Source organism: Harpia harpyja, chromosome 1 (genome assembly GCF_026419915.1).
Source record: "Harpia harpyja isolate bHarHar1 chromosome 1, bHarHar1 primary haplotype, whole genome shotgun sequence".
In the NCBI taxonomy this organism is placed as follows: Eukaryota; Metazoa; Chordata; class Aves; order Accipitriformes; family Accipitridae; genus Harpia; species Harpia harpyja.
This window is the reverse complement of record NC_068940.1, coordinates 45,220,688-45,275,352: the sequence shown is the minus strand read 5'-3', so window position 1 is coordinate 45,275,352 and position 54,665 is coordinate 45,220,688. Positions and strand designations below refer to the sequence as shown.

Below are 54,665 nucleotides of genomic sequence, written 5' to 3'. Positions count from 1 at the left end.
GCTCAGTCTTCAGTAACAGTCAAAAAGGCAAACTGAATGTTTGGAGTTAATTAGGAAAAGAAAGCCCAAACAACACATCATTATCTGTAAGTCCATGATGCATCTTTATGTGGAGTACTATGTGTAGATTAGATGCAAGTGTTGCACAGTGGTTGCCAAGCTTTTCTGCAAATACATATTTTTGGGTAATGCTTATTTTCTTCGTTGTTCATGAAATTTTGGCTCTTCTGTAAACTAAAAACTCCGAAAGAAGCCAGGGGAAAGGAGTGAGATGCTATTGCTGGTTACTTCCCATGAGAACCTGCCTAGGAGTGTCAGAGCTTGCAGGTGCAGGGCCAGGAGGATGAGACTGTGTGAAACAGTAAGGGAGAAATGACAACTTGGGTGAAGGGTTACAGAATGGCAGAATTACAGGTGGCAGGCCCTTGGCATTACACAGCTCAAGGCACTTAAAGCACTGTGCAACACTTGGCTGACCCTTTTTATGTTCTTTATCTCAAAGGTGGCACTCTCCAGTGGCGATGGCAAAAGAAGGTGTTAAGGAACAGTCAGTGAAATCAAGTCATATGTCCCCAGTGCTGGGTATTGCTACCATGGGTTCTCAGGATTCTTAAAAATGAAATTGCTGAGCTGAGGCTGTGGGTTATATACCATGGCTATAGACCACCTTTGCTATCGGGCAGTGGAAGGCAGCACGTGACTTCAGGTATTACGAAGGGTTGCAGGAATGATCTGAGGAACTATAGCTGACTCCAGCTGTGCTGGACAAGTAAGTCTGCTGGTATGAGAAAGGTTGGAATCAAGCTCTGGGATGAATGTGACAGGATAGAGAAGAGTTGTCCGGGAGTTTTGAGGGAGGAATGAATGTCTCGCAGCTCAAGGTTCAGTGAAGAAGTCGTAGGGTGTGTAGCTTTGGCTGCCATAGCGTGCTTTAATGTCCAAAAAGTTTTGTCAGGATCCTTCACAGAGGTTTTTAAAAACCTGAGTCCTCATGATGTTAGGAACAACTAATCCCTCTAACGGTGGAGAACCACCTCTGTTCTGACTGTCGTGATTGTGTATCCCAGCACATTTCTAACTTGCTTGGAAAAATGAGCCTACTTTACTGTTGATGAAATTATTCAAAGTGGTCAAAAAATGAAGGGAGGAAAAAAAAAAGTAGAATGCAAGTGCAATATAGTGTATATAGTGGGCTGCTCGATGCAGGGGCTGCAACTGCTGTGCTCAAGGTAGAGGTGTGCCAGGACTCCCCTCTGGCTATACAAGTGGCCCGTACTGCAGGGTGGTGTGTATTGTGCCAGGGGCACACCTAGAAGAGCCTTTTACTTATGGGATTAGTGGAAGCAGCACTGCTGTTCCCTGCTCCTCTGTGGTGGCAGCATGTCCTGGGGCTGCATTTCTGGACAGGAAGTGGAACCTGGCCACCTGTCTGTGGAGGTGCTTTAGCCATGCTGATGGGAGGCAGACCGAGTCGATAATCTGCTGATCAGATGCTGTGTTTCTGTAGCATAATACAGGATCCCAGCAAAGAGCTCAGGAATATGAAGGATCCCTTACACAAATACTGATGTTTGTGCCTGGATCTAGGTCACCACAGGATGGCATGGGTGCTAATCTTAACAAAAGAGAGATGATAGCAGCATGAATAGGATTGTACTCGGGGGAAGTGGGTCAACTGCTCACCTACCTGTCCCAGCCCCCCCAGCGCCAACACGTGTAGCTGCAGAGGGCTGTTTCTCAGCTCCTTAAACACCTACACAAATACCTCACAGCCCTGGAAAGCTCAGATATGTAACATCTGCACCAGGAGCCAGTTACAAAGCAGTTAGAAATGGTGCCTTTTCTCTGTTTCTTTGAAGCAGTAGGTCTTTGAGGAAGGCTGAATTTGGCAATATAGGGCAGGCACCTTGCCTTATTGCAGGGGCGATGCCAGGCTCTGCAAGGCAATATGCAGCTGTCTGAGGAAATGGCTCAGCTTGCTACAGACCCAGGCATTGTGCTGCCTGTACAGCTTGTTACTCAGTGTAGGGTTATGAACAGACCAAACCTCCTACCTTTGGGCAGGAGGAAGAAAATACAAACAAAACCAGACATTTCTCTAGGTTGTAAATTTTTTTTTTTTTTTTAATGATGGCTGTTGGAAGTTGCTTAAAGGTTTGGGCTGTCACAGTCCCAGAAGAGATGGCAGCGTACAGATGAGTTCGATGTGCCATGTGGCTGTGGCGTTCATAGTGTGCATTCTACCACATACATAGTACACATAGCAACGTACAGAGTAGCATGTGGGGGGGGTGTCCTAATTAGTAGCTCCGATTTCATTTGGTCCTTTGCACTCCTTCACCCATCATGAGGCATTATCACATTTTTTTCAATAAAATTCAAAGTTTTGCATCTACTAGCTTCTCACTTAATTTGTAATATGTTTGTAGTATTTTTATGTTTAAACACAATAAACAGCTTGGCTATGGAAATCAATTATGAAGGACAAAATACAGTTTGAGACCACGTGTTATGCAGTCCTAGTGGGCTTCACTAGAAGTATCTATTTGTCTATCCTGCTTCACCATAGCAATATTTGAGCACTAGTTAGAAATTCAGAATGCTAACAATCTTTCTGCTTCTTCATTCCTCATCATTGTAATTAAGAATATTTTTAGCATGTTTGTCACCCTTGGATTTTTTTTCATAGCTGACATTATAAAGCTACACTTTTTCTATACTAACTGGACATTCTGTGCATTGCACTTCCATTGCACTGAAAATTCAGTTATAGGCAGAGCGCTTACGCTAATCACCTATTCCTTATAGTCAGTGTGCAAAGCAGTTCATATGCTTACGTGAATGGCACTTCTGTACAGGTCTGGACTTCACCATTACATTGCATTGCAAGAAACTCTTCTTCCACTCTTATTTAACATGGTAGAAATATCGGCATCAACAACAAAATGGACGAAGTTTGTGGTTAGGACATGGCATCCTAAACCATTCACAACTGTAAGAGGGATAAGCAGAAGCTACTGTTGTAGGAAGAGACTTCTGAAAAGTTACTAGCTGAAAGTTCAGATATTTATCTAGCCTTTACCTGATTTTTATGTCTTGGTCAAATGTGGCTAGTGATGAACTCGTTCTACTGTGTGCCATGCTTCCTTTGGTCCTTGCCAAATACTTGCCTGTGAAGAAGTGAGCAAAAACAAAAAAATTTCAAAGGCATACGATGTTTGTAACATCTACAGGGATTGAATTTAGTTTTATAAACAGGCCTAATTCTTACTGTATCTTGACTATTTCAGCAAAATATAATGACGATCTCACTCCAAACAAACATTTCCATTCTCCTGAAACCCAACATACAAATTCCACAATCTAGTTATACATGCCACATAACAACAATTCATCTTTTTCCAGCATCTTAACAGGGGCAGAGTGCAGTCTACATCTATACATATTTTTCAGTATATCAGTAACCATTGGTTCATTGTTTCTTGCTGATGGGAGCTTAAAACAACATCATATGACATTTGAACATTTCTTTCATGAATGGCTCCCAAAACAAAAACACGTATTCCCATGATGATTGGTTTTTTTAGACCCAATTACTTTGTCTTCAGATTGTCCCAATCTAGGGCTTGATGTTGCCAGGTAACATTATGGTGCCTGGTTTGGTGCTTCTTGAGCTTCTGCTCTGCACTTGTTTACCTCTTTGAGTGCTTAGTGGTTCCTCATGCACTGTGCTGAGTGGCAGCGTTCATTAGTTATGAATGTACAAAACATCTGACCAGCAGGTATTGGAAAATTGTATCCAGGTAATTCCCTGGATTTTGTAATAAACTAAGAAGATCTTTTAGAATGGTTCAGCATCAGAATGTCTTCTGCTTATGATACTGAATTGTTCCTGTTCATAGATTTCATGATTGTAATTCATTTATGAGACAGCTATTAAAAAAAATGGTTCTGTTCAGAGGTGGTTTAGCTACACTGGAGAATGCTGGGTTTAACAGGGAGCATTGGTGCAGGGAACTGAAGGAAGTTTCCCAGGTCAGTTGAAACCTGTCTTGAAGACTCTGATGTTAGCAGAGTGAGCCTGTGGCAGATGGCACACCAAGACTAACACACAACTGAGGCAGTAAGAAGGGAAGAGGCTCCATGCTGCAAGGCTGCCTGTATTTTTTCCAGTTTTCCTGCTTCTTTCAGTCCCAGGCTGTCCAAAACTTGTAGGTCACTGAAGTAGTTTTGTTTGGTAGGCTTCCGAATGCATTTTTTTTTCTTTTGTTTTTTGTCCGTAGTCCTCATCAGATCAATGAGTTGAAATGTGCAGCAGGCTGTGTCATACCCATTCCTGGACAGGTCTTTTGTAATACACAACATTTTGCTGCACCTCTTTGTTTTTAAACTGGAAGATCGTGTATACCAAGACAAGGATACACAGAGACAAAATGCAAGGGATCACAACTGCGATTGCATTTACAGTGCTAGGCACATCGTTTATTGTCACCATAATATCCACGTCGTCGTGGGGGAGGCGTCTGTCTTTGCTTCGTTCAACATCCTTCTGGTTACAGCCCATCCAGTCTTTGAGGATTGACCTGGGGTAGCCTGGCTCCACGCTCAGCCTCTGGTTATCGAACTTCCAATACTCCTTCCCTTTGTAAAAGTAGGTATAAACTAGGAGACAAAACAGAGAATATTTCTCACCACATCATTTCCAACTTGATGAGCTGTGCTTGTGTGAGGATGTGCAGAGAGCCTGAAAGGCTAGAGGTGGTAGCTGCCTGGGACAATAAAACACATTCATGCAGGGCATTCCAAAACCATTGAAAAGTGAAGGTGGGTTTGGAGCTAGGATTTAAAGGAGAAGCCATAACCCTGGCTTGTGGGTGCAATGTTGCCCACAGAGCACTATTCCCCTTGGCCAAGACAAGCTGTGAATAAAAAAACCAAACCACTAACTAACTTTAAAGTAAGCATTCTGCAGTGAGTTATTTTTTTACTAAAGCATCTGTAAAGATGTGCTTGTTATTACCGAGCAATGAACATAATCTGCAGAATGACAGTGTGTGCCTGGATGCGATAGTGTTTGGAAGAATACTTAAGGTTTGTGTTCACCCAGCCTGCGGGAGCAGATGCTGAATGAGTCTTTATGGCCACAGAATCCAGAATATTTGGCTTTTGTTAAGGAGCAGTCTTGTCCTGCTGCTAATAAAAGCATAATAGTTTATGCTATGTGACTCCTTTTCTAATCACGCTCAAGTGAAAAAGGAGAAGGGAACAGTGGTGTAAGCATTGGGTCTCCTGCATCTGTCCTCCAGCTTGGCTGGCTCTCACTGCAGTCCTCCAGCATAGCCCAGCCCTACAGCCCTCGTCTCACACCGCAGCCCCAAATTTAAACACGGCCTCAACGGCACAAGCCCCTTGTGTTAGTTCTTTCCCCAACTGGATGAAGAGGAAGAAATCTTCAAACTGGAGAAAGAAATGTGTTGGAAGGAGCCTCTGGAGGTCCAATCCCCTACTCAGAGCACAGCTAACTTCAAAGTACATCAGGCAGGCTGGAGCCTGTAACGGAGTGACTGAGCTAGCTGCAGGTAAGAAACTAAGAGGAAAATGTAAGTTATGGCATCCTCATAATCAGGGCCCAGGAAAACTCGGGTAGGGACTGTTGTGGCAGCCAAACCAGAAAAAGTTGCCTTCCCATCCCCCACAGCTGGCATTATGATAATGTGGATTAGGAGTTGAGGAGGTCTATGGGTTGGGATGAGGGTCAGGAAGGGTCTCAGACTGCCAGTGCTCGCAGGTGCCAGTATGACCCTAGGACTTCTGAGACTTGATGCCTAGCTCAGGAAATACTCAAAACACCCCACATCCAACAATCAAACTCCCAAGGTAGACAAGCTACTACCGATCTAACAGGCATAATGACTGCAGATACATACAGCCTTCTTTGCTGATAAAAGCTCCCTGTGGAGCCTGAGGGATTCCTCTCCACACGGTGATGGGCTTTGGGTATCCTGGGTCTGTTGCTCTCTTGTCCTCGTTGTACCTCCAATACCTGTCACCTTTGAAGAAGTAGGTTTTGCCTACCGGCTCCCAACGCAGAGCCATGTCGATGCCTTCCCGGGGCAGACAGCTCCCCAGCTCCACCACACTGTGTGGGTAGCCTGGCTCTGCTGTCACTTCTTTAAAAACCCAGTATTTATCTCCTAGAGATGAATGGGACACAAACAACACACAGATTTGCCTAATTAGTAGTTGAATTGATATAAATGTAAAATAGCCACAGTGAACCACAGCATGTTGACGATTTCCAGGCTTAATGGTATTATGTGAAAAAGCTGCTTCTCCTCTTCATTTTGAACCTGAAACCTCCTGACTTCATTTGCTGCTCCTCAGCTCTTGTTTTGGAAGAGATGTTAAACAACCCTGTCCCATTTACCTTCTCTAGGCCAGTCATGATTTCAAAGACTTCTCGCATACCCTGTCTTTGTCATCCCTCATTCAGGCTGAGAGGTTCCTTGCAGGAGGTCAGCCCATACTTTTTGATCATTTCTGTTGCCTTTCCCTGAGCCTTCTCAAGTTTCAATAGTTTATTGAGCTGAGGGACTGAAGCTGCAGACATAAATTCAGAAAACCAGGCACTGTGTTTTTGTACAGGGATGTGCCGATGCTTTCCTGCCACTCTTCCTTGCTTACAACTTGCTCTCAAGTAACAGGATCTTGTTCAGACACTGTCACAGTGCAAGCAGCTAATGTGGGCCCCATCACAATGTTGGTCATTTTGTCTTTAGGAGACAATCGTCCAGAAATGTGATTTGGGAGTGCCCTATAGCTGGAGAGGCCCTAATGCCCTGCTGAAACTTGTTCAAAGAGATTGGCAGGAGACTGACACTCCCTGGGAAATAGGAGCTATTTCTTGTTATCACATGGAAGCCAACTTCCACTAATCAATATTGGCTTTATACAGAGGCCAGCTCCCACTAAACTGTATTTTAAGGATTAGTGGCTGCCTGAAGTGTCCCCTTGGAAAAGGACAAGGATGCAGTGTACCTGTTTTCACCATCTTCATGCCATAAAAGAAGAGTGTGATGTGAGGCAGGTGTGGTAGGCTTGTACTGAAATGTACTGTACCTTTGAAGAAAACGAATTTTCCATCAGACCGCTCATAGGCTGCATCAATCTTTGCGGGGAGGCCTTTCCAGAACTGCTCAATTTGCATGGGATATCCTTCCTGCACTCGGTTGTTGCGCAGACGCCAGAACCAGCGATCCTGAGAAAACCAGAAGCATCTTCAGACTGAGCATTTTTATCTTGCAGTGAAATCAGGCTGGGCATCCAGCATCAAGTATTACTAATCCCTGCCTAGGCCCTGTAACCATTAAAGACAGAAGTCCTGGTTCAGATGACAGCTCCAACCCAGCCCAACACTGTCTCCAGTGAGGGAAGCGCTTCGTGGGGAAGATGGCAGCCAAAAGGGTGAGAAGTTCATTGCTGGTGCTGTGAAAAAGGGTGGAAAGAAGGAGAGGAAAAAGGAGCAGGGGGAAGCAAGTCCACAGTTATAAGCGTTATGAACTCATTTGTGAGTGACCTCTCTGCGTGTCTTGTCACTGAGGTGTCACACTTGTCCTGGTACAACTGGTGCTCAACTATCAGACCCCAGGACAGCCATACAGCCTTAACATTACCTGGCGACTCTGTGAAGCACACAACGTCCAGAGACACAGAGGCGTTATTAAATATCCCTTTAGATATGAGATCATTAGTTAAAGTCATAGTGGATGCTCAGGGATGTGAAACTTCTCCCAGATACTGTCCCAGCCTTCAACTATTTTCAGTTCAGGCATTTTCTGCAACTGATGTGGTTTGTCCATTTAATGACCTTCAATATATCCCTCTCCACATTCACACCCATTGGACAGAGTGAAAGCTACAGGTATTTTGGGAATGGGACCATGGATTTCCATATTCAAGGCACTCTAACATGGGTTATTGAGCAAAGCCACTCCTTCATCCCTGGCTGTAATTTACAAGCAAGATTGACTCAAACTCCCCAAGAGCTTCAGGTAGGCTGAGTGCTCCCTGAAGCCCACGGTTTGATGCATGCCATCTTCTGGCTTAACCCCTGGTTAGGTACTGGTATTGCTTTCCGGCTTTACAGGTGGCTCCTCTCTGAACTTGATGGTGTCTGAATTCTCTGCCAGTGCATCCAGTTCACATTTTGGTGCACAGGCTGCCTGGGCATTTTATGATTCCCATCAGGCACTGTTTCCAAATATTACAGAGCCAATCTGCTTACATTTTCTTCTAACATTGTTCATTCATCAGCCTCAGAGGAACAGAGCTATTTTCACAGACATTTCAAATCTCACTACCTTATACTTCTATTAATCTTTTCCAGCAATAATACTAAAGAAAGACTCATGGGTAAGCAGGAATTCTTAGTACCTTGAAAACAAACATTTCTCCTCTAAAGAGAGCCACAGTATTAAAGTTGCCATCACAGATGTTCGGTTTCATGCCAGGAGGAGATGGCCTATCACCCAGAGGAGGACTAGGAGGTCTTGGCTGTCTCTCGTGTTTTCTTTCCGAAGTGGAGTGAATTCTGCGAACAGGAAGAGTCGGTAAAGGCCTGGTTGGCTCCAGGGGCTCAACAGGAGGACCTAGAAGTGAAAAGAAAAAAGTTTAGCAAAAAGTGGACAAGTTTGGATTTTCTGTGCTTCCCTCGTAGGTTTTAAAAGGCAACAGGCTGGATGAATAGCATTGTGAGGAATTTACGTACTCCTTATGCAGAGCTCATGCCCTAGAAATGGGGAGCAGAACAAGATGCATCCACGCATAAAAGATGTCCCGAAACAGATGAGCGATAAGAACTGAAGAGCCAGTATGTTTTTGTAAGTCTTCCCAAGGAGGCTGGAGCTAAAAGGAAGGAGGAACCAAACCAATCATGTTCCCAACTGAAATGAAAGGTAATAACCCTTGAATAGAAAAGTTTAGTAGACCATAAAAAAACCCAAACCAAACAAAAAAAACCCACCACAAAAACCAAAGCAAAACCAGAAAAAAGTTAGGGTGTGAAAACCAATGCTACAATCTAAGGGGAACTGCAGGGGAATTTAGAAATTAGAAAGCAATTACTTTATTACAGTTTAGTCACCAATCTTTGCTTTCAGAATACCATGGACACTCTGATGAAGAGCTGTGATAAGGGACTATGCTCTCATTCAAATGATACCCCCCCACAAGCACAGCTCTGCCCTTTGGTCCTTACCCAGCTCAACTTTGAGACCTGACAAGGTTACAGGAATGCAAAGAGTTAGAAAAATACAACTGACTTAGTCTTGGAGCAGAGGTCTGCTTTTAAACCGAGTGCCATAGGATGATTTCATTAACAGTTAAAATCTGGATAAAATCTGATAAAATCTGGACCAAGTCTAATTAAGAGAGTCACAGATTTCTTGTTGCTTCCCAGAGAAGGCCACAAGTTAATATGGCAATAAGCAGAAGGCTACTAGAAGCAACAGATTTTGGCAAGTTTTATATCTGATGTAATCAAATGGGATTTGATTGTTTATTTGCATGGATTATGGTTTCAACCTCTTTCTGAAGGGGCTCTGTAGAGAGATTGCAGGACAAACCTCCACCAGTGGACAGAATGGGGGCTGACTTTCACGGTTGCTATATCAGTCTCACTGTTTTAGGGGTTCAACAGCACTGCTGATGTGCTTCACACCACCTGGTTTTATTGAACACTTGCACTGGACAAGGCACATCCTCACAGGCTGAAAGAGAGTTACCCTGTTGTGGGGGATTCCCTTGCCCATACCCAGAGAAGGAATTTATGAGTAACGATTTAGATACCCATGGAGGCTACGCACCTGTGGGATTAGAAGAGGACTTTTGCAGATAAACGTTTTGAACTATGCTGCCTAAAATGATGGTTAGGTGCCCATGTCAACTTAGCTCTTAAACGTTACATTTTTTAAAGGGCTCCTATAATGAATGAGTGCTTAGCACATCCTGGAAGGGTGATTGGGTTAGTGACAATCATCACAACTAGTGTCAAAGAAGTCGTTATTAAGGCTGTAATGGTAAGAATCTTGTGTGCAGGTTTCATGGATATTATGTTCAGGAAGTACCACTTAGATAATATAGTCCAACTTCCTGCAGTACCAGGCCAGAAGCCTCTACCTGCAAGTCCTGCAATAAGCCTAGTGTTCCTGGTGCAGATACAGCACATTTTTCAGATTTCAAGCCATAGAAGATCCTCTATAAAGCACAGCAAATTGTTCCAATGATTAAGCCCTGTCACTGCTAAAGTCTGTGTCTTGTCTGAGTTTGTTAGTTTGTGCAGCTTTAGATTCAGTATTTTTTCTTATCTCTAGTGTCTCAACATTTAATCATTTACAGATCTTGATGAAGATGCTTTTTAAATTCTCCTTAATGAGCTAAATAGACCAGTTCCTTCTGTCTGTTGCTGCAATGTGTTTTGGTTTTAAGATCTTGAGACTTACTTATTCTTACAGCTCTTTTCTAAAGCTTTTCAAATGGATCATTATATTTCTTCAGGGTGACTTGTCCTCATAATGTGGTATTTTGTGCCATATGCAATTTTTATTAGCAACTATTTTTATTTACTTTTATTCCAGAAATTTAATAAAAGAAAGACATCAAATATTGCTCACAGAAATCCTTTAGATGAGGATTCTCTGTTGATAACTATTCTTGGAAAGCTGTCTACATGAAATGGATAAAAATATTATACTGATGCTGTGTATTTCTCATCCCCCTCCATTCTTAGCTGTTCAGTGCCCAGTATACCATAAAGTTCTTTTAAATAAAATTCCCAAACTGTGATACTGCTCCTGCTAGTGATCTGTGAATTATCCCCACATGGTATGCAGCAAAGGTCTCCAGACATTGCCTGTCATAGGAGCAACCAGGGTTGGACCCCATTCTTAGCCAGATAATATGGGTGCATCTACATCAGTGTTTCAGTTCAGCTCAGGAGTGTGCTTTTGAAGAGATGCTCCATCATTCGCAGTTTCTGTGCTTTGATTCACACTGAAGTTCATGAAATATACATTCTTTTTGGACAAAGCTAAACCTGAAGATGCACTTCTGGAGCGCATCTAGGATACTGCAGCTGCAAATAGGCATCAAAGGTCACAGCTAGAGCTAAGCTGCATCAACCACCTCCTTCCCTGAAATGCATAGAGTGGGTGTCAAGTCCTCAGCATTCTATTTACTTAACACCATCCCTAAATACTGGTGTAGCTACAGATGTGCTACTATTATTCTTGCTAGCAGCCATAGATGATGTTTGCCAATACAGCCATGGGCAGCTCATTGTGGTGTGAAGCATAGGGGCTGTGCAAAGGCATCGCCTCCGACAAGTGGCATGCTAGCTGGCACTTCTGGTTCAGGCTGGAAAGCTCATGGAGGCAAGATTGAGTTGGTACAGTGTGATATGCTGCAGAGGAAGGGATGGGAATGGGGAAAGAGGTCCCAGACAGATCTTACACAAAGAAAGCCAGGGTTCTGGTTTGTTCAGATGGGATGTGGGAGCACAGTGTTCAGCTCCTGCTTTGGCAAATTAAAGGAGCAGGAAACTGGTAACCTGTTTTGGCTGCCAAAAATGACACTTGGTGCCAATTATAGTACCTGAATAAATTAAGTTTGGAAACCGGCAATTTACATGCTTGGTGAAGATAGGTAATGCTTGCATTAAGGAAAGGTAAGTCTTGACTGGGACATAAGCAAGGAAACAATAAGCAGTGACTGCACGCTGCAGGTCTCAGTAAACAGCACCATGATCCTTTTACTCTTGTGCTGCCATCCACATGGCTTTGAGTGCCATGTTATTTTGTAAATAACGTTGAAAGAACTCTAATGCATGTCCTGCATGATAGGGTCCCCCTGTCAACAGACTGATACAAGTATCATCTTTCTAAATGAGACTATAGCATGTTGCTACAGAAGCACAAGGGAGTCGTAGTTGTTCGTTCCCTCCCCTTTTTGCAAGAGGCTAATATGGATCAGAAAAGCCTCTTTGATGGTCCATTTAATTGATACAGTGGAGTAATTTCATCGGACAGTTATTTGGTAGTTTGCAGAAGACCACCACCAGCTCCAGCACAAGATAGATCCACGTGTTGTGAGAGGGAGCTAAAAGCAAATTCACAACATGATTGTAAGCAGGACACCAAGGAGCACTGTTGCCTTTAAACAGGGTGAGACATGTAGCAATCATCTGCAATGCAGAGAGGCACACCTGCTGTCAGAGGGAATTGTCTGGGAGGGAATCAAGAAGTCACTGTGTGTTATATATTCAAACTGCTTGCTGGAAAGACACAGAGCATGAAAGAGAGTGATTGCCAAGTCAGGGCGATTCTGCTTCTCAGACATAGCAGATAGATAGAGATACTCAAATCAACAGCAGTTCTCAATTTCCAGAAATAATAAGCCAAAACCTCCACACTTTGAGAGGAGAAGAGAGCAAGACTAGAGCTTTATAGAGATAACCATGAGCAATAATATGAGGACATGACATTAGTTTTTTTCCCCTCTTTTAAAGGAAGAAAAGGGTGAGACTGGAGTAATATCTAAAGAAAATTATGATGAATATGCCTGATGGGTCACAAAGACACATAGAATCTGATAGTAAGATGCAGAATAAGGACTACAGTATTGTGGTCATATGCTAGAAATTTAACATCTCATGCATGATTGCAGTTATTAAAGATTCACTCTCTCTTCATGAGTGAGGACCACTCGTATACCAGGTTACAGCCTGCCTTGCCCCTGCTGCAGGACAGCAGTCATGTTCAACTCTCTCACATTCAACTTAAGCACCCAAAGTCTGTCACAGTCTTCTGTAGACAAGAGGAAAGTTAAAATAGCACCCGCAGCCTGGGAGACCAATGTAAAGATTTTAATTAGCCCTAAGATGCCACTGAAACAGAATGCAGTAAATTTGCAAGGCAGAAGCAGTTGCACGCACTGCAGTCAGGATAGTGCAAATCAGCAATGATTCAGGTGAATCAGAGATTTGTATTAACTGAAACATTTGCTAGAGCGGTGGAAAGAGATCACAAGTCAGGACCAATAACGGAAGCTGGGCCACCATACATACTCACTGCTTGCAATGGCCAAACTAGTGCTGGCATATTGCTCTGAAGGAGGTACTCAGCACTGGCAAGGCTTCCCACACATTTTACAGGTGGTACTGCAACTTGCTTGGATGCAGACTTTGTCATTTCACTTAAAATATTCCTCTTACTGTCTTTCCTTGGCAGCCATGGATTTTTCCTTGCCATCTTTCTCTTCTCTTCTTTTTATGCATTCTGGCCGTTCTAATTTATCCTGATTGAAGTCTTGTCTCCTCTTGTGGTTATACAGATTGCATTTTTATTTTTAATTGCTGCCTTTGCTTTGTCAGTGAGTGAGGGTGGACTTACAGCTAAAGGTGGAAGGTAATCCAACAGTTATGCACATGCAAAGAGCAGAGGAGCACACATACAACATGAAAATCCTTGGGTCCAAGTGCTAGGCAGGCAGATCTTGGTCTACAGTTAGGGGGATGGAAAGCAGAAGCACAGCCTGTCCATTGCTGAAGAAAGATGCTATCTTGTAAGACCTAAGCCACTTCGGAGCACAACCTGGCATGAAAGCAGAATGAATAGAACCTATACAGTTTGCCTGTCATTACTATTTCCAGAATCTCATCATAGTAACCTGCCTCCAAAATAGACGGCTAAAGGCATGATATAACAGGTTTATCAGAAGCAGAGATGACTGTGTGAACAAAGACTTACTTAACAGATGCTGGCACCTTGGTATTTCTTACAGGAACTGATTACACCCACCAGTGATAATAACTAACCAGGCAGTATTGCACGCAAAGCACAGCATCTATCACTACGTTTCCAAGCAACTTCAGAGAATCAGTCAGAGCAAATCTCATTGAGAGAAAAATTAAGTGAGAGAGGCTATTGCATGGATCTGCAATTGGGCCTGAACTCAGTCACCTAGTTATTGCATGTGATCCCAGCACCAGAGCCAACCCACCCCCGCGGCTGAACCTGCAGCCACTTCCACACAGGAAGCAGGTAAGAAACCTCCTGGAGCTAGAAACTCTACGTTCTGGAGGGAAGCACCTTGCTGGGACTTTACAGATACTGTGTGGAGAAGAAGATTTTCTTCTTCTCTATCACAACCAAGGCAAAGAATGTCAGAAAGCTTTTGGGTCACAGCAGATCACCTTCAGAGTGTGACTTCCGCCACTGGCACTTAGCCTCCTCCCTTCATGCTTCCTCTGTCGCAGACCATCTGAATACCAAGGTGACCTGTGAAGATAACACAGAGAGAGGAGGCATTTAGGAGCCACTGTGTCGATAGTTGAGGACAAAATATAATTGTACTGTCCTCCTGGCTATTGACAGAGTGTTCCCTCAACTGCACAACACCTGCCTGGAGGCTCACCATCTTGCATGGCTCAGCATCCATCACAGCCAGCTTTGCGCGAGCCAGGTGGTTCTCCAAGCCTGCCAGTGCAGAAGATGCCCTTTGTTTCAGATCAGGGGAGATAACGATCCACCTGCAAACAAAGGCCTGTCTTTATCTTCTTAATATTCACTCCAAGAATAAAACTATCATCCAGACTACAGGCAGGCAGTTACACTTTTGAATAACATACAGGAGATTTTTGGTTGTAAAAAGCTGAGCTGCCTGCATGTTTCTGCAGGACTGTACCAGCTGTCCAGGTACACAGGAAAGGCTTCTCAGTTTCAAATCAAAATGTATGATCCAAATGAGCCAGGGAGAGTGAGAGAAACCCACCTGGCTGCTCTGCAGACTCCAGGGCAGTGGAGAGAGATCCTTGTTCATATTAAATGACCTAGCTGCCAACAAGCTACCTCAGGGATGAGAGATGGTCCATCCACAACAGCTCAGAGCTCAGGAAGGACTCATTTCCCTTGCTCGCTTGGGAAACCTGTCCACAGAGCACTTTTTGCACTTCTGGGGTTAGACATCAGCAGTGAAGTGAATTAGCCATTTCGGTTAGTTTGGGTATTCTTGCCACAGTGCGCTACAGTCTGCAGAACAAGCTCCAGCACCCACAGCATACCCAACAGCTGGGCAGTCAAGGCTGTCATGATCATCACTGGGTGGCAGGAAGGGTTTCTTGAGCCCTTCTCGCATAGACGTTCTCCTCTGAATGACCAACTGCCACCCAGGTGATAAAGCATTCACCTGGAAGACAAGCATCCATGGCCGAAATCCTTGCTCTAAGCCAAAGGGAATGCTCTCCTGGGATCTGTAATGAGGCGATTCACCTTGCGGTTGGGTTCTCTGCTTTGGGTGCAAGAAAACTGGGTCCAAAATTCCCAGCCTTAGGCAGGCAAATGATGAGAGTTTGGCGCTCTGCAAAATGCTCCAGCTGTCATGCTTGCAGCCTAGTTCCCCTCTGGAAAAACTTTAAGAAGTCTGACATCTGCTCCACTGCAAAACAGAACATTTTTTTATACTCAGAAAGAACTGTAGGATAAGAGAACTATTTCATGCCTAGCCATAACATAAAGCAGTGGTTTCTCCATCAGCTGAGAAACCTCCCAAGAGACGTGGGCTCCCCCTCAGCTCCCCCTTTGTCAGGAGGCAGCTGATCAGCATGATCAGCTCCCTCCTTTCACACCCAATGTGTGCAGCTCCAGGGCTGATGTGGGCATGGGTGAGCCCCTGTGTCGTGGCAGAGTCCTCCAGGTGTCAGGTGGACCCCAAGAACAGCACCAGGAACCAGGCGGTTGCTCCCTGCCTGTTTTTTGGAGGAATGGGAATGGAGACCTGGCATACGGCAGGTGAGACTCGGTGGATGCACCAGAGGTGGAGTCTGGTATTTCCTGTTGGGGCCAACCGAGTCTCTGAACAGGAGGAAAGGTGCAAATGAAGGGACACAGCATAGAGAGAGAGTCTGGTATCTCTGCAACGTGACAGAGATGTGGCAGCAGGGCACATCCCTCCAGCTCTCTTATTGCCGTGCATTTCCTTCCCCTGCCCTCCTATGAGCACAGCACCATGGGGCATGGATCCAAAAGTCCCAGATCATGCAGCTTCTGCAGATAAGGTCTTGGATGTTACTCTGTTCTCTTCCCACGCTCAAGAGGATATTATCAGAGAACAGTCCTATACCTAACGTTGCCAGGTCCTGCATGACAGCGAAGCTTGGTCTGATGGTCCCACTTACAATGCAGTGTCACCATGTGTAGCATTTTGCATCAGGTTTTTCTGCTGTTTCATCACAAGCCATCTCACACATACATGTAGGTTACAAGGATCTGGGATTGCTCTATGGGCTGCCACTGGGAAAAGGTGAGGGAGGTTATGAAACCCATGCCTGCTGCACAGCAGTAATGAGGCTGGCAGAAGGTGCTATTTGCTCATGGACACTGTGCCCTGCTGATCCCCTGTTCCTGGATGTCAGAGCTGGTGTTGTCTAGTTCTTTTGCCAGGGATTGGTGTGGCTTGATGACCACCCTGGACCTCAGCCCTCATGGGATGCAACATGTACACTAACTGGGAGCTCTTCTCTTGAGCTGCAGAAAAGATGTGTGAGGTTGACATGTCCTCAGTGAAATCTGGGATGACCCAGATCCTTGAGGTTGTCTCCAGGCTTAATGATTTGGTCTATCTTTGAGTGATTAGGAGACCTTTCCTTTGTGACCTCAAGCTTTGAAAGGGGCCTGAAGGTAATGGTCTGGTTTACCAGTTCCAAGCATCTGTATGGACGTAAGTTTTTCCTGCACATCATGTCAACCCCTCTGCTCCCCAGGCATAGTGTCAGAAGAGTCACTTCTAACATGAAAGGCTGCTTCACAGCCTAGTGCAAAGGGATACTTAGAGCAGGACATGAAGAACAGAACCAGTGCTGAAGGATGATCAGTTCAGGCTGTGTGACAAGGCCATGGCTGAGTATGTCTCCTCTCTCCATCTGCACGGTAGCTGCATGCAGCCCTGACTTCAACACCAGCAAAATTAAAACAGGCAGTCAACTTAACAGGAGATCCAAGGGACCTACATAATGGTACTATTTACAGTTTAATTCCTTCCTGGGCATGCCACTTGTGACATGGGCACAGAAGTACAGTGGGAGATATCCTTCTGAAAAAGACATGTAAAGAACGGTCATGATATTTCCCTCATTTTGTCAAGGAACATGCTACAAGAAGCACCTATCAGAAGATGGAAATACTGCTGACTTGTCTTACAGTCTACTCTGTCACACATGGCGAGCTGCTGGCCTTTTCATCATTAGCTCCTAAGTGGGAATATAATTTTAAACGTTGACCTTATACTAACCAGCATGAAGCACAAACAAGAGCTCACAACACCTATTGTCTCTTTAGGTGAGTTCTGAAATAAATCCAGCAGAAAATAACTTAATAAATCAACAAATCATTATATGACAGATTTAAAATATTAGACATATTTCTTTTCTAATGGATAAACACAGATACAACATAAAAATACATCTGAAACACATCATTCTCAAAAGAAGGAGATAAAATGGACTTAAGCTTTAGTAGAGCCTCTGTTCTTTGTTCTAGCAACTTCAGTGGAATGAAAAATTGGAAGTTTTAATTGAATTCATTTTTAAAAAAGGATGCTACAGACAAGGCAGTGGCTCTGTGACTTATTTTGCATTGTAGGTTCCTAAATAATACGTATTGAGCACATGCTGCTGCACTGTGGAGAATGTCAAAGCAGCAAGAAAGCAGGAGGTTTTGATTTTTGGACAGGTGCTCTGGTAGATGGGCTTTTGGCATTCCCAAGGCACAACAAAGCAGATTGGCACTGTGGAAATAAAACACATTAGTTGAATGTTCCTGCTAAAGCTACAAGAAGGATATTTCAGCAGTCCCTTCTCAGCTGTAAGAAGCTCTGATGAAAGGATCTGTTCTCATATCTCCAGTTCCAGGGAGAAACATAGCCTGCATTTTCCATCTCCTCTTTATGAGCCATAAGAGTAAAACCTAGTTTTAAACTAAACTTTAGTTTTTGGACTGCAACTCTGTGCTAAGGGCAGAAATCTCTACCTGGGGAATCAAAGCTCCTACTGCAGAAGCTGCTCCTTCTTCTCCCTGCAGGAGTAGTTATCTCTACAAACACCAATACCATCCCCAACCCACTCCAGTTCAAAGGCCTCAGAGAAGAGCCTTGCATGATTGCACGATAGTCAGCAAACTAATTCCTAATTACTACCTGCACCAGGTAGTAATTCATTCATATTGCTTTTTTTAAGCTGAGTTAAAATTTTAAGCATATTATATTGCATACAGAGAACCTTAACATACTATGTGGCTAAAGTTTAATGTCGTTACGTAAGTGAAAAATAAGTGGAAGTGTAGTGATGTTGCTGCCAAGCCGTAGGCAGTACAGTACTGAGTTCTCTGCTCTGTCTGCTGTGCACAAGATGCCATGCAGTGCTCTCACAAATTGTCAAGGCTCTGAGGACACTAATAGGTCTTAATGGCCCTGACCAGCATCACCTGGTACATCCACCCCCACCCATGGGCCCAGGAGCCCCATCTCAGCTCAGGGTCCCTGCCCAAGCTGTGCTAGGGGAGTGCTGGTCCTCAACTCAGCCACAGCTGATACCGGCTTGAACCACAATGTGAAGAAGCATGGCTGTCAATTCCTTATCTGCTCCCTTTCCAAAAAGGTATCTGAAAACAGAGAAACCAGTAATTTTTCACTGTCAGCGATAAATTTTTTTTTTCCTTTCTGATTAGTCACAGTTCACAGGAACTAAATCAACATTTCAAAATAGAAACAGTGTAATGACATTTTAGCAGCTTTCAAAAACGAAAACTTAGGTATATTAATTAATGAAATTTTAATAACTACTACCCCAGCACTTTACTTCAAAACCATCCAGAGTCTCTGTTATCCTGAGTATCTGAATATATACTATGTTAAAGTATGCATAATTAAATGATACCATAGGACAATTGCCATACAGCTTCATCCTGGTAATGAACAATAAAGAGAAATCTTCAGCTGCACTAATGGGAAGAGCCAGTTCCCCCTGGGTGTACTTCAAGCCATCTTATTTTAAATGTTGGATCTTACTTGGATATCTGCCTTACACTGAGGATGAACTGCACTCTACAAATCCACATTTTTTCCCATTGCCCAGACAGGAGTCAGGGAAAATAGCCCAGAAAGAGATTTCTCTTCTTTAGGCATCTACACTTGAACAAATTAATCTCATTCCAGTCACAAAAAAAAAAATAATCAGACTTAGACAATTGACATACAGTTTAGACCTCTAAAGTCTTGCTGTACTGCTTTAGAGTCTTATAGGTCTTGGCACAAATTCTATTAGCAGTAATTTAAAATTCACTGGCAGATCACTGATGCAGACATTGACTAGTGTCAGGTCTGCCACTGATCCCAGCAGCAATCCCTTAGAAACACTGGCTTTCCCACTGACAACCATCTTGTAAGGGTTTTTTTTAGGTCTAATTCATATAATATCTGATCTACTGGTACTGGGAGCTAATATTTGACTCCAGATATCAAGAAGCTGCCAATGTTGCACAGCTATATAGCATAGTTGCTCTATGCCACGTTTATTAAGTAACCTCTCTGTCAAACTTGTACTTTCCTCAAAGAATGAAATCAGGGATGTTTGACAAAACCTGTTTCCATGGGCTGCCTCAGACTGTATCCATTAGCATCTTCTAGCTCAGCCTCCCCTTGACTCGGGCTCCTAAAACTTACATTTCCCTCTGCTCCCAGAGTCTCCTTCAGCCAATAATTCTCTGAAAGTCCCTGTCCTCACACCCTGGGGTCCATGATCCTGTCACATGGTACCACATCATCTCCAGCCCCTTTGTTTTCTCCCATAACCCCTCTGCCTCCTTTTCTCTTTTCCTTGAGCCCATATCTTTGTGGCACATGTTGTACAACAATGTTCAGCTAGAGATTAAAAGAAGTGTTCCCTAAGCAGATCCAAGCCTTTTTTCCCCTACCTTCTATATATGGAGGAAAAAAATGAGTGCATAAATACTTTTTACCTTTCCTTGCTGTTCCATGTTCTTCACATTCTTCCTCTCTATTTGCACTGGCTGTTCCTAATAGACAAATCTTGGGTCCAGCAATTGCCTGTTTTTCCCTTTTTAGTGCTCCTTGATATTGGGTACATAGTGAGGGACGGAGCAGCAGCAAGATGACAAAGATTTGGTTATCCTGACTTGTGCAAAGATATCACCACTGGGACAGTCATCTGATATTCGGCTGTGGATTGAGGGCTTTAAACGGTTCCCCATTCAGCTATGGCAGGAAATCCAGCCCACCAGCTGAAAGCATTTTGGGGGCTACCTGTCTGTGGCTGTAAAATACTCACTAGACTTGGGCTCAGTGTAAATAGATGAGTTGGTAGTGTTGCTCACCATAGATTTTCTGAATTCCTTGGAGGTCATCCTGGGGCAGTTTGAAGTTGTGTGTTTCCATGTACTGGTAGAAAGGAGCCATGATAGCACTGGGATCATTGGAGTGTTCCAGACCCAGCGCATGTCCCAGCTCATGGACCGCAACCAGAAAGAGATCATTCCCTGTGGAAGGAAGGCACAGCCAGATTAGTACACAGCCACAGCCTGACACGATCCCAAGCCCCACTTACTCATAAAGCAAGAAGCAAGTGCTTTGCTATCCTATTGCACAGCAGGTCACAGTGCCAGGGTCAGCTCCCAGAGATGGTTTTAGTCCTGAAAGTCTGTGCAGCTTTTACAGTCATTGTCACAGAATGGGCAGGAGGCTCCTAGCCCATGACCACCCATGACCATGAGCACCCTCAGACCAGGTAAAACAGGCAGCTGCCTGGAGTGAAAGGATACCAACTGTAGACTCTTTTGTAGAGAGTTTACAGAAAATGGCCAACAAAATAGGCTGTTCTGATACTATTGCCTCTTCATATAAGTGCTGCCAGGAGAGATGAGAGCACTGCCAGTCTGCTCATCAACAAGGGTACATGGTGAGAAGGGAGCTTTGTCCCCCTTCTGGGTCCTCCAGTGCTGTGCTGTGATCTGACCTGGACGACTAAATCCTACGGGAGATCTGTAAGGCATCTGGCAAAGCAGGAGGAAGGACAGAGAAGAGCGGGGCTAACACCCACCGTAGCACATGTAGTACCTGGGACAACCCCATCTCCTCTAGCACAGGCTCCTCAACATGCTTTTACTTTGCTGGACTCCTGGCACTGCCATGTCTGTGGGAGGAGGTGAGTACAGGTAGCACCATCCTGCAGGAGGCAGAGCCACACAGGGAAAGGTTGGGTTGGATCCCAATGACAGGAGGGAGAAGGAGGAAGGAGGAAAGAAGGGACATGCTCCTGACAGGAAGAGAAAGGGCTGAGGAGCCCTGTCTGGTCCAGAAGCTGGTAGGAGTGTGAAGTAGGGGTACCTTCAACTCTATGTTACAGGCATACACTCCTCTTCAGTCCCATGGATCTAGGACCCTCATCTCCTCGATCTAGTGTGGTCCCTGGATGTCCTACTTCGTGAGGGCACCTTGACATGGGAGGTGATATGACAATGCTGTGTGAGGGATGAAGACACAGCCAACAAGGACAGATGTAAGTCTTCCCATGCCATTAAAATGCCTGAGCCCTCAATTCTGCCTGAATTGGGCTTCTTTGCTGTTTTTGGCAAGGCACAAATGAAGAGCACTTCCAATCAGACACGGGAGAAAGCAGTTGGCAGTGGCAGCTCAGTGGTTGCTCTGCAGCACCTCCAAACAGTGCATCTCTGTTCCCCACATCTCCAAACTGCACCTGTCTTAGAGGTAACAAAATTCTGTACACCATGGCCGAGCTCTCCTTGGGACAGGGGTTGCAACAGTGATTCATGGAGAACTATCTCCACTTTTTAAATACTTATTACTTCACTGTTACCCATAAAAACGTGACAACATAGGTTCAGGGGTCTGCAAGACTTCACAGCAGGGTGCTTTGCCAGCATCTCAAGATACCTCAAGTCAGTAACAGTGTTTGAATGGTCATACACACCACACCGAAACGGTTAAATTGTGTAAACATTTGAGCTGGAGGGTGTAAGCACCTGAATAGGCAAGACATGGTAAAATATACAAGTGCATTTCAAATAAACGTTCAAATACATTTGTTCAAATACAATTGTCCAAAAACGTATGGGGGCTAAAATTTAGCCATATATGTATTTAAAATTCCAGAATTTCTGTATTTGCGAAATCCAAATGGGGACTTAATAATTTTTTCTCAACTGTTGCTGAAAAATCTGGTGTCTGCAGAACAAGTCAATAAAATGTCCAGCAGCACAGTATAAAATGCATTAAGTAGTTTCATGGTAAAGTTTGGAGGACTGATCACTCTTCATGGATTTTCAAAAACACTCAAGCTTAGAAGATGCACCCAGTTTTCAAAAGGGATTCAAAGACTCAAAATCATGTTGGAAATCAAGTAGACTTACTCTCCTATATCACTTAAATGCTCATAAAAGCATAATTTTCATTGCTACCACAAATGCTCACACATGAAAGTCTGTGAGAAGAGTCTCATGAAAGTCAGCTCTGTACTGAGTGACTTCTACCACTGACTCATGGGCTGTGCCTGTGCTAAGTGCTTGGAGACTTTTTCCGTCACCAGTTTGGTGGCATTTTCCTCCTTGCTGAAGTATCCAGAGAGTCTTTGTACTGATAGCATGTCTAGAACTTGTCTCGATGTAAGTCTACACATAAATCTATGTAAGTTACTTGCCCCTGTGTGCTAAACCTTTATCAGGAGTATAAGATCAGACACTATCTTAATTTACATTAGTTTTAATTAGCCTTCAATCACTTGTTTCTGCCCAAAACAAATGCCAGCCCACTTTACAGCTGGAAAACAGAATCACACAGACTCACAGAATGGCTGAAGTTGGAAGGCACCTCTGGAGATTGTCTAGTCCAACTCCCCAGCTCAAGACAGGTCAAGTAAAGCAGGTTGTCCAGGACTCTGTCCAGTCAGGTTTTGAATTTCAGGTTTCTTGTATTGGGAAGCCCCGTACATAGCACTCCAGATGTGCTGGGTAGAAAGGAAGGACGGATCATCTCCCTTGACTAGCTGGCAATGGTCTTCCTAATGCAGCCCTGATGCTGTTGGCTACCTGTGCTGCAAGGGCACACTGCTGACTCATGTTCAACTTGGTGTCAACCAGGACACCCAGGTCCTTCTCTGCAAAGCTGCTTTCCAGTCTGTCGGCCACCAACAAAGCCCAGGTGCAGGGCTTTGCATTTCTCTTTGCTCAACTTCATTAAGTTCCTGTCAGCCCATTTCTCCAGCCTCTTGAGGTCTCTCTGAATAACAGCATCACTATTTAGTATATCAACCACTCCTCCAAATCTCGTATCATTGAACTTGCTGAGGGTGCACTCTGCTGCATCACTGAGGTCGTTCATGAAGCTTTAAACAGTATTGACCTCAGTATTATCCCCTCTGATACATATCCTGAACTCCACCATCTCATGGTTACTGCAGCCAAGGATGCTACTGATCTTTACACTACCCACCAGTTCTTCCTTTTTAAGTATCAGGTCCAGCAGATCACCTGTCTTTGTTGGTACCTTGATCACCAGTGAGACAGCTAGGAAGAGATCTGAGACGATCAGCAAGCCCAGAAAGATGAAGGCTCATACCTGAGGAAGTATGTCAACAACCATGGTGGTCAGGCCGACCAGCTCTTCTACTATCGAACAGAAATGCACCTTCTCCTAGTTATCCTGATGCAATACCTATCCCTGGAAATACAGACAACTGTGGAAAACAGCTGCTGCTGTCCAGTTTTAAAACACCATTTTGACTAACAGCGGTGTACAAGGATGCCACAGAGCACGGAAAATTTTGGCTGGGGACCTCTGCTTCCTTGCATCTAGAGATAAGGGACTCGCTAAGAAATGAACCTTCCCAGTTCTAGCACAGCCACAGATGACAGGTCAACACTGCAGTGGAAAAGCTATCCTCCTAAGGGAAGATACATCGCTAGAAGGCCACTCAAACTGGAGTTTGCAGCGATTTGTTGGGAGGTGATGGCTGGAGCAGATGAAGGGGAGGTAAAGAGAATTTCTAGGAAATGAAGCGACTTCCACAGAAAGTAGGACGAGAAGCTGCTCTTGGTTCTCAACAAATATTCTGATTCTCAATGCTGTGGTTGCTTCTCATCTCAAAGCCTTTGCTGAAAGGCAGTAGAATAGCACTAGCAAAAATAGCTCCCCCTACTGCTCCCTGCTCTGGCCAAAGATTTCTCACCACTGTTTCATCCCCTCACCTTATTGTTCTAGCCTCCTCCCAGACACATCCATAGTTCTCTTCCTTCCAGCATGCCCATGTCAGCTGCCTTCTCCACCCTGCTCTATTCTATGAGGGTTCCGAGTCTGAAAGCAGCTAAGTCATTCTCAGAGGGCAAGTGGACAGCATGCATTTCCTGGGAAGAGGAGACAGGAGAAAAAAGTCTAAGACCATTTTGTAAGCACAGAGTGCTCAAAAACCCAGCTCTGGATTCATCGTCCCATTTCTCTTGAGGGGTCAGTTTACATCAATAATATTGTTAAGCAAGAAGATCCTTTCTATTTTTTTGTAAATGGGAGTTTCATAGCATGAAAGAACAGAGTTAGTTTTCTTTTCAAAGGGTGGGCTAGGATTTGCTCTGAAAAGAAAACATCAAGGTATGAAACCACTGCCTGACAGTGTACTTATCTCCTCCCACTGCCCTTAGCTTGGAGCTGTTATGGCTCTTTGTGTACTGTCACCTACTGCTGTTTGGAAACTGTCCACTCAGCTGATCTGCAGGAGTCTTGAAAGAAGCCTGTACCTCTCAAATTGTTTCTGTTAGTTCTTGAACATGCAGCAAGATCTCTGACCTTCATGTTCTTCACAGTTCTTGTCTGAACAGCACTCTTAATACCCATCCTCTTGGAGCAAGATTCAGAAGGGAGAACTAATAGCCTAGCTTGATACTTTGCTACTCATACAGAAACAAGGTCAGGCAATCAGATAAAGCTCCTTTAATTTCCTCTTCAACCCCCTCCCCCAAGACCAATACCAAGTAACAAGTAAAACTTGTATTCAGTGTATACCAGCCACCTGGGTAAGACAGTAGGGTGAAGAAGGGACTGACTACCCTTGCTTTGTATTTGCAGGGAAAGGTCCCAAGAGAAATCCAACAATTTTTGCTCATTTGCACCATCTGTACAAAATAAAGAGATCTGGTCGGAGACCTGCCTGAGCTTTCTCCTCCCCGTTTCTCAGGAGGCATCCAGAAGTCCACCAATAAGCACCAGAGAAAGGATGACCCTGTAAAAACCGGGGGTAGTTTTGCAAGTTGGTTCATTGAGTGAAATAGTTTGACCTGCTATTCTAAAACATAAAGAAACACAGTTAATTTAGCTTTAAAGTTGCTGATGTATTTTCCTTACCAAAACAATGTTATCACCAGAGAAAGTTATAATTGAGGGCACACCTATAACAACATAAAAGCATCGCCCACTATCGTGTCAAACCAGGTGAATACACTGCTTATCTTACATTCAGTTTAATAGCTCCATACTCCCCATGCACACACCAGACAGAATACACACAACTTGAAACATACTTTTTAGTTGAATTTTCTTAATTAAAAGTAATCTAAATTTGTGTTCAGAATAAACCTCCTGTTAGCTCAATTAGGAGTATAGCAGCTAACTTAAGATAAACTGCAACATAATCACACATCAAAACCAGGTCTTTGGTTAAGCACTCTCAAATTGTTTAAAATATACTACCTTTCCCTGCAGAGATAAGAAACACAAGGTTTTATTGCAACAACACAGAGAACACTGTAGTCACAGATAAACTGATTTATGTATGATCTTCCTTCTAGTCATATACTCCATCACTCATACTTCGATTTTCAACTTCAGCTGGAAAAATGGCTGTTAAATCAGGTAACAGACATCTTGAGAAAGGTTTTTCTTTGTGAAATTGCTAGCACATGCCTTCTTGTACAGTGTCACTTTAATTATGAAAATCCGTATCAAACCCTTTTCTTTATTTGGCTAAGTAACTCATTGCATAATAGGGTATCCAATTGCTGTAGGTCAACAAAAACACTCATTTAAATGCCCATCAGTTTACAGTCATAGGTCACAGGGATACTATTATGGCAATGTTGTGATATTACTATCAGTATTTATCCTTGATCATGACAGCTGTATATATAGCTGTAATGAGTGTAGGTAGACTCTGACAAGTGGCTAGCCCAGTGGAGTGTAAATCCAGGACAGAGCTTCTAAGACAACAGAAGTACAAATAATATTGCATATCTGATTAATAATAGAAAAGCAACTGTGAATCTCTGATCTTTGTCATATTAGTTTTATACTTTATGAACTGTACCATGCTAATACATCTACGTATTGCAGTTTACTCAGACATCATTAAAAAGACATATGAAGGTTACATTTTGAAATTTTATTAAAGTAAGAATGATACTGAAGAAGTCAGATAATTCGTTGTGACAATAGCATGCCTAGGCTAATTACAGAAAAGACTGTGAACTAAACATACTTTAAATACACTAAAATTATCCATTCCACTCCAATAGCCATGTAGAGACAATTGTTTTCCAAGCACAACTTAAAGAAGCTTTAGGGCTACTCTAAGCTATGCCTTGGTTCTTGCATCTTCAGACCTGGTAGGTCTGAACCATCAAACAGAAGAACATGTGATTTGTCTGTACTCCTCCATTCACCTCCACAACATGCTCTGCTCAAGAAAAGCTTTGCAATCTTCTGAAAACCCCAAAGAAGTGGCGATACTGCTCTTCCATTTATTTGCACCAAATTAGATGTGGAAAACAGCTTTTCTATCTAGAAAGGAAGAAAATACATGTTAAAAAGAAATATAGGTTTCATTTTCTTCATAAACTATTATTATTGTAAATGTAGCAATGAATATGACGCATCTTAAGGACTTCATGAAAACTCTCTTAAGAGTGTCTTTAAACAGCTTCACTGGAGAAAGAAGAATGAGTGATATGCAATCTTAACAGAAATTGTACTACAGCCATATTAACAAACTGATCGCCATGAGATCAAGTGACTGCAGAAGGACAAAAGAACCGCATTATGTTACCAATCATCATGAAAGATAAGTAGTTTGCCTTATTGTCCCTGAAAGGCAGTGTGCAAACTACGTCTGTCACTTCTGTTACAGACCTGATTAATGTTGCAAGCTGTGCTTTATCTGACATAGCACAGATGGCACTATGAGGACAATCTCCTGTAGAAATTCACAGGAAAAATAAAATATTTTTCTGGAATTGAGAGACCAAAACTGACTGAGTGATGTGGAGGCAACAGTGGGCAACCAGAGAGAGGGGGAAGTCATGACTGCTTCAGTTGGCTCAGCAGCCTGACATTCAATGGAATAAGAGTGTTCTGGTGAAAAATTTTCCCATGTCTTTCACAAGTGTAGGTTGTAATTCAATAAGCAATTAAATACAAAAGAATTACCAATCCCAAAATGAAAACTCATATTTGCCTATATTAGCATATAATTCCCTAATTTGGTAGAACAGATGGTAAAGAAAAGAAAAATACTCATAAAAACATGGAAAAAATGTAGATATGACTTTCATTCCATCAGTCTTGAAAAGAAGCTACGCTGGTGGTTTTATTTTTTTTAAAGTATTTAAATACAGCATGGTCTACAGAGTTTAGTACTTGACCCAGCTGTGGAACAACCGGAACGTAACTACAAACAAACAAACAAACAAACAAAAAAACAAAAAAACCCCGAGGATTTTAAAACAGTTAGAAAGCTGGCCCAGTATATTCGAAACAGGTAACCATGTCCTGGTATAGGCAGTGTGGATACAAACCAGTTTGCGCTATTTGGGATTCTTTTTTACCAGTCAGGTTGAAATTATATTCAACTCCTGGTGCTGACAACAGAGAAACTGCTGTTCTGGAAGCTATGAGAGTAGCTCTTTGCCACAAAGAAGGTGTTTTCTACCTAGGACAGGAGACTTACTGTCTTTGTCCTCCCCTGACACAGAAAGTTCCTGATGGGGCTGTAAAGACTGAGGAGGACTGAGAAGTAAGAGAACTGGGATATAAGAGACATTCCCCCCTCAAAGTGGTATTCTTGGTGGATTTGGGTAGAGAAGGCAATACTAGATAAATTGTCTTCAAATCTTCCTTCGGAAAGAGGAGGGGGAAAAAAAAAAAAAAAAAGTAGTTTAAACAACTCCCAAGTTTGCCGCTTGGTTGTGATGTCAAAATCTGGAGTATTGGGTGTCGTTTCACTGCTGATGCTGCAATCCACCTCTGATTGCAATGACCAGCAAACTCTTTCCACGAATTCATCTATTTTTCATTTTTTCTCTTCCTGTTATTTTACTCCTTTCCCCTTCAGCAAGTGGAATGCAGCAAGTTTATTAGAGATATTGCTGAATTTTGGCTCACTTCACATCATCTGTTTCTGCTTTACAAAGGAAGATGAAAAAAAGAGACTTTTTGGCTCACCTTGATACTCATGACCTGCCTTTTTTACAGTTGTTTTTTTCCTTCCTTTTTAAATTAATGACACATAATTGTGATCCTTACTGGCTCCTTCCTACGAATCTCAGAGTATGTCATTCTCTGTGGAAAGAAGTAAAATATTTAACTTTGATTATACAGAAATCAATAAGATTCCAAGTACCTACATAACTGTATTCATACTCTGTATTAAACAATTACTGACAAAAAAAAATGGATGATAATTTTCTTTATAGAACACTGTGAACTTCAGGTGTATTTACAAGTACACTGTTTTGAAAGTAGAGTTTGCAAGTGATCCTTATTAATGAATTTCAGCTGTAATCAATAACTAGCACTGTCAATACTACAAAGCTTTAAAATCCAGACTGCACTAGCACAGCACTACTGTAAGGTCACTTCTATGTTCGTATAATGACAGCATATACAACAAAAGAAAGCACTACTTACAGAGATGCTGTCCAGTAGCGAAGAACCTGAAGACAGAAGAACCTGTCATCCATGTGTGCTGGTGGACTTTCTCTCTTCACTTTACTTTGTAAAAAATTTTAATTTGCAAGTTCTCTATTTATGGCTTTCTATGTTTGGATTGACATGACAGGAACGCAGTCTCAAACTGTTGCTAATTTAAGCTGCCCGATTTGATTTCTTTTTACTGTGGCTGGCTGTCTTGAGACCATGTGTCTATATACTTGCTCAAATTTTGTTCAACGTTAGCATACGATTTTAGAGAACTGGCTTACAGGAACAAGTCTCTCTAAGCAGTTACAGGATGAAACCAATGTTAAGTAGGTATGTTCTAGAGACTAAACACTGAACTGGTCTTCTTCAGTGAACATAAGTACTGACCAACAGCACGATGTGGTGGAGTGAAGTATCATAAAAAGGCCTGATAGAATAAATTGAAATTTTAATACAATTTATGCCCCACTTGACTTCCAACATCTATATGAAAGTCTTTCAGATAGCAGGTCTCCTATGTTAAAGGACACATGAGTAACTTCAAAGCAGCTCTGATTTTCACTCTGAAAAATACTGATGCTCATTTTCAACAACAGAGTGTCAGAAGCCTGAAAAATAATGATGGATTCAAAATGCCATTTGTTAGAACAAAACTCTTTAGATGTGGAGATGTTCTGTACCTAAGAAATCAGAGAAAGAAAATTTAAAAAGTATTTAACAGCCAGATAGCACAAAGATTACATGTGTACTGTGTTGTGAGCACACGCACCCTCTGTCAAGTTGCTCATTATATTGATACTTTGTAGATTGCTTTTGCTGGCCTCAGCATTTCCATAGAAAATGAACATGAAAAAAGTGGTAAAATAAGAAAGAAATTAGAAAGCAAGGCAAAACACAGAGGAAACAGGAATTAATAAAGGAGAAAAGACTACCAAGTTCTGGCAATATGCTGGGTAAAGGTACAGGTGTTAATGGAAGCTGTATTTTCTTTTTCAGAAAGCATGCACTGTACCTGCACAAGTCAGGTAAGTGGGTTGCAAGTAGATAGTAGACAGTCAACCTAGAAAAGTGGATACCAGTACAAATATCAAAAAAAAAAAAAAAAGCAACAACTGGATACTCTTCATTCCTCTTAGTCCCCTCCCTCCACCTAAAATAACACAACTGTAATCAAACAAATCAAATAGGATAAAGAATGTTTAGTTGGCAATGCTTCCAAAGTGATTGGAAACACTTGGAAATCTTTGATAATAAAGAACTACCCAACCAGGTAAAAAAAAATGCCAAACCTACTTACACATACTGCTTAATACTAGGGGATCTGTTATATAATGTATACTAACATACATCCAATGTTTATATGATTAATCTAGTGAATGCTTACAGGAACCTTGTACATTCTTGCATTAAAAAAAAAAAAGTAACAATAAGAGGTGGTACTTCAAAAACATCAAACATCTCACAAAAAATATTGCCAGCTACCTTTTTATGCACCTAAGAGCATCACCCGTCCTCCTTCATGAGGAATCTCAATATTAAAAGATTCCTGTTTTTAGAAGGGAATTTGGTTATAGAAAAGAGAATTTTATGAGCTGAATACCTTGTTACAGCTCAGAGTTGCTGTGAGAAGTAACTGCAATTTGCTCTTAAGTCCTAGGAACTAAAATTCTGTCTGTTTAGCAATGCTAAAGAATTATGGAAAAATTTACATTGAAAGGCATGTCTGGAGGTTAGCAAGTTTAACTTTCTGCTTCAAGCAGGGCTAATCTCAAAACTACATCAGGTTGCTCAGGGCATCATCCAGCCAAGTTTTGAAAGTCTCAAAGGATGGAGTCTCCACAACCTCTCCAGGTGCAGCCTCAGAGTTGTACCACTCCGTTAGTGAAGAATTTTTTTCCTTATGCCCAGGTTCCTTGTTGCAGCTTGTGCCCATTGCCTTTTGTTCCTTTCTCTGTTCACATCCAAGAAGAGTGTGGCTCTGTCCTCTCTATAATATCTCCTCAGGTGGAAGACTGCTATTAGATGCTTCCTCCCCACTTCATTCTCCTCCTCCTCCTCCTCACTAGGCTGAACAAGCCCAGTTCCCCTGGTTTCTTTTTACTCCAATCCCTTATCACCTCAGTGCTCCTGCACTGGACTCTTCCCAGTTTGCTGACACCTTTTGTGTACTGGGGGCCCCAAACACCACACTCCATTCTTGTTAAACTCAAAACATCACTGGTTTCAACCATGCACTACCAACAAAAGCGAAGCTGGCTTTGCAAAAAGATCCAGCTAAGGAACAAGAAAAGCTTTCTGGATGAAAATAGTGACAAAGAGCAGGAAGAAAAGAATGCAAAGAGAACAGCAGGCAGAGACCAACAGACAGGTTTGAAGAAATAAAACTCTGCCCAGAATGTAGACATGCAATAGTTCTGCTGTAGTTTTACGATCAAGACATGCATCTTGCAGCTGAAAGGCCAGAATCCCGTTTACCTGCCCCAGACGCCCATTTCTACCTACTTTTTCGTTTGGGCCCAAAATCTGGGGCAGCTCTAAGGTAAACCAGATCAGGAGAAAGGCACAGAAAGACAAACAACATTTGGCTACATGCGTTCCCTTATCTGGTTCACACTGTAGCCACTTCAACATTCCCCTGGTTCAAAGGGGAAGAAAAGAGAAAGACGTGCTGGGAAAAACATGACAGTGATGGGAGGAAGCATGTGCATAATCCCTTGTGTAGGAGTTAAACTGAGTGGAGACCTAAAGCATCTAACTGTAAACCTAGAGCACTAACCTGCAAACTAAGCTCCAGAAGCTGAGAATGAAAATCATGGTACTTGAATTCTGTTTCTCATTCAAGGTCAAATTATTTAGGCCTTTGAAAGACACTCATCCCTTCAAGATCCAGGAATCTGAACAGGGAAAGCCATACACCTATTCCTTGAGAAAGCCTGTAGAAGAACAACCTTTTCTAGCTAGATACATACATTATGACAACATTGCTCAGTAACTGCATTTTTAGAGAAAAAACCTTCCATATTTTATCTCTAATGGCTTCTAGAGTATTGAAGACAAGTGAGCAGATTCAAGTACTCAGATGTGACAGTAAGGGCAACAAGTATCAGAAGCATGGGACATCCTCTGTAAGACACCCAAGATGGACTAAATGGATAAATGCAAGCGTCAGTGATCTAAATGGGACTCAAGCAGAGGCACTGCTGTGGCAGAAAAATCTGTAGGTGCCTGGGCAATTTTAAGAATTCTGTACTCATAGCAGGAAGAAAAAGAGTACCAGGACATTCAGGTTCAAGCTCAAATTAATTTGGCGCACCTGATATCTTAACAAGAACAGCCCAAGCTGTGACAGAAGAGTGGCGCTCTCAAAGCTTGGCTAAATGCCTATGTTTGTGCAACTGAATTTTACTATAAATGTAGAGGTGAGAGAGAGGATCCCATTTTTAGGAACAGGGATACAAATGTCAAAAGAATCAAGAAGGTTTGTGACAATAATACTGCCAGGATAGAAAACAGTAAACCTCCAGTGAAGACACCACTTTGAACATGCTGACCGGCAGATTAAATGTCAGCTCAAAGCTATGCATGCCCCCCACCAACAGGTACATCAGGCTGTCATGCTCACTGGCTATCAGTAAGACTCTCCTCCAAAATTAACCACTCCAATCAAAACTTTCTCCTTGAGGACGTTGCTAAACATTCACATTAGTCAACTTAGTATTTGGCTGCCCTGAAAAACCAGCTCAGGTTCCTGAACATATGCAATGTCCAGATGGTGGCTTCAGGAGTGCTTGTTCTATTGTCCAGGTAGATGCCCACTGAAACAATGCTAGTCCTTGTGGTGGAATCACAGAGAGAAATCTATCCAGTTCCTCTCCTCTGTGGCTAACAGAAGCCTTTCCAGAAGGTGACTCAGGCCCTTTTCCTCCAGAACTTCTGCAGAAGGTCCTGCACTGATTTGGCACTGAAAGCAACCCATGAGGTCTCATCTCCTGTACCAGTTCTGGCAGTGTCTTGTAAACACTGGCACTCTTTTTGGTTGGCTTTCTTCAGAAGCCCTGAACAAGAAGCTTTCCAAAGAAGCCTCTGGAGTAACCCACCAGATCTATGGGGACATGTCTGTTGTAATGATTACAATATTTGTTTACTTCCTGTTAGCAAAGCTCAGCATTTCTTGCCAATATCTAAAGAGCAGTCACAGTGGTAATCCTACATTTACAAAGAGAACTTGATACAAGCGTGAAGCTGTACAGTGTGGGAGAGTACGTGGAAGAGAGGATACTGAAAGATGGATCCTGTGAACTGCAAAATGATCAAACTCGACATGGAGTTACACTAGAGTCACTACAGGAATAACTTGTCAGCTGGGGTTGTTTCCTGAAGAAGCTGAAGTGGCTGACCTTGGGCACACTCCCACTTAAAATGCTACACAGAGAGCAGATGATAGGGAGGGTCTTAAAGCTTAACTCTGGGCATGCTGAAAGAAAAAAATTCTGGTGGTCCCTGGCAGGCATGGATACCTCAATACTTACCTTGCTTTAGCATTAAAAAGGTTCTCTAAGCGTCTTCCCTAAATCAATCCTGCTCCACTTTAAGCCTTCAGCTACTGCTTCAGTGCATTTCCTGACCAGCATGGTGTCTGGTACACATAAGCTTTGGAATGAAATCTGGGTTGCACAGGAAGACTGACAGCAGGTATCACCGTTGCAGATGGTATAGCCCCAGCAGCGGCAGTTCTGGTTACCCACCCTGCAGCAACAGCAGTGCTTGCTACAGCCATGGGTAGTTACTGTGGAGGTGGATGCCATTAGTACCAGCACTAGTAAGACACAGGCACTGCTATTTGCAGTGATGGTGACAGTTGTCACTACCAACAGAGGAATATCACAAATAGCTATATCTATATAGCTATAAAGCTAGTATCTGCAGTGGGTTGGCAGGCACCACATATTTAGTGGTATGGTGTTAACAACATGTGTAACAGCAATGGTCATTTTTTTTTTTAAAGACCATGAAGAAGATTTGCCTGGGATTATTATTGAAAATATTTGCAATGTTAAACTGGAGATTAAAATTTACTTCCTGTAATTAACCTGGATTAAACAAATGTTTGAGTTGTCGGAGGGGTATAAGAGCAGTCATGTATAATGTGGACATTTAAACTGACAGAACTTACTTTCAGCCACTCAGGATTCCTTTTCAACCTGTTGTTGGAGATACATATATACGTAATTATTTTCATATAAAGGCTAGGAAATACTTGATTTGGCCAGTTAATAATGGATTTCATGCAGCACCTCTATGTTTGAGCCAAGTTAGGTAAGATACTGAGGCAGCTAAGGGAGAGAGATTCCAGCATGGCCAAGTCTGCCTACCCTCTTTCAGGCACAGGCTTTGCTGCCTACAGTGAGCAACGTATGTCAGCAGCTGTGAGTCTTGAGATGGGCAGTTTAAAGCTTGCTTGGCTGTTTCTACAGCACATTTCAAGTAAAAAAAGCCCAAGACTTGGAGAAAGTAGAGCAAAGTCACCTTTGGTGTCCCTTCTAGTAATGCAAGCAATTGGGATACTGAGACTGCCTGCATTGACGTGTAACTCAGTGACCAAATGCTGCATCTAAGCAGCCAAGAGAGGCCACTTGGCCTGTGAGCAGCTACACACAATGTACTGCTAAAAGACAATGACTCAAAAACCAGCTTCAATTGCCTTCAAGTGCCCATACATCAAAGTCTAATAAGCCGGAGCCCTTGCTGCTACAAGTCTGGGATGAGCTAAAGGCCGAGCTGCTTTCATTTCTATTGAGGAGCACCTTCCAGGAAAAACATGAGTAAGTCCCTGCAACTGTGACCACACCAGTTGCTCCTCATTGCGTGGCTGTATAGATAATTTATCTCTAAATGTAAAACCACACTCATCCTCTTTTTCAGTCGCATCCTGTTTGCCATATCACCTCTCTGATTTGCCTTGATCCTTCCAAATTCCAATATTGTGCTTCATGCTTCTAGCTGCTCCCATTGATATTCTCATCTGAAAACTTAACAAATGAATTCTGTATCCCATGATCCCAGTTAATAAGGACTGCTCCAGGAGTTCAACTTCCTACCTGATTTTGCACACCCTCATCACAATATTATCGAAATTAATCTCCCACAGCTTGCTTATGGGAATGTCAGAGAAGGCAGTACAATTAAGATGATAGATCAGCAATGATTAATTGAAAATACAGTATTACTCAGCTAAAGGAATTGTATGCATGAGTGGAACTGTAACTAATATCCAGGGGGAAGGAAACTTTGCATTCACTTTGAAAGCCTATGCAGGATCACTCTTCACAGCAGAAGATAACAGAAGTGTTGGTGCACGTGCCCCTATTACCACGGTCTCAGAAACATAACCAACAGCATCACAGCTATTATCATTATACCAATAATTTTAAGCTACATGGTAATGGTCATGCTGCTTACAAGGGGCAAAATCAGTATAATAATGATCATGCAAAATGATAATGAGTATATAAATCCCAACTAACTATCCGCTAGCTGGTGTGATAAAATCGCTAATGAACCCTAGTGTATTACCACAAGGTATCTTTACAAAATAGAAGCTCTCATTAACAGGATATATCATGTTCTCTATGTACAAATCAGAGATGGCTGTTTTCATAGAAAGTTCTGTTCAAATCATTCTTCATTTTTTCTGACTGGATGAGACTTCATGTGAAATGTCTCACTTTTATCCATATAATTTGTACTGCCAGTGAAGACTCCAAAACAGTTGTTCTGTGGGGTGACAGCTGCATCCAAACACGGACTTACTGAAACTCTTCAGGTGCCACAACACAGTAAGACAAATGTAGACCAACAAAAGCAAAGCTTCAGATCATACTGGTTTGTAACAAAAGTATATGGACTAAATAGATCAGCCAAATATTCTGAGACCTTACAGTGCCAGTTTCAGCATCCTGCTCTATTGACCAAAGATTTACCATTACAATTGTTGCAAGGCAAAGTGAGCTTTGAGGCGGATTGTTCAAATTTTCCCTTCAACTAACACACATTCTTGTCAGCAATGGAATGTTTTACATAGTGATATTTTGCATGTTGATATAAAGATACTATTGTTACTTCATGGTTATTTTAAAATTTCTATTATCATTGAATGGATGCTGAATGGCCAAAACAGTTCCTTTTTTGCATCTGAATAAATGAGAGCTTTGCTACTGATCTACTGGTTGGGTATTTTTATTCTTTCACTGAGAGACTTCTTCAGTTCCAGACTGAACAACCCCATTGCCCCAAAATATATATCATAAGGACAAGCATGACCATGTTTGAAGAAATACTTCCTGTTAAAAAGACAATATTGTCCTCACTAACACCTTATTTCCAATGAAAAAAAAGGCAGTAAACTGATCACAGTGCAGGAAACCTCTGACCAGGAAGAAACTCTTTAAGACCTGCTAACAGCATTTCAAGTAAAACATATCAGAGGTGAGAATCTGGACCTAGTGAGAGGTCCAATGACAAGAAATAGTGAAACAGAAGGAAAAACCCTCCTAAAAAGGCCTGGATCATCCAGTGAGGAGACAGGACATTTTCACATTTGCATACCAAGGCTAAGAACACAGGCAAAACCAAATTCCTCACATTTAACACTCACATCTATGATGTTCCGACTACAGGCTTACCCCTGTCCTCCTCAACACGTGAAATTCCTTTTCTATCATCAGTGCTTCCCCTAGGTGGAAGGGACAGATATGACCCCACCATTCTCAACATCCTCCCTGGTGACTTAAGAGAGTTTTCAAATAACCGTGCCATATAGACTGGGTGGCACGGTTATTTGAAAATAAACACACAAATGACATTTATCCTCCAGAATGGTAATCTCAACTCTTCTATCAATTTTCACGTGCACACTAGCCCCTCAAATACCAATTACGTGCACTTTGAGGACACTACTCATGACAGTCACTCAACACACCAGAGAAATACAACATGTTTTTGAAAGAGCCACACGTATGCTGCATAAGAAATAGCTTTTATAAAAACAGAGATCATCTACTCATTGTATACATTGCTCTCAAACACCATCCTAAAAACTACACCCCCCCCCCCAAAAGTGATAATCTATGTTAGAACATCATACCCAGCAGAAATTTTTCCTCAGAGCCATCCCTGCCAGTCTTTATGCTGTCTCCCAACGTTGCTAAGCTTATCATCAGAAGGAAGCTTTTTGTGTGGAAAAAGAGAAAAGAACAAGTACAACTTGTCAAAACCTTCCTTTCCACCTTCCCATAAGGACCTTCTATCCCAGACACCAGCACTCCCAGGTCTCATACATGGGCTTAGCTGGGAAGCAGCACAGAAGCCACCCTCACACCCCATAGCTGAGATCAAATAGCTACTACTAAGACCAGACTGAATTCGCACAGACCACTGAAAAAGCACAAACACAGCTAACTGCTGTGAAAGCAGCTCTCACTCAAGGTAATCACTCAGTCTCTGATTGTCAATCCTGATCCTCAAGGGAAACCTATAAACTGCCCTCCAGCCACAAACCTAGGAATAAAAATTCCTAACATTTCAAGATAGCAAGACTGTGCTTCTCTGCCACACCATAACCTCCCATACTCTCCACCCTCCACGTCCCACAGGCTATAACCTCTTTCTTTCTCTGCCTACATCTAATCTAGTCATTTAAACATGCCAGGAAACATTACTCCTCTTTCCCTGAGAAGACAGGTATATCATTTCTGCTTTCCTACAAATTAGCATTCCCACATTGCACTTGCCAGCTCCATTTCCTTTCAAAGATGTTCCAAGAGATACAGACTCAAAACTCTGAGGATTTTCTCAATTTGCATTCCATTCTGAAAGGAAGCTGTCACTTTTAGGTCAGGCCTGAAGGTGGCTTGCATGCCTGAAAGCTTTTCTCCTTTTCAAACTATACTGTTTGGTCTAATGAAAGACATCACCTCTGCATATGTCCCTGGTCATGGCCACAACAATGCCACTATGTTTTTTATACAGTTTAAAAATCTAGTTACATTTACATTCCAAGTAAACTTCTAATCCTTCTAAAATGTTTCAAAACATGATTTTGAATACCTAAAGGTTTAGACACACTGTCCTTCCCAAATCACTAAGACTGTGGAAATTGGAGAGATATTTTATGAGGCCGCTATAAAATTCTGGTTTTCCAACTTAAACTTTTTACAAGTCATCACTATATCCTCAATCAAAGGTTTGAAAATAGATCAGAAAGTGCTCATTGCCATTAGAGAGTAAGATAAAGCTAGAAAGATGCAAAAATTCTTTATTGCTTAATACCACAAAAACAGTTGTCCTAATCATCAGCCTTCCTTAACAAATCAGCCAGTCCCAACCTCTGATGGGAAGAATTATGACCATACTCAGACTGTGGGAAAACACATATGGATCAAAACAGCTTGACATTCAAATGTCTTCGCACTCTTAACTTTCTATTATCATTACACCTAACTATAATTGCCCTTGTTAAGTATTCCATGAGATACAGAGTTTACATTTCAACACACTCTTGCTCACCTTTTCCCTTCCAAACCCATGGTTTCTGTAGCAACAATGATCCAAATCTTGAGAGACGTAAAAAGCCAGCAGACACACACTTCTGTTCACTCCTCAACATTCACACATGCGCACAGAGGCATGCAGAGTCACAAACTTACTAATAAAATTATTTACCCATTTAAGATACATGCTTTAGAAAACATTTGAACTATTGTACAGGAGGTAAAAGCTCCACTAACCAAATACTTTCTAGTTGAAAGCCTGTCAATGTGTCTACATTCAACTTATCCTTGTTTTGAAAAACGACCTATGCTCTTACCATCATGATTAGAATTTCCCAGGGTCCATGGCTCATCTGAATCGAAGTGAGTATCGCCTCCTATTCCTGGTCCAGGAAAGTAAGCGTGAGCTAGGAATCCACCTTCTCCATCAAATGGAGAACTGTCTCCATGGAAACCAGAAGCAAAAAATATCATAATATCTGCCTCCTTTCTGTCATTTTTAATTTCATGATAAGGGACCTCTTCAAAGGTAAGTGGTGTCACTCTCTGCCAAACATCAAATGCCTGACGAATGGCTCTCCTTGTATCAATCTCTCCAACCTTGGGGGTATAGTTGTGTACACTGTGTGAATGAGAAAGAAGCGTTGTTTAAATTTGCAGAATACACTTGAGACTTCTTATTATAATTCCAATACATAGCCAGATCTACACAGTTTCCATTTCCAAAAGGTCTTTATTTTTTGCAGACACTACCTTGTGCACGCAAAGTTTTGCTGTTACAAATAAACTTACCAACAAAACCACTGCCCCGATCTGAAGTCTACATTTATTAATAAGAATATTCCCAATACTTTGGTTGACCTTGCATTGCTTCTTAAAAACCTGACAACTTTTCAAATCCTGGGGTAGGCAGCTAAGTAACTTAGTTTAAAAATGCAAATCACTTCAGATTTTGTCTGAAATTATCATACTAAAATGGAATCCAGTGTACAAAAAAACTCGACTACTAAAATTCTTTTTGACAAACAAACCTTTCAGTAAACTGTACAACCTCACTTATATGAGCAGCTTCATTCTCAGGACTACTCAAAGTACTTCAGAGCTCAAAGGAGTGATAGACCTGCCAGTTTTGTACAACCCAGTCCATGACAGCTGATGATACAGAGTTTATGGTGGAGGGGGAGTTTAACTGCACATAAATTTCCCATAATTGCAAACTTAAGCTTAGTGCTGTTCATGGTGTGGTTTTTGTGTGTGCATATAATAGACTCAAGACCTATTAAACTTGGCTTGGGGAGTATGAAATATCTATGTCATGGAAAAAACTTTCACTCTTTAATGAAACTGGCTCAATTTAATACAATGATTGACAGATGAAAGGCACTGTAATACCTTTAGTGGTAAAACAAGATATCTATCACTTGAATGGTACACTACAAATACTGAAATTGGAAAGTTAAACAAATACTAGCTTGACAGTGGCAGAAGTGAAGCCATCTGTCAACCTGCTTCCTGTGGTTATGCATACGCTTAATAAGTTTTATTTATATGATTATATACCAGTTTTCCCTAAGGTCTAGAAAAGGTTAAAAGCAGGATCTGACTCCCAGATCTTCACATACAGAAGGTGTCCCTTTACAATTTCAGTTAAAGGAATCATTATTGGTGGAAGCTTTGAACTAGTCCCTCTTCCCAGTCTCTGCAGTCCCTCACTATTTCTTGAAGAATCCTCCTCCTCCTTTCTCAGAGCTCTTGGCAGAAGCAACAGAGTGCTCCAGCCCCTGATTCTCTTTCCCTTCACACTATCCTATCTCTTCCTACACATTCTGGCACCTTCCCCATGCTGGTCACTCATATTTCTACCTCTTCTCCACAGACTTTCTTTCTGTCTTAGCCTTGCTCACTCCTCCATGTCTACGTTCCTAATTTTTACTCCTCTGCAACCTCCTTTCCCCCTCCAAAAAAATGAAAAAGCTAAACTTTCAACTAGAGAGGGGTTTAATTTTATTTTGAAGTGACATTCTTATTGCCAGAAACTTCCATTGGCATCATTTGGCAATTGCCTTTCAAAAGCTAAGGGCCTGAATGACTCAAACAAAACATCTCTGGGAAACAATGGTCACTACATAACACTCATTTGACACCTGTAGCCCACTTCAGCATATTGGCTCAGCAGGCCTAAGTCTGGACAAAAGCAAGAGTTCTACTACATAAGCAAAAGTAAAACCTCTGCAAAAATAAATATTCACTAAAATGTTGCAAATCAGTAGAGGGAGAAAGCATCACACATTTAGACAATGATGTTCCTTCTGCTTTAATGGTTTGTTAAAGACAACACATGATCTAAGGGCTAGAGCCTTAGATTTCTATGGGAACAGAAAAGGGCTTACTAGGATTTTCCTGCCAAAATTACACAACTGATGGCTGGGATTTAGGTGTCTTTACCGATCAGTTATTTTCTAATTGAGAATAGACTCTTCAGTTACTCCAGTGCTCTGAAAGTATTCCCCTCCACCATGTTCTGAGAATGAAAGCCTCAACTAGGCATTACAGGGAAAATCCAGTTTTTAAAAGTAGTTACAAAATTTGCATACCAAACAAGCACAGAACATTTTTTTTTCCCCAAACAAAAAGGGGCAGGGAGGGGGCTATACCTGTAGGTTATATGCTTCTGCCTCCACTTCTGTCCAGTTAGAGCATACCGCTTTTTCCTCCGGCTATGGCGTAGGTGGGGATGATCTGGAACTCCACATCGAGGCTTCTTCATCCACCTGGAACAGAAGGAAAGGAAAAGCAAGCTAACAGACTTTGGAAAAGAGATTCAAAAGAACTCAGGGGGTGACTGGAAGACCTCTGAGGGATGGCCAATGCAGACACCAAGAAGGGCTCAGTCTTCCCTCTCTCGGGTTTACCCTCTTTGCACAGAGCTGTACACCCCACTTCTGCTGACAAGCCACACATCTCAGCACACCAAAAAGATTTTATCTTTCCTTTTAGAAACACAGATATCAGATCAGGTAGCCTTCCGGTTGACAAGAGCTTAATGACAATAATGCCACAAAAAAGACCCAGATCAAAATTGCATGTTCGTGTGTACTGGGATCAAACTCTCCTATCACCTACTCTATCCACTCTCCATTTGTTAAAGTGTTCCTGTGCCAGTAAAAAACCCTCCAATTCATAACTCACTAGATAAGACTGAACAAGTGCAAACACGACCCTCTCAGATAACAACTAAGGCTTTCACCTGTAAGAACCAGTAGAGATCACTCCAATCTCTGGGTCACAGTCACAAAATTCTGTTAAGTCCTCCCCATAACCCTTGACTCTTTTGATGTCACTCATGACGTAGGAAACGCTTGCCTCTATGGCCAGGTGAACTGGAAGAGCAAAGGATGCTGTTTCTTGCATGGGCATCCATGCATCAGAGAAGTCAGTTCTCCTCCCCTACCTCCTTTACCTCCAGCCTTAACAGACCTTTTGCTTATTTCTTGCACCAGCTTGAGGGTGGTCAAACACTGGCACAGGTTGCCCAGAGAAGTGGTAGAGTCTCCATCCTTGGAGGTATTCAAAACCTAACTGGACATGGTCCTGAGCAACCTGCTCTAGCTGTCCCTGTTTGAGCAGGGGGTTGGAGTAGATGATCTCAAGAGGTCCCTTCCAACCTAAATGATTCTATGACAAGGAGAAATAGACTGTACCCCAGAATTCTATCCTGCTTGCTGGTGTGGACACACTCCAGAGAAATCAGAAGTGGCTTTTGGAGGAACAAATCTGCCCATCACTGTAAAAACTATGGGTGCTTACAAATTCCAGTGCAGTCATCTGTCATCTTCTCCCCACCAAGAACAGAGCAAATGCGAGTTGTTATACATATTGTACTGTACCAAGAAGAACCCCAGCTGTGTATAGAAAGCTAGCACAGATCTTCCCCACTTACATTACCTTACATTTATCAGTACGGTATGTCTTTCAGAAATCTAAGCAACCTGTGGAAATCAGATCTGTCTTGCCCACACAACTGCTGCCACCTTCAAAGAAAAGCGGTACATCTAAGGTTTGCTTTTAGAAATGTCATTTTAATTCAACCTCAATACACTGTGTTTTTCCAAGTGTCCTTTATTTGTGCTCTTTTGCATTGCTTCTACCACTTTGCTAGAGATGTTAGGCTTACTGTAGCTTGTATTGTCCTAGGTATTTCCTGAGTATTTTTTTTTTAAATTCCAGTCATATGATATGGTACAGAGTTTTTAGCATAACCTTACACAAACCGTAGTGTGAATTAGGTTTTCATCTCTTGAACTTCATAAGAACTCCAGTACTCTGAACATCGCCATCACCAGGCCCTGATTACAGTCAGAAAATGACCTTCTGTTTTATCTTTACTAGTATCATCTAGAAGACAAAAAGGTAACAGGGGAGTGCTATCAAACCAACATGGATGTGTAGGACAAGTCACCAGGACCTTCCAGTACAGTGCTAGCTATGCTGACACACTAGCAATACATCGCCATGTCCCTCACACCTCAACATCTGTTTCATGTATGAACACTGGCTGCCCCTTCCCAACACCTGCCCTGTGCCGAGCAGGCTGCAGGAAATCAGCCCCCATAGGGATTAGTCCTATGCTATCAAAGCCAATCAGAACTGTGCAGAGACCCAACCAAAAGCTAATTCCCTCAAAGATAGTCAAATTCCCTGCTCCTGTGCCAGCTCTATTACAACACATGGACACAGGGCAGGACACAGTGCTGTTCCAGAGGCAAGCTGCAATACCGGTACCCTGGGCTTTAAGGGCTCCTTGAGCCAAAGCTCCCAAGGTATCAGCATTTGCAGAGCTGCCAATACACTTCAGCTACGCATGACTGCCCAACTCCTCTTTCAACCCCATTACACTCAGGCCCGTCTGAACCCCCATATTCTACCACAGTTTGTTCCAGAGCTCAGCTACACGCTTTCTGAAACAGACCTAGTAAAAAAGTCCAACTACCAGGTTAGAGCTAGGCAGTACGCAAGTTGTCAACAGCCTGTGCTAATGTCAAGCTGAGAATGTTTATCTGGATCAGTTCCCTGATTCAACTTACTTCCTAGACATATGGGCCCTAGTCTAATCACATGGGCCAGGGTACAAGTCCAGCCATTTTTTCTCAGCAGGGCAGATCTATGGCAAAATAATCACTAAGCTGTAGCTTGCTGCCATTGATCTTCTTTAGCTGAGCTTTTTGACAGCCATTCTCTACTGAGCAGTTTGGATAACCCTTTCTGCCTTCCAGGGGATTCATAAAAACACATCACATCAGAAACCATAACAAAAGACGATTACTTGAAGCAGGATTCAGATACTTATGGTTGCTTCCCCCCCTCTCCCTCCCCCACTTTTTTTTTTACATAGGGGCACCAATAACACTGCATCATCAAAATTTTTACTTGGCACTGTTTGTGCATAGACTATTGCATTCCTCCAGCTGCTTGGCATGCAGAAAACAGGTAATTTCCAAAAGCAGTGACATCCTGCTTTTGTCCAGATATGGCTGCTTTCCCCAGTGCAGGCTCTAAGCCCTCCACAGGGCTCTCTTAAGTAGAGGAAGCTGTCACTCTCAATCACCTATTGAGACTGGTGGAAGTGGTATCTTTAAACAGCTGTGTCATGCATCCCAAGGTGAGAGACCTACACAACAGGCTCAAGACAAAGCACAAGACACACAAGACACTTCCAACACAAGTAAGACTATTTCTTGGCTCCCTCCAGGGCCATGCGATTGATTACAACAAACACAACAGTCACCACTTTTGTTAGGCGCTAGCGTGCCTCCTATCCTGGCATGCTCCCAAGTCGATATCCTTGCCTAGTGGCTGAGCAAAATTACAATCCAACCCACTAGCTGCAGACACAAAGTTTGCTGAGGTACTGTCAATTGCAGGGTACAAGAAGGCCGTTTTATGTATTCTCCCCTACAACCCTTATAGGAAACTACATATCCTCGACCTGCTACCTCAAGACAGCCCCTCTGCTGAACGGACTCCCACCCCGCCTTCCTTTTGGGTACCAGTAAGCAACACCAATGGTGGTGGTCCTTCCCATTTCACACTCCCATTGGCAGTGCCTGCATGGTAGCTTTCACACACTTGGGTGCCACTCTTGGAGGAAAGAACAAGCTCAGGATTTGGGGGCCTGTGGGGAAGGAGATGAAAAACTTTACGCTTCCATAATAAGTGTAAACAGAATATGCAGAATTTGTTGCCTAACAAAGAAACCATAGAAAATAATAACTTCACACTCTGACTGATTCTAAAGTCACTTTAAAGGGACAGAGCTTATGACACTGACAGAAATGACAGAAAAATTCATAACTGCAATCTCAAAATTCATAACACAGACTGAAATAATAGCTTAGCAAACACCTGAGAAATTCAGAGCTCTCAGAGCCAGCCTGCCTTGCCGGCTCTTCTCCTTTTGCTCAGCTTCCACAACCAGGTCTGAGGAAGTGACAGCCCAACAAGGTCCAGCCAGACATGCCCCTCCACCTCAAAACACAGGCTCACTGCTAACAGCAATTAGGACCTCCTTTTCCTTTCATGTAATTTCTAGGTGGGTGCTCCTACTCCACCCTGCCATACAACATATGGAGATACTGATTCAGGACAGATGGAGGTAGAGCAACCAAACATGCCTGCAAAGCACACCCGTGTTTGGTTGCAGCTGAGGTTTCAAGCCTTTGGAGACTCAAGTTTCAGAAGAGGGAACCATCTAGGTATTTCACCCATCGGGCTTGGGGTGTTCATGCACCAATCAACCCCTGCCCATACATAAACTCAGTAAAACATGGGCAACACCTTCCTTTTCTCCAGAAAAATACTTTTACTTACTAAAGCAGGGACTCCCACATGCAGTTTGCTCCCTTCCCCTGCCACCCACAGGGCAGCAAAGCAGCTCCCTAACTTTCCAAACTAGCACCCCAATGTCATAGCCCCTTCTTTCCCCACTCCCTTCCAACTCATAAGCATACCAGCTGCAAGCTTCTACACACCAACTGGACATACACAACTTTGCTCTCTGGCTCTTCTTCAGCATTCACTTACAAACTGTGTTATTAATGGCAAAGAAATCTTGGATGGAAAATTTCCACCTTTAAAAAGCATTTAATTTTCAACTCATTTGAAAAACAAACAAACAGGATTTTCCATCCCCCAATGGTGAACAAGAGGCTTTTCCTGTGAGCTAAAGGGGAGAGTGTTACATTCACTGGAGAGGCACCCCCAGTCCAGGATGATCCCCTCCTGCCTAATTCACTAATTTTTTCTGTTTCTGCCTCTTCTTGTAGTCTGGTCTGTTTCTCCCTCTTCTTGTAATCTGGAAGGCATACAACCAAACCCCTTTCTTCTTCACACTATTTGGTTACTTTGTGCCCCCTTCTTTTGTGCTGCTGTGTCCCTTTTGCCAGCAGAGTGCCACAACAGGAGAGATGAAGAACTAAGCAGAGCACACTCTAAAAGGGTCTGCTAATGCAATAAGGAAAGGTCAAGGGAAAACTCTCAGGCAGGGCCTAAGCAAGTTCTATTATTTGTGCTTTCTTTTTTTGCTCACCATAAGATGCTTCTTTCCCCTAGAAAGCATTAGTAAGACCTTATCAGCATTCTGCTTTAGTCAACAGATGCTCCCCTAGTCCAGACCAACAGCAGACAGATTCAGCTAATACACATCATCCAGGCAATCAGACAACAGGAAGCCAGTATGGTAGCAGCAACAAACACCACTTCCACACCACACTTCGCAGTACACACTGAAGAGCAGACTAAAGGCAACAGCCTTCAAAGAACGAAGTCCCTTCAGCCTAGGTTATTTAGACCAATGCTTCTGTGCTATCAAGACACTGATCACAAACAACAAATAACACATGGTCAACATACAGCAGAGAACATCTAACATCCAACAAATGGCAACTATCAACAGCTAAGTAGTCTTGACTATCATCAGACTACAACAACTCACTTCAACTTGGAACTATAGAGCTTCACAAATAGCATCTATGGAGATCCACAACTCCAATTAATTGAAGAAATACATTAGAAGCCATTTCTGGAGCCAGATTTTCACCTAAATCCAAACAGAGATGGAAACAAATTAAACCCTTGATGTTCCCCATTTTCAGAAGCTCATGGGATTCACACTTTGCCTGCACACCAGCAATGGGGATCTATATACAAAGAATGACAAGAGCTTCTCCTCACACTCACAAACAGTACTGTTGGAAAAAAGAAAAGGTGGAGTTGTCTACATTTTTTCATTAGGGACACCTTTTCATAAATCAAGACTTCTCTGGCTGAGTCAGTCAAATCTATCCCTTTTGAGGACTTCTTGTAGCTGGAATAATTACCCAGGTAATATGACAATGCATTAAGAAAGGGAGAGACAAAATTAGCCTACGTTAATCTTACTCAATAGTTGTCTGGTCCAAAACTCCTGTTACTGGGATCCCATAAAACTGCTGCATAGTGGCAACTGCGGACTGCACAGCTTTTCCCGACTGCAAGGCAGACATTTGGCTGTCAGATGGAAGTAAGTAGCCGTAAGTTTTTAACCAATCCTGAAAAAGAAAGAAACAGATGGTAAGATGCCACAGTAAGTTTTCAACTTAACAGATCAGAACATTTCCTCAAAAGAAAAAGTGACAAACTACCCCCAAAAAATTCAACCACCTCTCTTTTTTTGGTTAGGTTTGGCAATACCATCTGATCCCTGTGAAGGGCTGAAGACCCAGCTTAATATCACCTGTCCTGACAGGACAATGCAGACCTGCCAATCAAAAATGGCCATCATCCCTACGGATTAATTGGGGCAGACTTAAGTCTCTGGAGCACCAGAAATTCCCAAGAAGCTCTGTCCTTGTTCCAGAGACCTCCTATGCACCCTGTCACCTTGCCATCACGAGATTTCTCAGTCCCCACAACAACATGCTCCCAATAACATGCTGCCCACCACCTACTGCTGCCTCTGGACCATCACTCCAAGCAAACAGCGTAACATGCCTGGGCAGTCCCCCCAAACACAGATTCAGCTTTACGCTTGCACTGAGCACAAGAGTATTTCTTTCAAAAAAAAACCCCAAAACCAAAACACACCACTCCCCCAAAAAACACACTCAGAAAGTTTGCAGGGACTCTGGTTAGATGGACTCTTCCTCTACTAATAGCAGATATCTAGCAAATTGTCAGAACAGGAAAATAGCCAACTCTCCTCAAGCAGCTTTGTTCCTTTTCCCCACCTCCACCCCAAGATGCAGCCTTAGATAAAACCACACGTCAAACTTGTCAAATGCTAAAGACAACATTTTCAAAACCACCCATTAATTCAGGATTTTTTTTTCCTCCCCTCTCTTCCCTCCCTCACTTTGATACCACAAGAAAAAGGAATATTAATTCACCACTAAGTGCAAATGCCAATAGAACCTGAATGAAGGCTGGCTTTCATAAACTCTTCACCGTAACTTTTCCTGCACACACCCCAGTGCTTCCCTCTTCTGGCCAATACCCCAGCCCTCTGATTCAATACTTAGACCAGGATTACTATGAGATCAACATATATCCCGTAAGCTTCTTCCAGCCACGAGGACAATCCATCTGACTCAGAGGACACAGTCCTCAACATACAAGCGCTGATTATCTGCATGTGCTGCTCTCACATTGGCAGCCTGATCACTCAGAGCAGAAGGAAGAGGAGAGGCACGTCTTCGCTTAGCATAACACAACAGTGGGAAAGGGGGCTCAAGTCAGGAGGAGCACAAGAGGGAGAACAATCCCCATTTCTTTGTGGCAACAAGAAGATACCAGAATCCATTGGGATGACAGAAAGGCCTTGCTTCCAAAGCAGGAGAAAGAAGGTGTAAGACAGCATCTGGGCCAGGCATGTTAAAGTTCACCAAGTAACTGGGCATACAGTGCTATTCAACACGGACATCACCAATGGCTCAAGGCAAAGCCAAGATGCAAAAGTGCTTGGAGACTTGACATTTGCTACCACTGCCTTGGCATCTAGCGTTGACCTCCAACAACTGCTGGAACATGCAGACCTTCAGTCTGACCAAAATCAGGTGTCCTTGAGCAGCAAGGGCAGAGCACACTAACCAAAGCAGCTCTGAGTGGGGCTACCCTCACGTATCCCCTTTCCCTCCCGGCCAGACTCGGACGCGGCAGTGGACGAGGGAAAGGGAAAGGGACACCACACGATGCCCGCACAGGCACTAAGGGAAGCTCCTCCCGGGAGGCTGATGCTCCAGCGCACACAGGAGGGACACGGCTGCCTTCGCCTGCCGGTTCCTGACCTGCCCAGGCACAGGCAGAGGAGCTGCCAGCGACTGTGGCCGCACACCTGAGCCCAGCCCAGCAGCTCCGAGACCGGCCGCTTCGGAGAGGGGACAGGACGAGGGCCTACAGGAGAGGCGGGAAGGCTTCTGGCGGGCAGCAGCGCCCAGGCGCGGCGACGGGGCTGGAGCCGGGCGCGGAGGAGCCGGGCAGCCGCTGCCCGCCCAGCCTTCCAGCCCGCCCCCGGGCCAACACAGCGCACAACCCGGCCCCGGGCTTCCCCGGTCCCCGGCACCCCGGTCCCGGCTGCGGCACCGCCGGCCTCGCCGACCCAGAGCCGCCCGGCCCCGCTCCCCTCAGCGGCCCCCCCCGCCCGCTCCCGCTGCCAGACCTACCCGGCCGGTGCTGGTGTCGGCGGCGGCGCGGAGCAGGGCGCAGAGCAGCGGCAGCAGGGAGCCCGCCGCGGCCAGGCCCCGGCGCCGCCTCGGCGCCATGGCAGCGCGGCGGGGCTCCGGCCCAGCGCTCCGGCCTAGCGCCGCGGGCTGCGGCTGCGCGGGGAAGCCGGAAGTGGAAGGCGGCCGCCGCCGCGCCGCCTCTTCCTCCGGCGGGCCGGGCTGGGGCTGCCCGTAGCTGCCCTGCGGAGGACGGCGGCGCAGCCTTGGGGAGGTGCGCCCGTCCGGCGGGAGGGCCCTGGCCGCGCATCCTCCGCGGGAAGGGCTCAGAGCCGGGCACCGGCAGCCGCGGGTCGCCGTCCCTCAGGGCTTTTTTCCACGCACCCGCCTCTGGCTGCAGGCGGAGGGGCTCGCAGCGGCCCCCGGCCCCGCCGCAGCAGCAGAGTAGATGCGGGAGGGCCGAGGGCTTTCTCTGCGGGCCTCTTCTCTCACGACAGGATTGTTGCCTGTTCTCAAGGGTGCCACTCCCTGCCCAGGCTGTCTCGCGTTGCCTTTGGCTGCAGCCTGAAGATCGTCAGCAGACGCGTGTGGAGAAGCCCCAGGTGCAGGCAAGCTGTATGCACCTCATAACGAGCCCGAGGAGAAGTGGGGCTAGCAGGTTGTTGGCCAGTGGTCCTGTCCTGAAGCCGTCCCGGTCTGAAAGGAGGTGATGCACTTCTGAGATGTGCACCCAGGTGGAGACATGACTTTCTGTGCTACCTCAGAGAGACCCGAGGGCTTTGTCACACTCCGTTTCTCTCCGTTTCCCTCCAGAAATGATGCCTCGTAGTGACAGGTCGAAGGAGGAGGAGGTTGTGGATGGCAGCCCCCCTGGCCCAGCCTCGTTTAGTTCAGAGGGTCTGAAAGAGCAGTCAGCAGCCTGCACTTTCACATGTGCTTAATAAACTCTTTACATCAGGGATTTTGGGCATGGGGAGACACTCTGCCACCAGGCAAATCTCTTGCTCTGTTACTAGCTTAACCATGCTGACACCAGAAGTTTGAATTCATACCTGCTCGGAAGGGAATGCGGGAGCGCTACGCTCACAGCCAGCCTGGCGCACAGGGCAGTTTGGCTGGCAAATCTGAGCTGTGCAACAGGCGTCAGTGCACCAGTGATATGCTTGGAGCTGGAGGAGTCACTGTGCCTGGGAATCCCAGGCCAGAAAGTGCTGCTGCTCCCCCAGAGAAAGAGTGAGGACACTGGGTTTTAGAAATGCAGGACAGGGATTTCATCTTTTTGCCAAAGCAGCTTTATGAACATGCTCTGCTGCATGAACAGCCAGTGCTGGGCTTTTCCCTGCTGACTGCAGCTCAGCTTGCATGCTGCTGAAGCAGTGGCTATGCTCAGGATAGCCTCTCTGCCCTGCCTGCAGAAGCTGGAGGGGAACTCTTTGCCAAGACAAGCCAGCAGAGCTTCCCCACCCTCCTCAATGGTGCTGATGCCAGGCCTCTTGGTTTTTTGCCCAAGAAGAGCTCAAGCTGCCATTTCTACCCCCTGCCTTACTGTAGCAATCCTCCTTCTCCCTGACACTGCTACTTTGTCAGACCATCCCATTCACGATCACACTGCATCTCTTTGGGAACTGGAGCAATTGTAGTGCTTTTTGCATACAATTAGAATAGAATAGAACATTTTCAGCTGGAAGGGACCTACAATCATGTAGTCCAACTGCCTGCTTCAGGACTGACCAAAAGTTAAAGCGTGGTATTAAGGACACTGTCCAAATGCCTCTGAAACACTGACAGGCTTGGGGCATCAACTACCTCTCTAGGAAGACTGTTCCAGTGTTTGACCACCCACTCAGTAAAGAAATGCTTCCTAATGTCCAGCTTCAACCTTCTCTGATGCAGCTTTGAACCATTCCCATGCATCCTGTCACTGGATGCCAGGGAGAAGAGCTCAGCACCTCCCTCTCCACTTGCCCTCCTCAGGAAGCTGTACAGAGCAATAAGGTCACCCCTCAGCCTTCTTTTCTCCAAACTAGACAAACCCAGAGTCCTTAGCCGATCCTCATGGGACGTTCCTTCCAGCCCCCTCACCAGCTTTGTTGCCCTAGTCTGGACGCATTCAAGGACCTTCACATCCTTCCTAAATTGTGGAGTCCAGAACTGCACACAGTACTCAAGGTGAGGCCGCACCAATGCTGAATGCAGTGGGATAATCACCTCTTTTGACCAGCTGGTTATACTGTGCTTGATGCACCCCAGGATGCATTTTGCCCTCTTGGCTCCCAGGGCACACTGCTGACATATTGAGCCTGCTGTCAACCAGCACCCCCAGATCCCTTTCTGCAGGGCTGCTCTCCAGCCACTCCTCTCCCAATTTATACTTGTGCCTGGCGTTACTCCATCCGAGCATCCAACGTTTGGACTTGTTAAATTTCATGCCATTAATGATTGCCCAATGCTCCCATCTATCTAGATCCCTCTGCAAGGCCTCTTGTCCCTCAAGAGAGTCAACAGCACCTCCCAGTTTGGTATCATCTGCCAACTTGCTAATGGTGCATTCAACTCCTGCATCGAGATCATTATAAATATATTAAATAGAACTGGCCCTAGGATTGAGCCCTGAGGATCAATGCTGGTGACCTGTCACCAGCCGGATGTAGCCCCATTCTCTACAAGCCTTTGGACCCTGCCATTCAGCCAGTTCTTCACCCAATGCACCGTGTACCTGCTCATCTCACAGTTGGACAACTTGTCCAGAAGGATGCTGTGAGGGACAGTGTCAAAAGCCTTACTAAAATCCAGAAAAACATCCCCCCCATCCTCAGGGATGTTAACTCAAAGCCTTTGGGGAATGACAACATCTAATTGCATTATTATTCAACTCAGCCAGATCTGGTAGCTCAAGGATCCATTGCCTGCATCTGTGCAATCACTGCCGCAGCACTCCTAGTTAAATGGAGTGAAAAAAACTAGTGCTTGGACATCCTCCGATGGTACAAGTTACGCAGGCAATGTCACCACAGCAAATACATCACTGAGCTGATTCTCCTAACAATGGAAAACATAACACTTAAGCAGCATAATACACTGAATGCTGCTATTCTACTCCCTTTACCTGGGGAAGGAACTCCATATCATGATCGTGTAGTAACAACCTGTGAAGCTGAAAAGGCTTGAGAAGATTTAACAGATATGCCATTTCTAGATCCCAGTCTGGAACTATTTGTAGACAAGTCCTCGTATTACCTGAATGGCAACTGTGTTATGGGTTATTCAATAACTACAATGAATGGAGTAGTGGAGACGTCACCAGTCACTCTGAAGCTGAGTGCACAAGCAGTAGAATTAATTGCATTAACAAAGGCCTGTCAGCTGGCCAAAGAAAAGACTGTAAATATTTATACTAATTCTCAATATGCATTTGGAGTATGCCATGCTACTGGGCAGTTACAGAAGTTGTGTGGGTTTGTACTTCTAGTGGAAATAAAAGATCAAATGCTCCTCAAATTACTGAACTGTTAAAAGCTATACAATTCCAGAGAAACTTGCTGTCATTCATCAGCCAGCCCATACCAGCAGAAGGACAAAAGAAGAGATAAGAAATAGTCTAACAGATACTGCCACTAAAGCCGCAGCACAACAGCCGTATGAACCACCAGGCTTACTGTCCTGGTTTCAGCTGGGATAGAGTTAACTGTCTTCCTAGTAGCTGGTACAGTGCTATGTTTTGAGTTCAGTATGTGAAGAATGTTGATAACACTGATGTTTTCAGTTGTTGCTCAGTAGTGTTTAGACTAATGTCAAGGATTTTTCAGCTTCTCATGCCCAGCCAGTGAGAAAGCTGGAGGGGCACAAGAAGTTGGCACAGGACACAGCCAGGGCACCTGACCCAAACTGGCCAACGGTGTATTCCATACCATGTGACGTCCCATCCAGTTTAGGAACGGGGAAGTGGGGGGGGGCAGGGATTCACCGCTCGGGGACTGGCTGGGTGTCGGTCGGCGGGTGGTGAGCAATTGCACTGTGCATCATTTGTACATTCCAATCCTTTCATTATTGCTGTTGTCATTTTATTAGTGTTATCATTATCATTATTAGTTTCTTCTTTTCTGTTCTATTAAACCGTTCTTATCTCAACCCACGGGTTTTGCTTCTTTTCCCGATTTTCTCCCCCATCCCACTGAGTGGGGGGGAGTGAGTGAGCGGCTGCGTGGTGTTTAGTTGCTGGCTGGGGTTAAACCACGACAGTCCTTTTTGGCGCCCAACGTGGGGCACGAAGGGTTGAGATAACGACAAACCTGACCAGAGCTTGTTAAAACAAATTTGTTATAAGCATTCATTATATCGGTCTAATAGTCGCTGGTCATTATGTTGATTTATGTGTTCTTAGAGTTGTTGCTCTGGTTTTTAAAGTTCTGTTATGTATCACCTCGCTTGCTGTATGTAGTCCCTCTTCTGCTGCTTATCATCCGTGGGAGGTGGATTAAGGTTTTCGCTTTGATGTATTGTATAACACTGGTTTATGGTATGATAAAGTCGTCGGCTGTGGGATTAATCCGGTACTTGCACCCAGCATTGTCACCTTTATACTGTGGAAGCCATCTGTGGGAAACTATTAATAATTATACCATTTACCTTTCCTCCTTGGAAAACCAGTCTATGGGTGGGATACCTTTCTTCCCCTCTCCTTTCTCCTTCAGTCCAGTTACAATGGTGCTTGAGAATTTTGAAAAATTTGAATACTCTTGGGATGTTGGGACCAGCACGGTCCTAGCCCTACTGCTAGGAATTAGCATGCTTCTGAATGTGGTCCAGCTCTTGTTTAAGGTTAAACAACTATTTAAGAAAATCACCCAGAGATCTGCCCCAAGGCTGGATAATTATGAGTGGCAGGGTGTGTGGGGTAGTATGGGCAAGTACCTAGAAAAGTGGGCACCTCCAATGTTTTGGAAATTCACCCCTGAACAAGTGCAGAATCCAGAAGAACTAGTAAAATATTTGGAAAAGGTATGCTGTCACCCCGGCAGCTCCAGAGAGATACAAATTACTGCAACGTGCTGGGGCCTGGCCCATGCCTATCGAGCCCTGTTCGACACCACTCAGTACCCTCAAGGGGAAGAGAAGGTCTCTGGACCTAACAACAAAACGATGAGCACGGCAGCTACCCAAACCTTGGCAACAGACACTGCGGTTATGCAAGACCCAGCGAGCGGTACTGCAACTGAACCAGGGGACCAAACTGCACCAGTATCAGTTGCCCCCGTACAGAAAAAGAAATATACAAAAAAATCAGTTCGCTTAGCGAAGGATGAAGGCGAACCAGGGTCATCACGGGAACAGGAGGAAGAGGCAGAACCAGAGGTAATAACCCGGTCCCTATCCTTGAGTGAGCTGCGGG

At 43.8% G+C, this 54,665-nt stretch overlaps 1 protein-coding gene across 4 annotated transcripts; it reads right to left on the bottom strand.

Moving 5' to 3' along the window:
• Positions 1–2,108: 2,108 nt before the first annotated feature.
• MMP24 (matrix metallopeptidase 24) lies at positions 2,109–49,427 on the bottom strand. 4 transcript variants are annotated; one of them, XM_052790320.1, is made up of 9 exons: positions 49,280–49,427; positions 47,022–47,170; positions 41,240–41,356; positions 38,903–39,207; positions 20,439–20,600; positions 8,434–8,648; positions 7,120–7,258; positions 5,928–6,194; positions 2,109–4,662 (listed from the first exon to the last, which is right to left on the bottom strand). In XM_052790320.1, the coding sequence occupies exons 1-9, from the start codon at positions 49,376–49,378 to the stop codon at positions 4,325–4,327; spliced, it is 1,791 nt and encodes a 596-aa protein (XP_052646280.1). In that variant the 5' UTR covers positions 49,379–49,427; the 3' UTR covers positions 2,109–4,324. The 4 variants fall into 4 exon arrangements, with proteins under 4 accessions (XP_052646280.1, XP_052646289.1, XP_052646307.1 ...); XM_052790329.1 differs by lacking the exon at positions 49,280–49,427 and adding an exon at positions 46,576–46,680 and having other exon boundaries at positions 47,022–47,135; XM_052790347.1 differs by lacking the exon at positions 47,022–47,170 and having other exon boundaries at positions 49,280–49,389.
• Between the last annotated feature and the right edge of the window lie 5,238 nt (positions 49,428–54,665).

What these genes read in the sequence shown, in the direction of transcription:
- MMP24 (XM_052790320.1), bottom strand. Translation starts at nt 49,378, where the DNA reads ATGGCGCCGAGGCGGCGCCGGGGCCTGGCCGCGGCGGGCTCCCTGCTG. An exon ending in CAGAAGCATATAACCTACAG is followed by an intron (nt 39,208 to 41,239) that starts GTATAGCCCCCT and finishes TCATTCACACAG; the next exon opens with TGTACACAACTATACCCCCA. An exon ending in AGGAATTCAGAAAATCTATG is followed by an intron (nt 8,649 to 20,438) that starts GTGAGCAACACT and finishes TTTCACTTCTAG; the next exon opens with GTCCTCCTGTTGAGCCCCTG.